This window comes from Acomys russatus, chromosome 19, assembly GCF_903995435.1.
Source record: "Acomys russatus chromosome 19, mAcoRus1.1, whole genome shotgun sequence".
Classification (NCBI taxonomy): Eukaryota; Metazoa; Chordata; class Mammalia; order Rodentia; family Muridae; genus Acomys; species Acomys russatus.
Window position 1 is genome coordinate 9,277,880 of NC_067155.1, and position 72,089 is coordinate 9,349,968.

General features: G+C 37.4%; 7 protein-coding genes and 2 pseudogenes across 7 annotated transcripts in view; all 9 read left to right on the forward strand.

The window, feature by feature from the left end:
- The first annotated feature begins 582 nt into the window (after positions 1-582).
- LOC127203060 (vomeronasal type-1 receptor 4-like) lies at positions 583-4,615 on the forward strand (annotated as a pseudogene).
- A 6,105-nt stretch (positions 4,616-10,720) lies between these two features.
- LOC127203595 (vomeronasal type-1 receptor 4-like) lies at positions 10,721-11,650 on the forward strand (annotated as a pseudogene).
- A 10,219-nt stretch (positions 11,651-21,869) lies between these two features.
- LOC127203597 (vomeronasal type-1 receptor 4-like) lies at positions 21,870-22,799 on the forward strand. Its single transcript, XM_051162422.1, has one exon. The coding sequence runs from the start codon at positions 21,879-21,881 to the stop codon at positions 22,797-22,799; it is 921 nt and encodes a 306-aa protein (XP_051018379.1). The 5' UTR covers positions 21,870-21,878.
- Positions 22,800-28,666: 5,867 nt separating this feature from the next.
- On the forward strand, positions 28,667-29,593 carry LOC127203599 (vomeronasal type-1 receptor 4-like). The gene has a single exon (XM_051162423.1). It carries the CDS (start codon positions 28,676-28,678, stop codon positions 29,591-29,593), a length of 918 nt encoding a protein of 305 aa, XP_051018380.1. The 5' UTR covers positions 28,667-28,675.
- Positions 29,594-35,141: 5,548 nt separating this feature from the next.
- On the forward strand, positions 35,142-36,071 carry LOC127203592 (vomeronasal type-1 receptor 4-like). The gene has a single exon (XM_051162419.1). It carries the CDS (start codon positions 35,151-35,153, stop codon positions 36,069-36,071), a length of 921 nt encoding a protein of 306 aa, XP_051018376.1. The 5' UTR covers positions 35,142-35,150.
- Positions 36,072-45,216: 9,145 nt separating this feature from the next.
- Positions 45,217-46,197, forward strand: LOC127203061 (vomeronasal type-1 receptor 4-like). The gene has a single exon (XM_051161873.1). It carries the CDS (start codon positions 45,226-45,228, stop codon positions 46,195-46,197), a length of 972 nt encoding a protein of 323 aa, XP_051017830.1. The 5' UTR covers positions 45,217-45,225.
- A 7,115-nt stretch (positions 46,198-53,312) lies between these two features.
- LOC127203062 (vomeronasal type-1 receptor 4-like) lies at positions 53,313-54,242 on the forward strand. Its single transcript, XM_051161874.1, has one exon. The coding sequence runs from the start codon at positions 53,322-53,324 to the stop codon at positions 54,240-54,242; it is 921 nt and encodes a 306-aa protein (XP_051017831.1). The 5' UTR covers positions 53,313-53,321.
- A 10,686-nt stretch (positions 54,243-64,928) lies between these two features.
- Positions 64,929-65,909, forward strand: LOC127203063 (vomeronasal type-1 receptor 4-like). Its single transcript, XM_051161875.1, has one exon. The coding sequence runs from the start codon at positions 64,938-64,940 to the stop codon at positions 65,907-65,909; it is 972 nt and encodes a 323-aa protein (XP_051017832.1). The 5' UTR covers positions 64,929-64,937.
- A 5,756-nt stretch (positions 65,910-71,665) lies between these two features.
- The window catches only part of LOC127203600 (vomeronasal type-1 receptor 4-like), a 927-nt gene continuing 503 nt past the window's right edge, over positions 71,666-72,089 (forward strand). Inside the window, exon 1 of the mRNA XM_051162425.1 lies at positions 71,666-72,089. This exon is cut by the window's right edge and continues 503 nt beyond it. Coding sequence (XP_051018382.1) covers positions 71,675-72,089 — 415 coding nt within the window. The 5' untranslated portion in view covers positions 71,666-71,674.

Here is a 72,089-nt window from a genome sequence, read left to right on the forward strand (position 1 = left end):
TGAGTGCTTTGATATCAGTCTGAGTGTCAGAGTCAGTAAAGAAGAGAGGACTTAGTATATATTCAAGTTTGTTAGTGGGAAGTTGGTGTAGAAAAAGATTCATAGCACTGAGAGAGAAGGCATAGGAGTAATTACATAACTAAGAGGTGAGTGGGAATGGCAAAAGTTTTTCTAACTTTGTTCCAGCTCCTGATGATTCTTGCTATGGTATAATTGGCTAATTGTGGCTGAATGAGGTGACAGCAGGACATTGCAGACCATTTGTAATGGTGCTGATGAACTATTGTAATAAATCATTGTGCTTATTCACTTTACTTTAAATGAGATTTAGTGTATCATCAAAGTAGTAGTAGTAGCTGTCATAGGAGGAGGAGGAAGAAGAAGAGGAGAGTGGAGTGAACTCATCATGATTTCTTTCCCTATGGTGGACATTTAAATAGAATTATAAGAAGCTCACAGTCCTGGGTAGGTCATGTATATTATCTGCTTCTAGATTCAAATGTATATTTATTTGATGTCTCACTTATCTTCTGGTTTTAGAGCCATTAGTAACTGAATCTGTATTTAATGGTCATTGATACAATGACTGGTTTGAAGCCTTTTCCATTTGAATTTGGAATGGTATGGTGGAAAAGACGTTACATTATAAATATTGTGCAATGATAGCTAATACCAAATATGTCTCGACTTATCTCTCTTCAGTTAGTCATACTCTAAATGTAAGCAGAATCTGATTGACCAAAGTAAATGTTTCCGATTTTACAGCACAGATGATGAAACATTTAGTAATATATGTTTGGTGTTAGCATTTGTTATTCATAAGAATCCTTGCTCAGATATTTTCTGTTTGTCTGGAGTGCTTTCAAACTGTAAACACTGCCAGTCTAAAAGCAGGCTGTTATATAACAAATATGTTATATTTGGAGGACACATTCTTTAGAATCTTTAAATTGGAGTAATAGGACTGATGAAAGTAAAATCCTTTCAGGTTTTATATTCTATTTGTGACTGAGCTAGTAAACCTAGACATATAGTGAAAAAAAAAAAACCAAACACATAATCTGCACCTTTTGGATAAGCCTTGGTCTCCTTTCGTTCTGTGAGCCCTGTATAAATAAGGAGGCGCCATGATGGAAGCCATTCAATATTTCAGAGCAGTCTGAATGATAGTCAGACATGCAGAAGTGATCTGATTGATACTCACTCAGAGGTGCAAGAGCCACTGACCATCATGTCTGACTCACTTTCCTCACTGACTCCTTATACCCTCTGCTGATCACACTGTCCACAGTGAACAAACCAGTCTGAAAGGGCCCCGAACATTCAAGGGTATCTCACATTAATTAAAAGGATTTCAGCCAGCTCACCATCCTACTCATATTAACTTCTACAGATAACAAGCCTTGTGGACATTTTCTTCTAGTTCTTTACTGTCTTGTTGATTGTCCTTGCGTGGCTGAACAGCATGTAACAATGGTGCCCTTTCTTGGATTGTTTGTTTTGGTCTAGTAGTAATTCACAGTTCCTTCTGCTCGCTTCTACAGGGGGTCTCACCCTACCTTTCCTTGTAGGAATAAGATTTGCTGTCCTTGGGAGGATACAAGTGATGGGATAAACACTGAGATGTAACAAGAATAAATTAATAAAAAAAATACAAAAAAAAAAGATTTGCTGACCTAAGAGTGTTCTCCAACTTATGTGTACTAATGGGCAGTCCAACACATTGTCCTTTTTTGTACCATCACTACTTTAGACTAATTCATGGTATCTGAGTTCAGTCAGTATCATTGTGCACAAATATTGGATGAGATATGTTGGGATAATTCTCTCAAATGTAATTCCAGGAATTTTATGTGCAGAACTCAGCTGCCACCAAAACTGCCATTCTAGGAAAACCTTAAACCAAAATCACTTTCTTGTTTTCTTTGTGACTTCATAACCATATATCTCATGGAAAGTTTCCAAATGAAACATCACATGGAACACAGTAAAATAAAACAATAGTGTACGACTTTTCAGGAGTCTACAAGTTTATAGAATTTTATGATGTGTATTTTGATTAAGTAATCATGAATTATTTATGGGCACATGTATTTGATATCCTGGTTTATGCACCTAAAACAACACTGGATTATAAATTCTTCTATCTTTTACAAAAAAAACCCTGTTGTTATGCTTAACACTGGTTTGTTCTTAGCATGTAGGTTTGTACTTTTTCTTCCTAAGCAGATGTGACCAGTTTTCTACAAAGTTTGCAGTCACATTCAAATAATGAAAAGTTATAAGGCTCTTGGTCAATTTACAAAAATGTATAAGATTGTTATTTTTATTCCTTTTTTCTTTCACTTTTTGTTCATTTTTTATTTTCTTTTGTTTTAGTTAAATTAAAAGTAGCTAGTTTATTTCAAACCTCTTTGTATTTAGTGTTTTCGTTGATCTAATTCTTTTTCTTTTTACTTTTGCTCCTATTAACCTTATCTGTTTTAAGCACATTATTTATTCTTCTACTCCCATATTACATTTTCTTTGTTTCTCACCCCCTCTCATGCAGGCTCTTTGTAACCATCTAATGAGCTGCATCACAATTTCTTTGGCTCAACACATGTTTATCCCACCTAAACAAACATCTGTTATAACCATAAGAAAAGAAACCATGTTAAGACAGAATATAGGCTAGTGATATCTTTGGACATGGATTAATTCACTTAATAGAATACTTTCTATTTTGTTCAGTATCCATTCCCTCTGCAGTGCCAACATATAGAGAAAAGACAGCTAGTATCTGATGGTCTCTAAGGTCTCAGAATGCCTCCAAATGTGTTTTAACTTCTTCCCAGCTGCTTCTGCCTTATGAAGAGATGGAAGCACCAAGAAAAGAAAACGCATCCAATAGATCTAGACCCTCAATGCACATTTAACGGATGGTCAGTTTGATCTTCATGTAGGTCCCCTAGTAAGTAGATTGGCTATTGTCTATGGACTCTGTTGCCTGCCTTTGATCACTTTGCCTTTTCCAGGCTACCTTTTCTGGCCTCAGCGCATAAGGTTGAACTCAGTGTTTTTAGGAGATGATGTACCGAAGGGTGTGTGTGTGTGTGCGCGCCTGCGCGCGCACTCCCCTTTTTTGAGGACAAGGGCAAGGTAGATAGTGGGAAGAGTATGAGAGGGAGGAACTGGAAGATGACTATTGAAGAGGCTATGATCAAGATATAAAGGGAATATATAAATTAAAAACAAATTTAAAAATTCAAAATTAAAATTTTTGTTATAATTATTAAAGTGCTCTTCCTTTACACCATTATGAGCAAATATCAATAAATTCTGTATGTCCTGCTTCATGTTTGTTTTTAATTGTTTCTTACTAACCAACATCAAATCATCTTGAAGGATCCATATCATGTGGAATTTTTTGTTTCTTCTTCCATCACCATGTATGTTATAAGTATTGAGCAATCTCACAGTAAAAACATGGAAAGTAATCATTCTTACAAAGAAGTTCTGCATGAGGTGCTTTTATTTGTCTTTTCTGGCTTTGTACTCAGGAGTATAAAGGACCCTCTGTTTCAGTCTCCAAGTAGCTCCATGGATTGAAGGATTCTTATTCACTCCAGCCTGCAATCATTGGCAGTTATTCATTAAACCAGAGAAACTGTGTGGGCGTACTCTAAAGGAAATAGTGCTGAATCACAAAATAGATTTCTGGAATCAGGCAATCAAAAAAAAATTTTTTTTATCACAAACAACCACTGGAATTTTGGGAAATTTCTCTCTTATCGTCTACGATGTAGGTGATAACTACAGAGAATGCAAACTGAAGTCCACAGATTTGATTTTCATGCATATAATGGCAGCCAATGCATTGACCATCCTCTCTACAGGAGTTCCCAAAACAATGGCAGTTTGGGGATGGAAGCAGTTCTTCAATGATTTTGGATGCAAGTTCATAATTTACATCCAAGGAATTTCCCGGAGTGGGTCTATTGGAACCACATGTCTCTTGAGCGTCTTCCAGGCTGTCACCATCAATCCTAGGAAATCATATTGGAAGGATCATAAAGGCAAAGCTGAGAAGTATGTTGGATGCTGCATATTCATCATCTGGGTAATGTATTTGTTGATAAATTTCATTTTCTTTGTGTACCCATTTAGCAAAAGGAATACAAAAAATGTGACAAGAAAGTAAGATTTTGAATACTGCTCCACTGTAGGGCATGATTATATTAACGACTCCCTCTAGGCTGCATTTATAGTATGTCCTGAGGTCTTCCTTTCTGGGCTCATTGTGTGGTCCAGTGGCTCCATGATTGTCCTTCTATTCAGACAAAAACGGGTGGTTCAACACATCTGCAGCACTCATAATTCCAGGAGAACTTCCCCTGAGTCCAGAGCCACACAACACATCCTGTCCCTGGTGTCTGTCTTTCTGTGTTTTTATACTCTATCCTCCTTCTTAAGAGGCTGCATTGCTCTGTTGCCCAAACACAACTGGTGGCTAGTGACCATGACTACCCTCATTTCTCTTTGTTTTCCCTCTTTTGGACCTTTTGTCCTTATGAATCATTACTCTGTCATGCCCAGTCTCAGGTTGTTCTGGATAAGGAATCACTTTTCTTAATCATATTTTAATTATTTAAGTGATATGCTTTGCTCAGTATGCAGTGGTTAATTCCCACTCTTTCCTCCATAGGTCAACACAGAGACTGAAATATGACCATCTATCTATGCCTAAGTGCTCCCTCTTAATTCTACCTGTATCTCTCCTAACATCGTCCCTCCCTAATTTGTCAAAGCCAGCTCCAGCAGTGTTCTGTTGTCTGAGAAGCAGATATGGGGTCAACAATGAATGTGACATGAGTACGCACACACAGAGACACACACACGCACACACACAAAAGACACAGAGGATGACACTAAGCTCAATATCTTTATTTTTTTCTTCAGCTTATTTGCCAAGGCAAAAGGTTTCAAGCAATATAAAAATTACAGTGTGATTGCATCCTATGTTTCTTCAAATCAAGAATTACAATGAGACATGATCATGTACCTTATGTATTGCAAGTGAGAAAACAAATTACTCTCAAGAACCCACATACAATCCTATCTAAGCAACTTATTATATATTAACAAAATGTAAGCAGGCAAGATATGGTTCTCTCACGTGGTTTTATTTACTACAAATGCGTGGAAAATGCAGGCTGTAATTTGTGGTTACAAGAAAAGGATCCAATCATTTTATTATTCATCTTAAATTGTGATCTTGTAAAAATTAACTCTTAAAAGAAAAAGAAATCTAACCTTTTATATAAAAAGCAATCAGCCATTTTTACTTCAAACCATCAGGATGTACATCTATATTCCTTAACATTTCTTTAAATAATTTCAGAAATGAAGGTGCAAAAATGGATATAAAAAATTAATCATCACTTTTGTCATCCACCCAACTTTAACAATGGAGGCATATAATTGACTTCTTGTCAGGCTCCCATTCTTCCTGCTGTCTGACCTCAAAATATCCCTTGCATTACTATCAAGAGTGTGCCTCTCCAACTTCAAGTTGTCCCCCAAAATTTTATACAGGAAAGCCACTAACAAAACATCTTAATCTAAGTTCATTAATAATATACATCTATAAATTATTTCTAAGTAGGTGGTAGAATCATGACTCTGCTGAAGCAGAAATATTTGGAAAAGATCAATCACTAATATTCTATGTCCCATGAAAGCTCATTGGTTGGAAATTCATTCTTTCTGAGCCCTTAATGGTGCCAAGATATTTGATACTGTAGGTTTTCTTGTGGTGTCTTGACCCTCTGACTCCTTTAATTCTTCTTCCTACTTCTTCACAGGATTGCCCAAGCCATGTGTCTTGTTAGGCTATGGGTCTCTGCATCTGTTTCCATCAGTTGCTGGATGAAACCTCTCTGATGATAAATACACTAGGACCCTGTCTCTGCATATCCTGCACGCAGGACAAATTATAGACCAAAGATTTTGCAGCTGAGTTGAAGTGCCAAAACCTCTATTGGAAGACTTTCCTTGTTAGAAACGATGGCTAACTATGGATCCATATTCTCCATTACTAGGTTTTACAGCAAACTGACATTCATGGTGTGCTGGGAGTTTCCATTGCCCTTGCCTTCTAGACAGTTTCAGAGATATGCCCCCATTCTAGTCTTCTGTCTCAGCAAACTCTAGCTCCATCTTTCCTCTACCTGATACCTCTTGTTCCCAGTCCCAGTCCCACTCTTGTCCAGGATCCTTCTCCATCCACCCAAGTTGTCTTTCCTATTTCTTTTTCTCAGTGAAATTCAAGAATCCCCCACTGCTCCTTCTGTTACTTAGCTCTTTGACTCTCTGTGTTGTTGACTAGTTATCCTTTATTTTACAGCTAATATCAACTTATAAGTGAGCACACACCATGTTTGTCTTTATGGGTATGGGTTACCTCATGCAGCAGCATCCTTCCTTGTTTCAGTCATTGCCTGCAAATTTCATGATGCCATTGTGTGTCATAGCCGATTAATAAAGCACTGTATACATGAACCACATTTTCGGTATCCATTCTTCAGTTGAGGGGTGTCTAGGTTGTTTCCAGCTTCTGTCTACCACAAATAAAGCTTGTAGGCACATAGTTGAATAGATATCATTGTGGCGTGCTGGAACATATTTTATGTATATGCTGATGAGTGGTATAGCTGCATCATGAGGCTAGATCTATTTCCAATGTTTACAGAAACTGCCAAATTGGTTTCCAACAGGAGCCGGTGTTTCCTTTCTGTTCTCGTGAATGTTAGGCAGATCCTATTATGGGAAATCTTTTTCTGATTCATCACTTTGTCTGCCTCTCAATTAGATATCACATTTAAACACAGGTAATTTCTTCTACAAATTAAATTTATCTTCACTGTTTCCTACTAAAGCTGTGTGCGAAGTGTCTGCAGGCATTTTGGCTAGGTCACACAGACCAATAAGGTATTTGGACGTATTCAGTCTAGACATTTTGCTGGGTTAAAATTACTCTACAGGAACACATAAAAATAAGATAGTGGTAGAAAGATACAAAAATTTGAAATTGTAAACTTGAATAAAACTCATGTGCTTATATAAAATATACAGAGAATACTAACTATAACAGTTATTGTAAATATTTTTAAAAGAACTAAGTTGATTTGTATTTAAAAGGTAAGTAAAATCTATATACAATGGGATATACAGAGTTCAATTTCTTATGCATGTGACTCCAATGTTACTAACACCTTCCAGTGCCCCATTCATTTGAGGCATCTGAAAAACAAAATGCTTCCCCAAATTCACTGTATTTTTGGAGGTTCACCACAAGACCTCTTAAAAGTTTTTGTTAATTGGCAACTAGAGAAAGTTTTACTAATAATTTTGTCTCCCAAAGCCAGCATTGTAATCACCACTACAGATGAAAGGAAAATTGCAGTTCTGCAGGGAGGGGAGGTCACAGTGACACAGACCTCGCCCTCAGGTCTTAAGCTGGCTCTCTTACAGCCCTGCTTATTAATGAGTCTGAGATGTGCTGAATGAAGTCACCATCCCACAGAAACAAGAATCCAGGTGAGTACTTTGCTGTCAGTCTGAGTGGCAGAGTCAGTAAAGAAGAGAGGACTTGCTCTATGTTCAAGTTTGTGAGGGGGAAGTTTGTGTAGAAAAAGATCCATGGAACTGAGAGAGAAGGCATAGGAATAATTTCATAACTAAGAGGTGAGTTGGAATAACATAAGTTTTTAAAACTTTGTCCCAGTTCCTATTGGTTCTTACTGTGATTTAATTTGCTAACTGTGACTGACTGAGGCTACAACAGGACACGGCAGGCCATTTATAAAGGTGATGAAGGACTATTGTAAAAAATCATTGTGAAAATTGAATTTAATCTACATGACATGTAGTGTATCTTAGTAGTAGGAGGAGGAGGGTGAGGATGAGGAGTAGGAGGATGAGGAGAAGGAGGAGGTGTTGGACAAGACGGAGGATGAAGAGGAGCAGTGAACTCATCATGATTTCATTCCCATAGTGGACATTTAAATGGAATTATAAGAAGCTCACATTCCTGGGTAGGGCAAGTATGTTATCTGTTTCTGGATGTAAACATATTTTTATTTGACACCTCACTTATCTTCAGGTTTTATAGGCATTAGTAACTGATTCTGTATTTAATGGTCATGGGTGCAATGACTGATTTGAAGTCTCTTCCGTTTGAACTTGGGAAGGTGTCATGGAAGAGAGGTGGCATCACAAGTACTGTGCAAGGTTGGCTAAGACCAAACATGTCCTGACTTATCTCTCCTCGGTTAGTCATACTCGAAATGTAAGAATATTCTGATTGGCCAAAGTAAATGTTACTGACTTTATAGCACAGATGATGAAACATTTAGTAAAAGATGTTCGGTATTAGTATCTGCTATTCCTATGAAGACTTGCTCAGATATTTCCTGTTTGTCTGCAGTGTTTTCAAACCGTGAACACTGCCACTCTAAAAGCAGACTATTATATAATAAACATGTTATATTTGGAGGACACATTCTTAAGATTTCTTACAGTGGAGTTATAGGACAGATAAAAGTAAAATCTTTTCAGGTTGTATTTTCTATTTGTGACTGAACATGTAAACCTAGACATATAATGAAAACAACCAAACACATAATCTGTACCTTTGGAATAATCATTAGTCTGCTTTTGTCTGTGAACCCTGTATGAATAAAGAAGCACCTACTTTCCTTGTAGGAATAAGGTTTGCTGTGTCTAAGGGTGTTACCCAGCTTAACTTTATCAATGGGCAGTCCAACACTTGTCCATGTTTGTACCATCACTACTTTACACTAATTCAGGGTATCTGAGCTCAGACAGTATCATTGTTCACAACTGTTGGATAACGTATGTTGCAACAATGCTCTTAAATGCGATTCCATGAATTTTATGTGCAGATCTCAGCTGCCACCAAAACTGACATTCAATAAAAAACTTAAACCAAAATCACACTCTTGTTTTATGTGTGACTTCATAACCATACAGCTCATGGATTTTTTTTCCAAGGGAAACATTACAGGGAACACAGTAGAATAAAACAATAGATTATAAATTCATCTTTCTTTGACAGAAACATTACTGTTGTTATTCTTAGGACTGGGTTACTGGCATGCAGGTTTGTATTTGTTCTTCCCAAGCAGATGGGATCAGTGTTCTACAGAACTTGTGGGCACATCCAGATAATGCAAAGGTATAAGGTTCTTGGTTTATTTACAAACATGTACAAGGTTGTCACTCTTATTCCTTTTTTCTCTCACGGTTTGTTTGGTTTTTTGTTTGTTTGTTTGTTTGTTTGTTTTTCCTTTTCTTTTAGTTAACATAAAGTAGCTGCTTTCTTTAAAATCTCTTTATATTTACAGTTTTGGTTAATGCAATTCTTTCCTTTTTCTTACTGCTCTTATTAATCTTATCTGTCTTAGGTACATTATTTAAGCTTCTACTCTCACACTGTGCTTTCTTTATTTCCTCACCATGTCTCATACAAGCTCTGTGTCATCATCTAAGGATCACATTAAAATAACATTGGCTCAACACATATTTATCCCACATAAAGAAACATTTCTTGTAACCATGAGCAAAGAAACTACATTAAGACAGAATACAGGCTAGTGATCTTTGTGCTTCTGGATTAATTTACTTAATAGAATGCTTTCTATTTTGTTTCGTATCCATTTCCTCTGCAGTGCCAACATATAGAGAAAAGACAGCTAGTATCTGATAGTCTCTAAGGTCTCATAATATCTCCAAATGTGTTTTAACTTCTTCACAGCTGCTTCTGCCTTATGGAGAGATGGAAGCACCAACAAAAGAAAACGCATCTACTAGATCTAAGCCCTCAACACACATGTAATGGATGTTCAGTTTGATCTTCATGTGGTTCCCTTAGTAAGTCGAGTGGCTTCTGTCAGTGGACACTGTTGCCCGCTTTCCATCACTTTGCTTCATCCAGGCTGCTTTGTCTGGCCTCAGTGAATGTGGATGAACTCAGTTCTTTTGGGACATGATGTACTGAGGTGTGTGTGTGTGTGTGTGTGTGTGTGTGTGGTTGTGTGTGTGTGTGTATTATGCTCCCCTTTTCTGAGGGCAAGGGGAAGGCAGATAGGGGAAGGGCAATAGAGAGAGGAGACCTGGAAGACAACTATGGAGGTGGCTATGATCAGTATGTAAAGTGGATAAATAAATTAGAAATAAAATTATAAATTAAAATAGTTTGAAGTACTATAAGTCCTCTTGTTCTAAAGCACACCTAACAAATATCAATATATTCTGAATGTTTGCATCATGTTTGCCTTTATTCTTATTTATTTTATTCTTATTTATTTTATTATTTATTTATTTAATATTCTCACCGGCCACTGTCTAATAATCTTGAATATTTCTTTTGTGTGAAACTTTTTGTCTCTTATTCTAACTCTATTTATGTTATAAGTATTGAGCATTCTCACAGTAAATACATGGAAAGTAACCATTCTCACAAAGAAGTTCTAGAAGAGGTGTTTTTATGTGTCTTTCCTGGCTTTGTACTCAGGAGTATAAAGGACCCTCAGTTTCATTCTCTCAGTAGCTCGATGGATTGATAGATACTTACTATACCCCAACCTGCAATCATTGGCAGTTATTCCTTAAACCCCATAAACTGTGTGGACAGACTCTAAAGGAAATTGTGCTAAATCACAAAATGAACTTCTGTAACCTGGCACTCAAAATTGTTTTCTTGTCACAAACAACCACTGGAATTCTGGGAAATTTTTCTCTTTTGTTCTGCTATCTAGGTCTTTACTACAGAGAATGCAAACTGAAGCCCACAGATTTGATTCTCATGCATCTAATGGCAGCCAATGCCTTTATCATTCTTTCTGCAGGAGTTCCCCAAACAATGGCAGTTTGGGGATTGAAGCAGTCCTTGACTGAATTTGGATGCAAGTTCATATTGTACATTCAACAAAGTGCCCGGAGTGTGTCCATTGGAACCACATGTCACTTGAGCGTCTACCAGGCTGTCACCATCAATCCTAGGAAATTGTGTTGGAAGGGTCATAAAGCCAAAGCTGAGAAGTACATTGGAAGCTGCATTCTTATTATCTGGGTTTTGTACTTGTTGATAAATTTCATTTTCTTTGTGTACCCATTTAGTAAAAGAAATAAAAAAAATGTGACAACAAAGCGAGATTTTGAATACTGCTCCACTGTAGGGAGTGATCCAATTGGTGAGTCCCTCTATGCAGCATTGGTGGTGTGTCCTGAAGTCTTTCTTTCTGGACTCATTGCATGGTCCAGTGGCTCCATGACTGTCCTTCTGCTCAGACACAAACAGTAGGTTCAACACATCCGCAGCACTCATAATTCCAGCAGAACTTCCCCTGAGTCCAGAGCCACACAACACATCCTGTCCCTCGTGTCTATCTTTCTGTGTTTTTATACTCTACCCTCCTTCTTAAGAGGCTGCATTGCTCTGTTGCCTAAACACAATTGGTGGCTAGGGAACATCACTCCCTTCATTTCTCTTTGTTTTCCCTCTTTTGGACCATTTGTTATTATGAATCATTACTCTGTTATGCCCAGACTCAGTTTGTTCTGGTTAAGAAATAAACCCTCTTAATCATATCTTAATTATTTAAGTGACGTGTTTTGCTTTGTATCCACTGGTTGATTCACACTCTTTCCTCAAAACATCAATACAGTGACTTAAGTAGGGGGTTGGCACTTTCCGTTTGAAGGATTAGAAAGATGACCATACAAGTGTTTCTACTTGTTGAATTAGGAACAGACAAAAGCTTCCATATTATTTGAGTCTCATTTCTGTCAACTCGCAGCTGTGAGAGTCTTTTCAATACACACCTGATATCCAAAGGTGTCAGCAAGAATTCTGTCAATATTACTAAACTTCTTGTGGGGTTCATCCAGGCAGGGCACCTTGGATGCATATGGCTATCACAGACAGTTTTAGGGGGCCAACATTCTACCTCTAAGGAAAACTGAAACCATGTGTGGCAATGAACTTGTCTTGCAGAATGCTGTAGAGCCATCACAAAAGTAATATCACCATAAGCGTAGTATCTGTTACCTCATACAGATATCAATCCAAAGAATGATTGTTTTAACATGATTTTGAAGATCGTTTGCTAATATTTTAGTGAGAAATTTTTATCTACATGCTTATTTGATAATAACTTTCTTTGTCGTTTTTCTGTTCTTATCTGTGTGGCATCATGATAATGGTAATGTCAGCGAAAAGTATGTGGAGAAATTAATACAGCTATTAAGGGGGACAGTTTTGAGATTTGTTGAAAAGGTAAAAAGTAGAACTGTGGTTAGATTGAAGTATTCAAATCCTGGACTTATAGCCAGTGAACTCCTTCTTATGCCATAGAAATATTTAAATATGGATTATCCTTGCTGTTTTATTTATTGTAGCAATGAAATGGTGTCTTCCTACATATGCATAAACAGATAAATCCAACATTAAATACTTTTCATATATAATGTGTACTACAAATTGACTACAGGGAAAGATAAAATCATAAAGTGTATAGAAAAATTGATGGACTGATAATGCATAACAGTAAGCCAGGTCACACAAATTCAGGAAGAAAAAAAAGTACATGTTCTCCGGTTGTTTTAAAGAAAGAGAATCCCAATCACTTCATTTTACTAAGAAAGACTCAGAAGCTAGGAAGCTGGGGTAAAATCCTACTCACTCAGAAAGGCAGACAAAGCACCCAACTGAATTTACTACACAGCTCATGTCCCAAATGGAAAGGCCAGCTAGGTCACATGACATCCTAAGAGTAGAAAGCCAAAAGCTTGAAACCAAAGTGTTATTTCGCCTTTTCTATGCTGTCTTTTGTTTGTAGTTTTCTTGAAATTATTTTATATTTGTAAATATACATTTATTATTACACATATATACTATAGATTACCTCTGGCAAGACGAACCGTGACACAATCAGGAATTTTATAAATGTTATATCCTTAGTGTTTGGGCTATGTGAATTCAACAGCCCTGAAGAAGACATCTTTCCTATCTTGGTACATCAGAATTTCTGAACGTAAATCAGTCTCCATCACACATTCTCATTATCCACTTATCACATTTATCTAGAGCTAAAACCATCTTAATGCCTAAGCAATTAGGCTTCATTGTAAAATTCAGCTACCTGGTCTTCTACTCCCTCAGAGGCTAGGGAATTCAATTCCCATTCTAACTGTCAATATGCCTAGAGCTCTTCCACATATTTAGATGTTGAGTATAATGTTGTGTGATGTAATCTCTGAGCTTATATATTGGTCCCATATATGATGAGATTCATTATTTTGTGGAACTTATATGTTCTAATAGCGAAGATCAAACATCAAGTGGATACCATGCTATGCTTCCCTCTCCCCGTCTTGACAAAGTCCATGACTGTCCAGATGGATAGAAGCTGTTGCCCATTTTTCCTACCTGTCTATTTTACACATTTAATATATACAATCCCAATGAAAAACCACATCTCATTCTTTACAGAAATAGACTAAAATAATTCTAAAACTCATCACAAAAGACCCTACTTAGCCACAGCAACCAATATCAATGCTGGAGCGATTACCATTCCAATATGAAGAAATACAATAAAGACATAATAATGAAATTATATGGCATTACCATAAATAACAGATGTAAACAACAAAGGACAAAATTGAAGACCCAGACATGAGTACATATACCTTCAGGCACTTAGTATTTGAAAAGTGTGCCAAGAACTCATGATGGTTCAGAGAGGCATTCTCAACAAATGGCACTGTGAAAACTCAATTTCCACAGTGAGGAAAATGACATTGCTTTTGTATCTGCAAGTTTGCACAAAAATTAAATCCAAATGGAAAAAGGGCCCTAAACATGAATGCCAAAACTTTAAACATGCTATAGTAAAATATTGACAGGAACTTACATGGTATAGCTCTATGGAAGTCCTTTTTTATAGAGATATTTTGCTTAAGAATTAAGGAAAATGTTTTCCTTTTTCTTGGTATACATTGTTCTTTGATGATTTTATGTGTAAACATATTTATATATATACATGCTATTCCATTGACATCCTTCTCTGCTGCTGGTGTGACGCTTTCAAAATCAAAAGGTCCATCAATGTGCAGTAGTTCTTCTGCTCATTTGAAAAGCACCACACCAGGAATCCAACAGGATCTGCGTGCCAGTCTAGCAATACTGAGATATCCATCCTCATCGAATGTCCACTTTAATGAAAACATGGATATTCAATATATCAAAGTTATAAAAATATTTAATACAATACATGTACATATTTGTGCTTCTTAAGTTCATCTAATTTATTAATGGCCATATTAGCCATTAATGTTTTGGGATGCTTCAATAGCAGTGGTGACTTTGCATACGTAGTCTTTAGGTATGTGCACAGGTTTTAGGAATCCAATTGACAAAGGTTTCCGCTGAGGGTCAGTTGTATAAAGAGGGGACACGACTTCTTCTCTAAAGCCAGAAATATTCAATGGAAGAGACAGATGTTGGCTGGAATAGGCCTATACGTGTGCTGCAGTGTCTGGTTATGAGAAACAATTTTTCCCACGCTAAGGGGCTGAGGTTAGATCCCAAGGCTGCTGTGTGCATGATATTTACTGTTTTCCTTGAAATATCTTGTGTTCAACTTGCACAGGAGTGTTTGCTTCAACATTCAATTGATTTGGACACATTTTATGATAGTCTAGTCTTATTATTATTTTCTTATAAATGTTGTTATTTTTATTATTACCATTATTATTTTTCATTTCTCTTTTCTGGAAAACTGTAAATAAGATGCTATAAATCTTAATAAAATTGATTTCCATAAAACATAGGTTTTGTAGGATATTCAGAACCTTTTCTGTATTTACTTTATTTTCTTACTCCTAATCTTTTATTTTATTTTATTTTATTTTTAGTAATTTATTCTTGTTACATCTCAATGGTTATCCCATCCCTTGTATCCTCCCATTCTTTCCTCCCTTCCATTTTCCTCTTATTCCCCTCCCCTATGACTGTTCCTGAGGGGGATTACCTCTCCCTGTATATGCTCATAGGGTATCATGTCTCTTCTTGGTAACCTGATGTCCTTCCTCTGAGTGCCACGAGGTCTCCCCCTCCAGGGGACATGGTCAAATGTGCTGACTCCTAATCTTAATCTAGGACCATACAAGACAATGCATACACACTCAAGAACACTCTCAAGAATTAAATAGAAAATATATAATATTTTAAAAGCTACTATATATAATTAATATATCATTATCCATAGATATTTCCTTCTGGTACTATTTTGTATTATTTGAAAACTTCATACATGTGTATAATAAAATATGATCAGCTATCTATGCCTAATTTTTCCCTCCTAATTCTACCTGTATATCTCATAACATCTTCCCTCCCTAGTTTGTCAAAGCCAGCTCCAGAAGTGTTCTGTTGTGTGAGAAGCAGATATGGGGTCAACAATGAATGTGACATGAGTACACACACACACACACACACACACACACACACACACACACACAGAAGACACAGAGGATGACACTAAGCACAACATCTTTATTTTTTTCCCTTCAGCTTATTTGCCATGGCAAAAACGTTTCAAGCAATATAAAAATTACAATGTGATTGCATCCTATGTTTCTTCAAATCAAGAATCACAATGAGACATGATCATGTACCCTATGTATTACAACTGTGAAACAAATTACTCTCAAGAACCCACATACAATCCTATCTAAGCAACTTATTATATATTAACAAAATGTAAGCAGGCAAGATATGGTTTTCTCACGTGGTTTTATTTACTACAAATGCGTGAAAAACGCAGGCTGTAATTTGTGGTTACAAAAAAAGGATCCAATCATTTTATTATTCATATTAAATTGTAATTTTATAAAAATGACTCTTAAAAGAAAAAGAAATCTAACCTTTTATATAAAAAGCAATCAGCCATTTTTACTTCGAACCATCAGGATGCACATCTATATTCTTAACATTTCTTTAAATAATTTCAGAAATGAAAGTGCAAAAATGGGTATAATAAATTAATCATCACTTTTGTCATCCACCCAACTTTAACAATGGGGGCACATTATTGAGTTCTTGTCAGGCTGCCATTCTTCCTGCTGTCTGACCTCAAAACATCCCTTGCACTACTATCAAGAGTGTGCCTCTCCAACTTCAAGTTGTCCCCCAAAATTTTATACAGGAAAGTCCCTAACAAAACACCTTAATCTAAGTTCAATAATAATATACATCTATAAATTGTTTCTAAGTACGGTGGTAGAATCATGACACTGCTGAAGCAGAAATATTTGGGAAAGTTCAATCACTAATATTCTATGTCCCATGAAAGCTCATTGATTGAAAATTCATTCTTTCTGAGCCCTTAATGGTGCGAAAATATTTGATTCTGTAGGTTTTCTTGTGGTGTCCTTGACTCCTCTGACTCCTTTAATTCTTTATCCTACTCCTTCACAGGATTCCCGAAGCCATGCGTCATGTTAGGCTGTGGATCTCTGCATCTGTTTCCATCAGTTGCTGGATGAAACCTCTCTGATGATAATTACACTAGGAATCTGTCTCTGCACATCCTGTAGGCAGGACAAATTATAGACCGAAGATTTTGCAGCTGAGTTGAAGTGCCAAAACCTCTATTGGAAGCCTTTCCTTGTTAGAAACGATGGCTAACTAAGGATCCATATTCTCCATTACTAGGTTTTACAGCAAACTCACATTCATGCTGGGAGTTTCCATTGCCCTTGCCTTCTAGACAGTTTCAGAGATATGCCCCCATTCTAGTCTTCTCTCCCAGCAATCTCTAGCTCCATCTTTCCTCTACCTGATCCCTACTGCTCCCATTCTCAGTCCCACGCCTGTCCAGGATCCTTCTCCATCCACCCAAGATGTCTATCCTATTTCTTTTTCTCAGTGAAATTCAAGAATCCCCCACTGCTCCTTCTGTTACTTAGCTCTTTGACTCTTTGTGTTGTTGACTAGTTATCCTTTATTTTACAGCTAATATCCACTTATAAGTGAGCACACACCATGTTTGTCTTTATGGGTATGGGTTACCTCATGCAGCAGCATCCTTCCTTGTTTCAGTCGTTTGCCTGCAAATTTCATGACGCCATTGTTTGTGATAGCTGATTAATAAAGCACTGTATACATGAACCACATTTTCGGTATCCATTCTTCAGTTGAGGGGTGTCTAGGTTGTTTCCAGCTTCTGTCTACCACAAATAAAGCTTGTAGGCACATAGGTGAACAGATATCATCGTGGCATGCTGGAACATATTTTGTGTATGTGCTGATGAGTGGTATAGCTGCATCATGAGGCTAGATCTATTTCCAATGTTTACAGAAACTGCCAAATTGGTTTCCAACAGGAGCCGGTGTTTCCTTTCTGTTCTCGTGAATATTAGGCATGTCCTATTACGTGGAATCTTTTTCTGATTCATCACTTTGTCAGCCTCTCAATTAGATATCACATTTAAACACAGGTAATTTCTTCTACAAATTAAATTTACCTTCACTGTTTCCTACTAAAGCTGTGTGCGAAGAGTCTGCGGGCATTTTGGCTACGTCACACAGACCTATAAGGCATTTGGACGTATTCAGTCTAGACATGTTGCTGGGTTAAAATGACTCTACAGGAAGACATAAATAAGATAGTGGTAGAAAGATATAAGAATTTGAAATTGTAAATGAATAAAACTCATGTGCTTATATAAAATATACAGAGAATACTAGCTATAACAGTTATTGTAAATATTTTTAAAAGAACTAAGTTGATTTGTATTTAAAAAGTAAGTGAAGTCTATATACAATGGCATATAAAGAGTTCAATTTCTTATGCATGTTACTCCAATGTTACTAACACCTTCCAGTGCCCCATTCAAATTTGAGGCACCTTAAAAACACAATGCTTCCCCAAATTCACTGTATTTTTGGAGGTTCGCACCAGGAACTCTTAAAAGTTTTTGTTAATTGACAACTGGAGAAAGTTTCATGAATAATTTTGTCTCCCAAAGCCAGCATTGTAATCACCACTACAGATGAAAAGAAAATTGCAGTTCCACAGGGAGGTGAGGTCACAATGGCACAGACCTCACCCTCAGGTCTTGAGCTGGCTCTCTTACAGCCCTGCTTAATAATGAGTCTGAGATGTGCTGAATGAAGTCACCATCCTTCAGAATCAGGAATCCAGGTGAGTGCTTTGCTGTCAGTCTGAGTGGCAGAGTCAGTGAAGAAGAGAGGACTTACTCTATGTTCAAGTGTGTTAGGGGGAAGTTTGTGTAGAAAAAGATCCATGGAACTGAGAGAGATAGGAATAATTTCATAACTAAGAGGTGAGTGGGAATGACAGAAGTGTTCCTAACTTTGCCCCAGGTCCTATTGGTTCTTACTGTGATTTAATTTGCCAACTGTGACTGACTGAGGCTACAACAGGACACGGCAGGCCATTTAAAAAGGTGCTGAAGGACAATTGTAGTAAATCATTGTGAAAATTCACCTTACTCTACATGACATATAGTGTATCTAGTAGTAGTAGTAAGAGGACGAGGCGGAGGAAGAGGAGGAGGAGGAGGAGGAGGAGGAGAAGGAGGAGGAGGTGGTGGTGGAGAAGACAGAGGATGAAGAGGAGGAGTGAACTCATCATGATTTCATTCCCATAGTGCACATTTAAATGGAATTATAAGAAGCTCACAGTCCTGGGTAGGGCAAGTACGTTATCAGTTTCTGGATGTAAGCATATTTTTATTTGACAGCTCACTTATCTTCTGCTTTTAGAGGCATTAGTAACTGATTCTGTATTTAATGGTCACTGGTGCAATGACTGATTTGAAGTCTCTTCCATTTGAACTTGGGAAGGTGTCATGGAAGAGAGGTGGCATCACAAGTACTGTGCAAGTTTGGCTAAGACCAAACATGTCCTGACTTATCTCTCCTCAGTTAGTCATATTCCAAATGTAAGAATAATCTGATTGGCCAACGTAAATGTTACTGACTTTATAGCACAGATGATGAAACATATAGTAAAATATGTTTGGTTTTAGTATTTGCTATTCCTGAGAAGACTTGCTCATATGTTCTCTATTTGTCTGGAGTGTTTTCAAACTCTAAACACTGCCAGTCTAAAAGCAATCTATTATATAATAAATATGTTATATTTGGAGGACACATTCTTTAGATTCTTTACACTGGAGTTACAGGAATGATAAAAGTAAAATCTTTTCAAGTTGTATTTTCTATTAGTGACTGAACTTGTAAACCTAGAAATATAATGAAAAAGGCCAAACACATAATCTGTACCTTTGGGGTAATCATTGGTCTCCTTTTGTTCTGTGAACCCTGTATAAATAAAGAAGCACCTACTCAAACTAAGGCACCAGCCAAGGACAATACAGGCGGTAAACTTTAAACCCCTACCCAGATCTAGCCAATGGTCAGAACATTCTCCACAGTTGAGTGGAGAGTGGGGTATGACTTTCACACGTACTCTGGTGCCTCATATTTGACCATGTCCCCTGGAGGGGGAGACCTGGTGGCACTCAGAGGAAGGACAGCAGGTAGCCAAGAAGAGACTTTGATACCCTATGAGCGTATAAAGGGGGAGGAAATCCGCCTCAGGAACAGTCATAGGGGAAGGGAATAAGAAGAAAATTGGAGGGAGGGAATAATGGGAGGATACAAGGGATGGGATAACCATTGAGATGTAATAAAAGATTAAAAATAAGAAGCACCTACGTTTCTTTGTAGGAATAGGGTTTGCTGCCCTAAAAGTATTGTCCTACTTAGGTGTACTGAGGTGCAGTCCAACACATTGTCCTCTTTTGTACCATCACTACTTTACACCAATGCATGGTATCTGAGCTCAGTCAGTATCATTTTGCACAAATATTGGATGATGTATGTTGGAATAATGCTCTCAAATGTAATTCCATGAATTTTATGTGTATATCTCAGCTACCACCAAAACTGCCATTCAATGAAAACCTTAAATCAAAATCACATCCTTGTTTTCTTTGTGACTTCATAACCATATATCTCATGGAAATTTTCCAAGTGAAACGTCACATGGAACACAGTAGAATAAAACAGTAATGTAAGACTTGTCAGGAGTCTACAAGTTTATAGAATTTTATGATGTGTATGTTGATTAATTGATCATGAACTATTTTTGGGCACATGTACTTGATATCTTGGATTATGCACACAAGACAACACTGGATTATCAATTCTTCTTTCTTAGACAAAAAAAAATTACTGTTGTTATCCTTAGCACTGGTTTGTTCTTAGCATGTAGGTTTGTATTTTTTCTTCCTAAGCAGATGTGATCAGTATTCTACAAAGTTTGCAGTCACATTCAGATTATGAAAAGTTATAAGCTCTTGGTGAATTTACAAAAATGTACAATACTATTATTTTTGTTCATTTTTTAAATTTTCCTTTGTTTTAGTTAACTTAAAAGTAGCTAGCTTTTTTAAAAACCCTCTTTATATATTTAGTGTTTTGGTTGATCTAACTCTTTTTCTCTCCATTTTTGCTCTTATTAACCTTATCTGTTTTACGCACATTATTTATTCTTCTACTTTCATGTTAAATTTTCTTTGTTTCCTCACCCCCTCTCATGCAAGCTCTTTGTAACCATCTAATGAGCTGCATCACAATTTCTTTGGCTCAAGACGTTTATCCCACATAAACAAATATCTGTTATAACCACAAGCAAAGAAACTACATTAAGACAGAATATAGGCTAAAGATCTCTTTGGACCTGGATTAATTCACTTAATAGAATACTTTCTATTTTGTTCAGTATCAATTCCCTCTGCAGTGCCAACATATAGAGAAAAGACAGCTAGTATTTGATAGTCTCTAAGGTCTCAGAATATCTCCAAACATGTTTTAACTTCTTCACAGCTGCTTCTGCCTAATGGAGAGATGGAGGCACCAACCAAAGAACATGCATCTACTAGATCTAGGCCCTCAACACACATGTGATGGATGCTCAATTTGATCTTCATGTGGGTCCCCTAGTAAGTAGAATGCCTTCTGTCTATGGACTCTGTGTCCTGCTTTCCATCACTTTACCTTACCCAGGCTGCCTTGTCTGACCTCTGAGCATGAGGATGAACTCAGTCCTTTTGGGACTTGAGGTACCAAGGTGTGTGTGTGTGTGTGTGTGTGTGTGTGTGTGTGTGTGTGTGATGGGCTCCCCTTGTCTGAGAGCAACAGGAAGGCAGGTAGGGGGAAGTGCATGAGAGGGAGGAAGTGGAAGATGACTATGGAGGGGGCTGTGATCAGAATGTAAAGTGAATTAAATTAAAAACAAATTTAAAAATTAAATAGTCTGTTAAAATTATTAAACTGTTCTTGTTCTACAGCATTCCAAGCAAATATCAATGAATTCAGAGTGTCTTCCATCATGTTTGTTTTTACTACTATTTGTTTTATGTTCATTTATTTATTATTCTCACTGGCCAACATCAAATCATCTTGAATGATTCATATCGTGTAAAACTTTTTATCTCTTCTTCCATCATTATGTACATTATAAGTATTGAGCCATCTCACAGTTGAAACATGGAAAGTAGCCATTCTTACAAACAAGTTCTGGAATAGGTGTTATTATGCGTCTCTTCTGCCTTTGTACTCGGGAGTATAAAGGACCCTCTGTTTCAGTCTATCAGTGGCTCTATGGTTGGTGGATTCTTCTTTCCCCCCAAGCTGCAATCATTGGCAGTTATTCATTAAACCAGAGAAATAGTGTGGACATACACTAAAGGAAATTGTGTTGAATCACAAAATGGACTTCTGGAATCTGGCAATTAAAATTGTGTTCTTATCACAAACAACCACTGGAATTTGGGGGAATTTCTCCCTTATGGTCTGCTATCTAGGTCTTTACTACAGAGAATGCAAACTGAAGCCCACAGATTTGATTCTCATGCATCTAATGGCAGCCAATGCCTTGATTATTTTCTCTGCAGGAGTTCCCCAAACAATGGCAGTTTGGGGATTGAAGCAGTTCTTGACTGAATTTGGATGCAAGTTCATATTGTACATTCAACGAACTGCCCGGAGTGTGTCCATTGGAACCACATGTCTCTTGAATGTCTTTCAGGCTGTCACCATCAATCCTAGGAAATCGTGTTGGTCAGATCACAAAAGCCAAGCTGAGAAGTACATTGGATCCTGCCTATTTATTATCTGGATTTTCTACTTGTTGATAAATTTCATTTTCTTTGTGTACACATTTAGCAAAAGAATCACAAACAATGGGACAAGAAAGCGAGATTTTGAATACTGCACCACTGTAGGGAGTGATCCAATTAGTGATGGCCTCTATGCAGCATTGGTAGTGTGTCCTGAAGTCTTCCTTTCTGTGCTCATTGCGTGGTCCAGTGGCTCTATGATTGTTCTGCTGTTCAGACACAAACAGGTGGTTCAACACACCCACAGCACTCATATTTCCAGTAGAACTTCCCTTGAGTCCAGAGCTACTGAGAATATCCTGTCCCTGGTGTCTATCTTCTTCTGCTTTTATACTCTATCCTCCTTCCTAAGACGCTGCATTGCTCTGTTGTCTAAACACAACTGGTGGCTAGTGAACATCACTGCCTTGATTTCTCTTTGTTTTCCCTCTTTTGGACCTTTTGTCCTTATGAATCATTACTGTGTTATGCGCAGACTCAGTTCATTCTGGATAAGGAATAACCTCTCTTAATCACATTTTAATTATTTAAGTGATATATTTTGCCTAGTATCCACTGGTTAATTCACACTCTATGCTCAAAACGCCAATACAGTGACTTAAATAGGTAGGTGACACTTTGTCTTTGAAAGGTTAGAAAGATGACCATACAAGTTTTTCAGCTTATTGAATTAGCAAATGACAAAACCTGAGATATTATTTGAGTCTTGTTTCTGTCAACTTGCTGCTGTGAGAGTCTTCTCTTTGCCCACATGATAAGCGAACGGATGAGCAACTCTGTCAATAATACTAAACTTCTTGTGATGTTCATCCAGGCAGGGCAGGTTGGATGCATATGGCTACCACAGCCAGTTTTGGGGACCAGCATTCTACCTGTAAGGAATGCTGAAACCGTGTCTGGCCATGAACTTGTTCTTGAGAAGACTGTAGTACCATCATAACTTCTAGAGACTTCACCCGTCCCATAGAAAATAAAAGTAATATCTGTTACCTCAGACAGATATCAATGCAAAAGAACAATTGTTTTGACATGACTTTGAAGATTATTTGCTAATATTTTAGTGAGAATTTTTTATCATCATGCTTATTTGATAATAACTTTATTTGATATTGTTCTGTCTTACTTGTTTGGCATTGTGGTAATGCTAACCTCAACAAAAAATATTTGGACAACTTAACACAGCTATTAAGGAGGCCAGTTTGGGGTTTGCTGAGAAGCTAAAAATTCCAACTATGATTAGACTGAAGTATTGAAATGCTGGCCCTGTGCCCAGTGAACTCCATATCATACCATAAAAATATTTGAATATCGATTTTCATTGCTGTTTTATTTATTGTAGCAATGAAATGGAGCCTTCCTACATATGCATAAACAGAGAAATCCAACATTAAACCCTTTTCATATATAAAATGTACTATAATTTTACTACATTAAAGGCATAATCATAGCATGTGTAGAAATATCAATGGACTGATAATGGATAACATTAAGCCAGGTCACACAGACTCAGGAAGATAAAAACCTGTGTGTTCTCCATTTATTTATGGAAAGAGAATGCCAGTCATTTAACTTTACATCTGCATCTCTAAATTATTTCTAAGTCTGGTGGTTGAATCATTAGTCGGCTCCTGCAGCAATGCTTGGAAAAGATCAATCACTAATATTGTAGGTGCCAGTGGCACTGCCCAAGGAGGGGCTTGAAACCCCATAGAGTTTCCATAAAACTCTAAGAATAGGAGGGAAGTGGTGAACATGAGCGCCACAAGCAAAATGAAACTCCACAAAAGCTTGAGGTCCTCAGAACACATAGTCCTCGGGGCTCTGCCTCTCAGATGCACACCCACAGCGACAGTGCTAACAGGTGGATGGCACTCCATTAGTTCTAAGCTGTTTTGCCTCTCCTCTTGCATGGCCCCTAACAATAAGTTCCTCCTCATTTTTCTTTTTTATAAACCACTAAATATAATTAATGCTATCATTAAATCCATAAATATATGTACATCCATTGGACTTGTAGAGCCCAAGAGTTGCTACAAGTCCTGAAGAGACATGTTCCCTCTCACTGAACTATTATAAATTGCAATAGCTCATCAGTGAGGGGATGTGTCTGGAGAAAAACGTCAACATGTGTAAATAGATTTCTTTTTTTATTTAATCAATTTTCACTTCATATGTTTATGTAACTGACAACGGTATGTATGCATACAGTATACAGGCAATTTCCTCGGAGGGCAGGAGAAGGCACTGGATTCCATGGACCCTGAGTTACAGGTGACTGGGATACATTGTGTGGCTTCTGTAAATCAAATCGTTGTCTTCTACAAAAGCAGCAAGTGACCTTATCTAAAGATCAACCTCTCCATCTCCTATACATAGTTATGGATCATAATATATTGTTTCTTTTTTTACAGATCAGTAGGTGTTTAGTGATAAAGATTCTATGTGTAATATAAGATACAATTTCCTCAAATATATCTACTAGTATTTAAGTTTCTGATTTACACATCTAAGTAATGTTTGTATATTAAATTTAAATTAGTTACCGTTAATTAATTAGCTAATGTCCATGTAATAGATGCATGCTAGGTACTCATAGAGCCAGAAAGGACATCAGAGGTGCAGGAACTGGCATGAGAGGTGGCTGTGTGTCACCATGTGGGTGCTGATAAAGAAACCCAGATCTTAGACACTGAGCCATCTTTCTACCACAAAGATTAGTTAATTTTATAGACATACGACAAAAAATAATTAATGAACAACTTGATAGACTTGCATTTGTTTGTGGGTTTAGATGTGATGTAAAAAGTTCTTGGAGCCACTGTGCTTGAGGAGAATATTAAGACTGTAGGAACCAGGCCCAACTGGGCTGCCTGCCTGTCTTGCTGTTTCATGTCCTGTTTCTAGCAGCTTCCATGTCTGTGTTTATCTTGGTTAGCTAGTCATGTTCACTGCTCTGTGAACCCGCCCCTCCCTTCCTGGAGACTTGTCCTCCTGTGTGCAATCACCACTTGAGTGATTTCACCTGGGAGGAGGAAGCCTGTTTTGCCGCCTATAAGAAGGCTCTTTGGAACTCTGGAAAGGAGAATAATAAACGGCCACCGTGGCGGCTGCTGCGGCTGCTGCTCTTTTAGCATGAAGGACCCGCTCTGTAATTGTGTGTGTGTGTGTGTGTGTGTGTGTGTGTGTGTGTGTGTGTGTGTGTGTGTGTGTGTCTGTGTGTCTGTGGGTATGTGTGTGTATGAGTTAAATCCGCAGTCCCTCGCCCTCAACTCGGTACCGCGGTGGCGCGGGTGCCACAAAGACAATAACTATATGTGGGTGAGGAGTCTCTTTGGCTTTTTATAGATAGTAGATTGTAAGAAGGGACTGTGCATCATATATAATATCCGAAGTCACACAATACCGCCTGGTCTGAGACAGGAGGCAGATACACATTCGGGATTTTCTAATAATTTCCCTGCATTGCTTGAGGAAAAAAACATTAAAAATATGCAACTGTTGGTTTTGTTTATTTTACTTTTTTTTTCTTTCTTTCTTTATTTTTTTTATTAATTTATTCTTGTTACATCTCAATGTTTATCTCATCCCTTGTATCCTCCCATTTATTTTACTTTTTTAAAATAAAATTAACTAGTTTATTTTTCTTACATCCCTCTGCAGTTTCTCAGCCTTTCTCTCCTTTCAGTCCTTCCTACCTCTTTCCACCCTGTCTACACCTCCATTTTTCTTAAGAAAAGGAGAGGCCTTCAATGACTATCAACCAGCATCAGCACATCAAATTGCAGTAAGCCTAAGGGCATCCTCTCCGATTGAGGTAGACAGGTCTAGACAGTAGAGGTTAATAGTCTGCTTTTGTCCTGTGAACCCAGTATAAATAAAGAAGCACCATGATGGAAGTCATTCCATGTTTCAGAAGCAGTCTGAATGACAGTCAGTCAGACATGCAGTAGTGATCAGACTGCTACTCACTCAGAAGTGCAAGAGCCACTGACCATCGTGTCTGACTCACTTTCCTCATCGACTCCTTACAACCTCTGCTGAACACACTGTGAGCAGTGAACAAACCAGTCTGAAAGGGCCCCAAACATTCAAGGGTATCTCACATTAATTAAAAGGATTTCAGCCAGCTCACCAACCTACTCATGTTAACTTCTGCAGATACCAAGCCTTGTAGACAATTTTCTTCTGGTTCTTGACTGGCTTGTTCACTGTCCTTCCATGGCTGATCAGCATGTAACAGTGGTGCCCTTTCTTGGATTGTTTGTTTTTGTCTAGTACTAATTCACAGTTGCTTCTGCCCACTTCTTCAGGGAGTCTCTCCTTACTTTTCCTTGTAGGAATAGGGTTTGCTGTCCTAAGAGTGTTCTCCAACTTATGTGTACTGATGGGCAGTGCAACACATGGTCTTCTTTTGTACCATCACTACTTTACATTAATACATGGTATCTCAGCTCAGTCAGTATCATTGTGCACAAATATTGGATGAGATATGTTGGGTTAATGCTCTCAAATGTATTTCCATGAATTTTATGTACAGACCTCAGCTGCCACCAAAACTGCCATTCTACGAAAACCTTAAACTCAAATCACTTTCTTGTTTTTGTTGTGACTCCATAACTATACATCTCATGAGAATTTTCCAAGTGAAACATCACACGGAACACAGCAGAATAAAACAATAGTGTAAGACTTTTCAGGAGTCTACAAGTTTATAGAATTTTATGATGTGTATTTTGGTTAATTGATCATGAACTATTTATGGGCACATGTATTTGATATCCTGGTTTATGCACCCAAGACAACACTGGATTATAAATTCTTCCTTCTTTTAAAAAAAAATACTGTTGTTATGCTTAGCACTGGTTTATTCTTAGCATGTAGGTTTGTATTTTTTCTTCCTAAGCAGACGTGATCATTATTCTACAAAGTTTGCAGTCACATTCAGATAATGAAAAGTTATAAGGCTCTTGGTCAATTTAAAAAAATGTACAAGATTGTTATTTTTATTCCTTTTTTCTTTCACCTTTTGTTCATTTTTTATTTTCTTTTGTTTTAGCTAACTTAAAAGTAGCTAGTTTCTTTAAAACCTCATTATATTTAGTGTTTTCATTGATCTAATTCTTTTTCTTTTTACTTTTACTCCTATTAACTTTATCTGTTTTAAGCACATTATTTATTCTTCCACTCCCATATTACATTTTCTTTGTTTCTCACCCCCTCTCACGCAAGCTCTTTGTAACCATCTAATAAACTGCATCACAATTTCTTTGGCTCAACATATGTTTATCCCACATAAACAAACATCTGTTATAACCATAAGCAAAGAAAGTACGTTAAGACAGAATATAGGCTAGTGATCTCTTGGGACCTGGATTAATTCACTTAATAGAATACTTTCTATTTTGCTCAGTATCCATTCCCTCTGCAGTGCCAATACATAGAGAAAAGACATCTAGTATCTGGTGGTCTGTAAGGTCTCAGAATATCTCCAAAGGTGTTTTAACTTCTTCACAGCTGCTTCTGCCTTATGGAGAGATGGAAGCACTCACCTACAGGATCTAGGCCCTCAACACACATGAAATGGATGGTAAGTTTGATCTCCATGTGGGTCCCCTAGTAAGTAGAGTGGCTTCTGTCTATGGACTCTGTTGCCTGCTTTTGATTACTTTGCCTTATCCAGGCTGCCTTGTCTGGCCTCAATGCCTAAGGATGAACTCAGTCTTTTCACGACATGATGCACCGAGGTGTGTGTGTGTGTGTGTGTGTGTGTGTGTGTGTGTGTGTGTGTGTTTGTGTGCGCGCCCGTGCGCGCGAGCTTCCCTTTTTTGAGGACAAGGGCAAGGGAGAAAGTGGGAAGAGTATGAGAGTATGAAACTGGAAGACAACTATGGAGGGTGCTATGATCAGGATGTAAAGGGAATATATAAATTAAAAATAAATTAAAAATTGAAAAATATTTTTGTCATAATTATTAGAGTGCTCTTCCTTTGCACCATTATGAGCAAATATTAATAAATTCCGGATGTCTTGCTTCATGTTTGTTTTTAATTGTTTCTCACTAACCAACATCAAATCATCTTTAATGATTCATATCATGTGGAACTTTTTGTCTCTTTTCCATCACTATGTGTGTTATAAGTATTGAGCCATCTCACAGGAAAAACATGGAAAGTAACCATTCTTACAAAGTAGTTCTGCATGAGGTTCTATTATTTGTCTCTTCTGGCTTTGTACTCAGGAGAATAAAGGACCCTCTGTTTCAGTCTCTCAGAAGCTTCTTGGATTGATGGATTCTTCTTTCACCCCAATCTGCAATTATTTACAGTTATTCTTTCAACCAGAGAAATTGTGTGGACATTCTCTAAAGGAAATTGTGAAGAATCACAAAATGGATTTCTGGAATCTGGCAATAAAAATTGGTTTTTTATTACAAACAACCACTGGAGTTTTGGGAAATTTCTCTCTTATCTTCTACTATCTAGGTGTTTACTACAGAGAATGCAAACTAAAGCCCACAGATTTGATTCTCATGCATATAATGGCAGCCAATGCATTGACCAGCCTCTCTACAGGAGTTCCCCACACAATGGCAGTTTGGGGATGGAAGCAGTTCTTCAATGATTTTGGATGCAAGTGCATAGTATATATTCAACAAATTTCCCGGAGTGTGTCCATTGGAACCACATGTCTCTTGAGTGTCTTCCAGGCCATGACAATCAAACCTAGGAAATCGTGTTGGAATCATAGAGGCAAAGCTGAGAAGTCCATTGGATGCTGCCTATTTATTATCTGGGTTTTGTACTTGTTGATAAATTTCATTTTCTTTGTGTACCCATTTAGCAAAACAAACACAAAAAATGTGACAACAAAGCGAGATTTTGAATACTGCTCCATTGTAAGGAGTGATCAAATTATTGAAGCCCTCTATGCAGCATTGGTAGTGTGTCCTGAAGTTTTCCTTTCTGGGCTCATTGCGTGGTCCAGTGGCTCCATGATTGTCCTCCTGCTCAAGCACAAGCAGGTGGCTCAACACATCCGCAGCACTCATAATTCCAGCAGAACTTCCCCTGAGTCCAGAGCCACACAACACATCCTGTCCCTGGTGTCTGTCTTTCTGTGTTTTTATACTCTATCCTCCTTCTTAAGAGGCTGCATTGCTCTGTTGTCTAAACACAACTGGTGGCTAGGAAACATCACTCCCTTCATTTCTCTTTGTTTTTCCTCTTTTGGACCTTTTGTTCTTATGAATCATTACTCTGTCATGCCCAGACTTAGTTTGTTCCAGATGAGGAATAAACCCCCTTAATCATATCTTAATTATTTAAGTGACATGTTTTGCTTTGTATCCACTGGTTGCTTCACACTCTTTCCTGAAAACATCAATACAGTGACTTAAATAGGGGGTTGGCACTCTCTGTTTGAAAGATTAGAAAGATGACCATACAAGTGTTTCTACTTGTTTAATTAGGAACAGACGAAAGCTTCCTTATTATTGGAGTCTCATTTCTGTCAACTTGCAGCTGTGAGAGTCTTCTCAATACCCACCTGATATGCAAAGGGGTCAGCAAGAACTCTGTCAATATTACTAAACTTCTTGTGGGGTTCATTCAGGCAGGGCAGCTTGGATGCATATGGCACCACACTAGGAATCCAACAGGATTTGAGTGCAGGTTTGGTAATTTCTAAGATATCCATCCTCATAGACTGTCCACTTCCATGATAACATGGATATTCAGGGTTTTTTTGTTTTTTTGTTTTTTTTTAAGTACGGTGGTAGAATCATGACTCTGCTGAAGCAGAAATGTTTGGAAAAGATCAATCACTAATATTCTATGGCCCTAGAAAGCTCAGTAGTTGGAAATTCATTCTTTCTGAGCCCCTAATGGTGACAAGATAGTTGATTCTGCAGGTTTTCTTGTGGTGGCCTTGACCCCTCTGACTCCTCTAATTCTTCATCCTACTCCTTCACAGGATTCCCCAAGCCATGCATCATGTTAGGCTGTGGGTCTCTGCATCTGTTCCCATCAGTTGCTGGATGAAACCTCTCTGATGATAATTATACTAAGCTCCTGTCTCTACACATCATGTAGGCAGAACAAATTATAGACCAAAGATTTTGCAGCTGAGTTGAAGTACCAAAACCTCTATTGGAAGTTTTTCCTGGTTAGAGAAGATGGCTAACTAAGGATCCATATTCTCCATTACTAGGTTTTACAGCAAACTCACATTCATGGTATCTGGGGAGTTTCCATTGCCCTTGCCTTCTAGACAGTTTCAGAGATATGCCTCCATTCTAGTCTTCTCTCCCAGCAATCTCTAGCTCCACATTTCTCCTACCTGATGCCCCCTGCTCTCAGTCCCAGTCCCACTCCTGTCCAGGATCCTTCTCCATCCACCCAAGATGTCTATCCTATTTTTTTTCTCAGTGAAATTCAAGAATCCCCCACTGCTCCCTCTGTTACTTAGCTCTTTGACTCTGTGGATTGTTGACTAGTTATCCTTTATTTTCCCACTAATATCCACTTATAAGTGAGCACACACCATGTTTGTCTTTATGGGTATGGGTTACCTCATGCAGCAGCATCCTTCCTTGTTTCAGTCATTTGCCTGCAAATTTCATGACGCCATTGTTTGTCATAGCTGATTAATAAAGCACTGTATACATGAACCACATTTTCGGTACCCATTCTTCAGTTGAGGGGTGTCTAGGTTATTTCCAGCTTCTATCTACCACAAATAAAGCTTGTAGGCACATAGTTGAACAGATATCATCGTGGCATGCTGGAACATATTTTCTGTATATGCTGATGAGTGGTATAGCTGCATCATGAGGCTAGATCTATTTCCAATGTTTACAGAAACTGCCAAATTGGTTTCCAACAGGAGCCGGTGTTTCCTTTCTGTTCTCATGAATATTAGGCATGTCCTATTACGTGGAATCTTTTTCTGATTCATCACTTTGTCTGCCTCTCAATTAGATATCACATTTAAACACAGGTAATTTCTTCTACAAATTAAATTTACCTTCACTGTTTCCTACTAAAGCTGTGTGCGAAGAGTCTGCAGGCATTTTGGCTAGGTCACACAGACCTATAAGGCATTTGGACGTATTCAGTCTAGACATTTTGCTGGGTTAAAATGACTCTACAGGAACACATAAAAATAAGATAGTGGTAGAAAGATATAAAAATTTGAAATTGTAAACTGAGGGGTGCACTTGAATAAAACTCATGTGCTTTTATAAAATATACAGAGAATACTAACTATAACAGTTATTGTAAATATTTTAAAAGACCTAAGTTCATTTGTATTTGAAAGGTAAGTGAAATCTATATACAATGGGATATAAAGAGTTCAATTTCTTATGCATGTTACTCCAATGTTACTAACACCTTCCAGTGCCCCATTCAAATTTGAGGCATCTTAAAAAACACAATGCCTCCCCAAATTCACTGCTTCTTTGGAGGTACTCACAAAGAACTCTCAGAAGTCTTTATCAATTGACAATTGGAAAGTTTAATAAATAATTTTGTCTCCCCAAGTCAACAATGTCATAACCACTACAGATGAAAAGAAAATTGCAGTTCCACAGGGAGGTGAGGTCACAATGACACAGACCTCACCCTCAGGTCTTGAGCTGGCTCTCTTACAGCCCTGCTTATTATTGAGTCTGAGATGTGCTGAATGAAGTCACCATCCTGCAGAAACAAGAATCCAGGTGAGTGCTTTGATATCAGTCTGAGTGTCAGAGTCAGTAAAGAAGAGAGGACTTACTATATGTTCCAGTTTGTTAGAAGGAAGTTTGTGTAGAAAAAGATCCATGGAACTGAGAGAAGGCATAGGAATAATTTCATAACTAAGAGGTGAGTGGGAATGACAGAAGTTTTTAAAACTTTGTCCCAGTTCCTGTTGGTTCTTACTGTGATTTAATTTGCTAACTGTGACTGACTGAGGCTACAACAGGACACGGCAGGCCATTTACAAAGGTGATGAAGGACTATTGTAAAAAATCATTGTGAAAATTCAACTTAATCTACATGACATATGGTGTATCTTAGCAGCAGTAGTAGCAGTAGTAGTAGTGAGAGGAGAAGGCAGAGGAAGGGGTGGAGGAGAAGGAGAAGGAATGAGGAGGAGGAGAAGGATGAGGTGGAGGAGAAGACGGAGGATGAAGAGGAGCAGTGAACTCATCATGATTTCATTCCCATAGTGGACATTTAAATGGAATTATAAGAAGCTCCCATTCCTGGGTAGGGCAAGTATGTTATCAGTTTCTGTATGTAAACATATTTTTATTTGACACCTCACTTGTCTTCTGCTTTTAGAGGCATTAGTAACTGATTCTGTATTTAATGATCATTGGTGCAATGACTGATTTGAAGTCTCTTCCATTTGAACTTGGGAAAGCATCATGCAAGAGAGGTTGCTTACAAATATTTTGCAAGGTTGGCTAAGACCAAACATGACCTGACTTATCTCTCCTCAGTTAGTCATATTCTAAATGTAAGAAAAATCTGATTGGCCAAAATAAATGTTACTGACTTTATAGCACAGATGATGAAACATTTAGTAAAAGATGTTCGGTATTAGTATCTGCTATTCCTATGACGACTTACTCAGATATTTCCTGTTTGTCTGCAGTGTTTTCAAACTGCAAACACTGCCACTCTAAAAGCAGACTATTATATAATAAATATGTTATATTTGGAGGACACATTCTTAAGATTCCTTACAGTGGAGTTAGAGGACAGATAAAAGTAAAATCTTTTCAGGTTGTATTTTCTATTTGTGACTGAACTTGTAAACCTAGACATATAATGAAAACAACCAAACACATAATCTGTACCTTTGGAATAATCATTAGTCTGCTTTTGTCTGTGAACCCTGTATGAATGAAGAAGCACCTACTTTTCCTCGTAGGAATAAGGTTTGCTGTCCTAAGGGTGTTACCCAACTTAACTGTATCAATGGGCAGTCCAACACTTGTCCACGTTTCTACCATCACTACTTTACACTAATTCATGGTATCTGAGCCTAGGCAGTATCATTGTTCACAACTATTGGATAACGTATGTTGCAACAATGCTCTTAAATGCGATTCCATGAATTTTATGTGCAGATCTCAGCTGCCACCAAAACTGACATTCAGCAAAAACTTAAACCAAAATCACACTCTTGTTTTATTTGTGACTTCATAACCATACATCTCATGGATTTTTTTCCAAGGGAAACATTACAGGGAACACAGTAGAATAAAACAATAGATTATAAATCCTTCTTTCTTTGACAAAAACATTACTGTTTTTATTCTTAGCACTGGGTTACTGGCATGCAGGTTTGTATTTGTTCTTCCCAAGCAGATGGGATCAGTGTTCTACAGAACTTGTGGGCACATCCAGATAATGCAAAGGTATAAGGTTCTTGGTTTATTTACAAACATTTACAAAGTAGTCACTCTTATTCCTTTTTTCTTTCATGGTTTGTTCATTTTTTTTTCTTTTAGTTAACATAAAGTAGCTGGTTTCTTTAAAAATCTTTTTATATTTACCGTTTTGTTTGATCCAATTCTTTCCTTTTTCTTTCTGCCCTTATTAATCTTATCTGTCTTAGGTACATTATTTAATCTTCTACTCTTATACTATGTTTTCTTTATTTCCTCACCGTGTCTCATACAAGCTCTGTGTCATCATCTAAGGAGCCGCATTAAAATAACATTGGCTCAACACATATTTATCCCACATAAAGAAACATTTCTTGTAACCATGAGCAAAGAAACTACATTAAGACAGAATACAGGCTAGTGATCTTTGTGCGTCTGGATTAATTTACTTAATAGAATGCTTTCTATTTTGTTTCTTATCCATTCCCTCTGCAGTGCCAACATATAGAGAAAAGACAGCTAGTATCTGATAGTCTCTAAGGTCTCGGAATGTCTCCAAATATGTTTTAACTTCTTAACAGCTGCTTCTGCCTTATGGAGAGATGGAAACACCAACCAAAGAAAACGCATCTACTAGATCTAAGCCCTCAACACACATGTAATGGATGGTCAGTTTGATCTTCATGTGGGTCCCCTAGTAAGTAGAGTGGCTTCTGTCTATGGACACTGTTGCCTGCTTTCGATCACTTTGCTTCATCCAGGCTGCCTTGTGTGGCCTCAGTAGATGAGGATGATTTCAATTCTTTTGGGACTTGATTTAGTGAGGTGTGTGTGTGTGTGTGTGTGTGTGTGTGTGTGTGTGTGTGTGTGTGTGTGTGTGTTGTGCTCCCCTTTTATGAGGGCAAGGGGAAGGCAGATCGGGGGAAGGGCATGAGAGAGAGAGGAGACTTGGTAGACACCTGTGGAGGTGGCTATGTTCAGAATGTAAAGTGAATAAATAAATTAGAAATAAAATTTTAAATTAAAATAGTTTGGAGTATTATAAGTTCTCTTGTTCTACAGCACCCCTAACATATATCAATATATTCTGAATGTTTGCATCATCTTTGCTTTTATTCTTATTTATTTTATTATTATTTATTTAATATTCTCCCTGGCCACTATCAAATAATCTTGAATGATTCTTTTGTGTGAAACTTTTTTTCTCTTATTATATCACTATTTATGTTATAAGTATTGAGCATTCTCACAATAAAAACATGGAGAGGAACCATTCTCACAAAGAAGTTCTGGAAGAGGTGTTTTTATGTGTCTCTCTTGGCTTTGTACTCAGGAGTATAAAGGACCCTCTGGTTCAGTCTCTCAATAGCTCAATGGATTGATAGATTCTTCCTATACTCCAACCTGCAATCATCGGTAGTTATTCATTAAACCACAAAAACTGTGTGGACAGACTCTAAAGGAAATTGTGCTAAATCACAAAATGAACTTCTGGAACCTGGCACTCAAAATAATTTTCTTATCACAAACAACCACTGGAATTTTGGGAAATTTTTCTCTTTTGTTCTGCTATCTAGGTCTTTACTACAGAGAATGCAAACTGAAGCCCACAGATTTGATTCTCATGCATCTAACAGCAGCCAATGCCTTGATCATTCTTTCTGCAGGAGTTCCCCACACAATGGCAGTTTGGGGATTGAAGCAGTTCTTGCCTGAATTTGGATGCAATTTCATAGTGTACATTCAACAAAGTGCCCGGAGTGTGTCCATTGGAACCACATGTCTCTTGAGTGTCTTCCAGGCTGTCACCATCAGTTCTAGGAAATCGTGTTGGACAGATCATAAAGCCAAAGCTGAGAAGTACATTGGATGCTGCATGCTTATTATCTGGGTTTTGTATTTGTTGGTAAATTTCATTTTCTTTGTGTACCCTTTCAGTAAAAGAAATACAAAAAATGTGACAACAAAGCGAGATTTAGAATACTGCTCCACTGTAGGGAGTGATCCAATTGGTGAGTCCCTCTATGCAGCATTTGTGGTGTGTCCTGAAGTCCTTCTTTCTGGACCCATTGCGTGGTCCAGTGGCTCCATGATTGTCCTTCTGCTCAGACACAAACAGTTGGTTCAACACATCCGCAGCACTCATAATTCCAGCAGAACTTCCCCTGAATCCAGAGCCACACAACACATCCTATCCCTGGTGTCTATCTTTCTGGGTTTTTATACTCTATCCTCCTTCTTAAGAGGTTGCATTTCTCTGTTGCCTAAACACAATTGGTGGCTAGTGAACATCACTCCCTTGATTTCTCTTTGTTTTCCCTCTTTTGGACCTTTTGTTATTATGAATCATTACTCTGTTATGCCCAGACTCAGTTTGTTCTGGATAAGGAATAAACCCCCTTAATCGTATCTTAATTACTTAAGTGACATGTTTTGCTTTGTATCCACTGGTTGATTCACACTCTTTCCTCAAAAGGTCAAAACAGTGACTTAAATAGGGGGTTGGCACCTTCCGTTTGAAAGATTAGAAAGATGACCATACAAGTGTTTCTACTTATTGAATTAGGAACAGACAAAAGCTTCCATATTATTGGAGTCTCATTTCTGTCAACTTGCAGCTGTGAGAGTCTTCTCAATTCGCACCTGATATGCAAAGGGGTCAGCAAGAATTCTGTCAGTACTACTAAACTTCTTGTGGGGTTCATCCATGCAGGGCAGCTTGGATGCATATGGCTATCACAGCCCGTTTTAGGGGGCCAACAATCTACCTCTAAGGAAAACTGAAACCATGTGTGGCCATGAAATTGTTCTGTAGGCTGTAGGACCATCACAAGAGTAATATCACCGTAAGAGTAATGTCTGTTACCTCATACAGATACGAATCCAAAGATGGATTTTTTAATGGATTTTTGAAGATTGTTTGCTAATATTTTAGTGAGAATTTTTTTATCTACATGCTTATTTGATAATACCTTTATTTGTCATTGTTCTCTCATTAACTGTTTGGCGTCATGATAATGTTAACATTATCCTAAAGTATTTGGAGAAATTAATACAGCTATTTTGGGGGTCAGATTGAGGTTTGTTGAAAAGCTAAAAATTGGAACTATGATTAGATTAAAGTATTCAAATCCTGGACCTATAAGCAGTGACCTTCTGTTCATACCATAGAAATGTTTGAATATGGATTATCCTTGCTGTTTTATTAATTGTAGCAATGAAATGGTGTCTTCCTACACATGCATAAACAGATAAACCCAGCATCAAATACATTTCCTATATAAAATGTAGTATAACTTGACAACAGTGAAAGATAGAATCATAACTTGTGTAGAAAAATTGATGGACTGATAATGCATAACATTAAGCTAGGTCAAACAAACTCAGGAAGAAAAAAGTAGATGTTCTCTGGTTCATAAGTCCCAAAAACTTATGATTGAACAAAAAAGCATTGTCAACAAATGGCGTTGAGAAAATTGAATTTCCACAATGAGGAAAATGACGTTAGATTCGTATCTACAAGTTCGCACAAAAACTATTTCAAAATTGAAAAAAGACCCTAAACATAAAGGCCAAAACATTTAAAATGCTGTAAGAAAATATAGAAAGGATCTTACATGGTATACCTCTATGGAAGAACTTTGTGAATAGAGAGACTTTTGCTTAAGAATTAAGAAAAAATGCTTTTCTTTTTCTTGGTGTAAATTCTTCTTTCTTGATTTCAGATGATTACGTATTTAAAATACATACATACTATTCTATTGACATTCTGTTCTGCTGCTGGTGTGATGCTTTCAAAATCAAAAGGTCCATGGATGTGCAGTAGTTCTTCAGGTCACTTGACAATCACCACACCAGGAATCCAACATGATTTGAGTGCCAGTCTGGGAATTCTGATATATACATCCTCATAAAATGTCCACTTCCATGATAACATCGATATTCAATATATCAAAGTTATAAAAATTTTAACACTATATGTGTACATATTTGTGATTCTTAAGTGCATCTAATTTATTAATGGCCATATTACCCATAATGCTTTGGGATATTTCAATACCCATGGTAACTTTGCATACACACTAGTTTAGGTATATGCACAAAGGCTTCTGCTGAGGGTTTATTATACACAGAGGGGACACCGTTTCTTCTCTAAAGCCAGAAATTTGCGATGGGAGAGCCAGATATTGGCTGGAGCAGGCCTTAAGTGGTACTGCTGTTTCTGATTATGAGAAACAAATTTTTCGCACACTAAGAGGCTAAGGTTAGAACCCATGGCTGCTGAATGCTTGAAATTTGATGTTTTCCTTGAAATGTCCTGTGTTCATCTAGTGCACGCGTGTTTGCTTCAGATTCTCATTGACTTTGCCCCATTTTATGATGGTCTATTATTACTGTTATTATTGTTGTTGTTGTTATTGCTGTTATTATTTCTTCATTTCCCTTTTCTGGAGACCTCTAAATATGATTCTATGAACCAAAATAAAATTGTTTCTATAAAACATAGCTTTTGTAAGAAACTTGGAACCCTTCTCTGTATCTGCTTTATTTTCTGACTCCTAATCTTAATCTAGGTCACATAGGAATATACAAGACAATGCTTACATATCCAAAAACAGACTCAAGAATTAAATAGAAAATATACAATGTGTTAAGCTACTATACAGAATTATATCATTGTCCATAGATATTTCTGTGATACTTTTTATTCTTTGGCAACTTCATCCATGTGTATAATGAAATATGATCATCTATCTATGCCTAATTGCTCCCTCCTAATTCTACTTGTATCTCTCCTAACATCTTCCCTCCCCAATTTGTCAAAGCCAGCTCCAGCAGTGTTCTGTTATCTGAGAAGCAGATATGGGGCCAACAATGAGTGTGAAGTAAGTACACACACACACACACACACACACACACACACACACGCACAAACAAGCACACAGAAGACACAGAGGATGAGACAAAGCTCAATAACTTCATTTTTTTCCTCCAGTTTATATATCGTGGCAAAAGGTTTCAAGCAATATAAAAATTACAGTGTGATTGCATCCTATATTTCTTCAAATCAGTGATTACAATGACACATGAAGCAGGTTGCCAAGAAGAGACTTGATACCTTATGAGCATATACAGGGGGAGGTAATCCCCCTCAGGAACAGTCATAAGGGAGGGGAATAATGGGAAAATGGGGGGAGGGAAGAATGGGAGGATACAAGGGATGGGATAAACATTGAGATGTAACAAAAATAAATTAATAAAAAAATTTAAAAAAACAATGACACAAAATCATGTACCTCATGTTTTGCAAATGAAAAAACAAACTACTCCCAAGAACCCACATACAATCTTATCTAAGCAACTTATTATATATTAAGAAAATGTAAGCAGGCAAGATATGTTTTTCTCACATGCTTTTATTTACTACAAATGTGGGAAAAACAGAGACTATAATTTATGGTTACAAAAAAGATTCCAATCATTTTATTATTCACCTTAAACTGTAATCTTATAAAATTAACTCTTGAAAGAATAAAAAACTTAGACTTTTATATAGAAGCAATCAGCCATTTTTACTTTAAACCATCAGGATATACATCTATATTCCTTAACATTTTTTGAATTTCAGAAATCAACGGGCAAAATTGGGTATAAGAAATTAATCATCAAAAAAAATTAAAAAAAAAAAAAAAAGAAATTAATCATCACTTTTGTCATCCACCCACCTTTAGCAATGGAGGCACATTATTGAGTTCTTGTCAGGCTCCCATTTTTCCTGCTGTCTGACTTCAAAACATCCCTTGCACTACTATCAACAGTGTGTCTCTCCAACTTCAAATTATCCCCTAAAATTTTGTACAGGAAAGCCACTAACAAAACATCTTAATCTAAGTTCATTAATAATATACAACTATAAATTATTTCTAAGTAGGTGGTAGAATCATAACTCTGCCGAAGCAGAAATATTTGGAAAAGATCAATCACTAATATTCTATGTCCCATGAAAGGTCATTAGTTGGAAATTCATTCTTTCTGAGTCATTAATGATCCCAAGACAGTTGATTCTGTAGGTTTTCTTGTGGTGTCCTTGACCCCTGTGACCCCTTTAATTCTTCTTCCTACTCCTTCAAAGGATTCCCCAAGCCAAGCATCATGTTAAGCTATGGGTCTCTGCATCTGTTCCCATCAGTTGCTGGATGTAACCTCCCTGATGATAATTATACTAGGCTTCTGTCTCTACACATCATGTAGGCAGGACAAATTATAGACCAAAGATTTTGCAGCTGGGTTGAAGTACCAAAATCTCTAGTGGAAGTCTTTCCTGGTTAGAGAAGATGGCTAACTAAGGATCCATATTCTCCATTACTTGGTTTTACAGCAAACTCACATTCATGGTGTCCTGGGAGTTTCCATTCCTCTTGGCTTCTAGACAGTTTCAGACATATGCCCCCATTCTAGTCTTCTCTCCCAGCAATCTCTAGCTCCATCTTACTTCTACCTGATCCCTCCTGCTCCCATTCTCAGTCTCACTCCTGTCCAGGATCCTTCTCCATCAACCCAAGATGTCTATCCTATTTCTTTTTCTCAGTGAAATTCAAGAATCCCCCACTGCTCCCTCTGTTATTTAGCTTCTATGACTCTGTGGGTTGTTGACTAGTTATCCTTTATTTTACTACTAATATCCACTTATAAGTGAACACACACCATGTTTGTCTTTATGGGTATGGGTTACCTCATGCAGCAGCATCCTTCCTTGTTTCAATCATTTGCCTGCAAATTTCATGATGCCATTGTTTGTCATAGCCGAATAATAAAGCACTGTATACATGAACCACATTTTTGGTATCCATACTTCAGTTGAGGGGTGTCTAGGTTGTTTCCAGTTTTGTCTACCACAAATAAAGCTTGTATGCATATAGTTGAAAATATGTCATTGTAGCATTCTGGAACATATTTTCTGTATATGCCTATGAGTGGTTTACCTGTAGCATGAGGTTTGATCTATTTCCAATTTTTAAAGAAATTACCAAATTGGTTTCCAACAGTTGCCTATGTTTCCATTCTATTTTCATGAACATTAGGCATTTCCTATTCTGTCAAATATTTTCCTGATTCATCACTTCATCTGCCTCTCAACTAGATATCACATTTAAACATGGGTAAGTGCTTCTACAAATTAAATTTGCCTTCACTGTTTCCTATTAAAGGTGTGTGCTAAAGGTGTGTCTACATTTCAACTAGGTCACACAGACCAACAAAGTACTTGGACATAATTGGAGTAGCCCATTTTGCTGGGTTAAAATTACTCTACAGGAACAAATAAAAATAATAAAATGGTGGTAAGATATAAAAATGTGTAATTGTACACTGAGGGTTGCACTTGAATAAAACTCACATGCTCATATAAAATGTACAGAGAATACTAACTATAGCAGTTGTTGTAAATATTTTTAAAAGAAATAAGTTGACTTGTATTTTTAAAAAAAGTAAGTAAAATCTATATACTATGGGATATAAAGAGTTCAATTTCTTACGCATGTTACTCCAATGTTACTAACACCTTCCAGTGCCCCATCCAAATTTGAGGCATCTTAAAAACACAATGCTTCCCCAAATTCACTGTATTTTTGGAGGTTCGCACCAAGAACTCTTAAAAGTTTTTCTTAATTGACAATTGGAAAAAGTTTCCTAAATAATTTTGTCTCCCAAAGCCTGCATTGTCATAACCACTACGGATGAAAAGAAAATTGCAGTTCTGTAGGGAGGTGAGGTCACAATGGCACAGACCTCACTCTCAGGTCTTGAGCTGGCTCTCTTACAGCCCTGCTTATTAATGAGTCCGAGATGTACTGAATGGAGTCATCATCCTGCAGAAGCAAGAATCCAGGTGAGTGCTTTGATATCAGTCTGAGTGTCAGAGACAGTAAAGAAGAGAGGACTTACTCTATGTTTAAGTTTGGTAGTGGGAAGTTGGTGTAGAAAAAGATCCATGGAACTGAGAGAGAATGCATAGGAATAACTTCATAAGTATGAGGTGAGTGGGAATGACACAAGTTTTTAAAACTTTGTCCCAGTCCCTGTTGGTTCTTACCATGATTTAATTTGCCAGCAGTGGCTGACTGAGGCTACAGCAGGACATAGCAGGTGATCTGTAAAGGTGCTGATGGATTATTGTAATAAATCATTGTTAAAATTCACCTTACTCTACATGAAATGTAATGTATCTTAGTAGTAGTAGTTGGAGGAGAAAGAGGAGGAGGAGGTGGAGGAAGAAGAAGAGGAGGAAGAGGAGGAGGAAAAACAGGAGGAGGGGTGAATTTATCATGATTTGATTCCCATTGTGGACATTTAAATGGAATTATAAGAAGCTCACAGTCTTGTGTAGGGCAAGTATGTCATCTGTTTCTGGATTTAAATGTATTTTAATTTGACACCTCACTTATCTTAGGCTTTTAGAGGCATTAGTAACTGATTCTGTATTTAATGGTCATTGGTGCAATAATTGGTTTGAAGCCTCTTCCATTTGAACTAAGGAAGGTATCATGGAAGAGACGTTGCATTATAAGTATTGTGCAGTGATAGCTAAGACCAAATAAGTTTTGACTTATCTCTCCTTGGTTAGTCATACTCTAAATATAAGCAGAATCTGATTGGCCAAAGTAAATGTTTCCAATTTTACAGCACTGATGATGAAACATTTAGCAAAAGATGTTTGGTATCAGTATTTGCTATCCCTAAGAAGTCTTGCTCAGATATTTTCTGTTTGCCTGATTTGTTTTCAAACTATAAACACTGCCAGTCTAAAAGCAGGCTGTTATATAATAAATATGTTATATTTGCAGGACACATTCTTTAGATTCTTTAAATTGGAGTTATAGGATTGAAGAAAGTAAAATCTTTTCAGGTTGTATATTCTATTTGTGACTGAACTTGTACACCTACACATATAATGAAAAAAACCGAACACATAATCTGCGCCTTTTGGATAAGCCTTAGTCTGCTTTTGTTTTGTGAACCCTGTATAAATAAAGAAGCGCCATGATGGAAGTCATTCAATGTTTCAAAAGCAGTCTGAATGACAGTCAATCAGACATGCAGTAGTGATCAGACTGCTACTCACTCAGAGGTGCAAGAGCCATTGACCATCGTGTCTGACTCACTTTCTTCATCGACTCCTTACACCCTCTGCTGAACACACTGTGTGCAGTGAACAAACCAGTCTGAAAGGGCTTCAAACATTCAAGGGTGTCTTACATTAATTAAAAGTATTTCAGCCAGCTCACCATCCTACTCATATTAACTTCTACAGATACCAAGGCTTGTAGACAATTTTTTTCTAGTTCTTGACTGGCTTGTTCACTGTCCTTGCGTTGCGGATCAGCATGTAACAATGGTGTGTTTCTGGGATTGTTTGTTTTGGTCCAGTACTAATTTACAGTTTCTTCTCCTGGCTTTTTCAGGGGCTCTCACTCTACTTTTCCTTGTAGGAATAGGGTTTGCTGTCCTAAGAGTGTTCTCCAACTTATGTGTACTGATGGGCAGTCCAACACATTGTCCTCTTTTGTACCATCACTACTTTACACTAATGCATGGTATCTGAGCTCAGTCAGTATCATTCTGCACAAATATTGGATGAGATATGTTGGGTTAATACTGTCCAATGTATTTACATGAATTTCATGTGTAGACCTCAGCTGCCACCAAAACTGCCATTCAAGGAAAAATTTAAACCAAAATCACTTTCTTGTTTTATTTGTGACTTCATAACCATATATCTCATGGAAAGTTTCCAAGTGAAACATCACATGGAACACAGTAGAATAAAACAATAGTGTAAGGCTTTTCAAGAGTCTACAAGTTTATAGAATTTTATGATGTGTATTTTCATTAATTAATCATGAACTATTTATGGGCACATGTATTTGATATCCTGGTTTATGCACCCAAAACAACACTGGATTATAAATTCTTCTTTTACAAAAAAATACTGTTGTTACCCTTAGCACTGGTTTGTTCTTAGCATGTAGGTTTGTATTTTTTCTTCCTAAGTAGATGTGATCATTATTCTACAAAGTTTGCAGTCACATTCAGATAATGAAAAGTTATAAGGCTCTTGGTCAATTTAAAAAAATGTATAAGATTGTTATTTTTATTCCTTTTTTCTTTCACTTTTTGTTCATTTTTTATTTTCTTTTGTTTTAGTTAAATTAAAACTAGCTAGTTTCTTTAAAACCTCTTTGTATTTAGTGTTTTGGTTGATCTAATTCTTTTTCTTTTTACTTTCGTTCCTATTAACTCTATCTGTTTTAAGCACATTATTTATTCTTCCACTCCCATATTACATTTTCTTTGTTTTCTCACCCCCTCTCATGCAAGCTCTTTGTAACCATCTAATGAGCTGCATCACAGTTTCTTTGGCTCAACACAGGTTTATCCCACATAAACAAACATCTGTTATAACCATAAGCAAAGAAACTACATTAAGACAGGATACAGGCTAGTGATCTCTTTGGACCTGGATTATGTCACTTAATAGAATACTTTCTATTTTGTTTCAGTATCCATTCCCTCTGCAGTGCCAACACATAGAGAAAAGACAGCTAGTATCTGGTGGTCTCTAAGGTCTCTGAATATCTCCAAACATGTGTTAACTTCTTCACAGCTGCTTCTGCCTTATGGAGAGATGGAAGCACCAGCCAAAGAGCACGCATGCACTAGATCTACGCCCTCAACACACATGTAATGGATGGTCAGTTTGATCTTCATATGGGTCCCCTAGTAAGTAGAGTGGCTTCTGTCTATGGACTCTGTTGCCTGCTGTCAATCACTTTGCCTTATCCAGGCTGCCTTGTCTGGTCTAAGTGGATGAGGATAGACTCACTCCTTTTGTACCGAGGGGTGTGTGTGTGTGTGTATGTGTGTGTGTGTGTGTGTGTGTGTGAATGTTTGTGTGTTGGGCTCCCCTTTTCTGAGGTCAAGGGGAAGACAGGGGGAGGTGCATGAGAGAGAGGAACTGAAAGACGAATATGGAAGGAAATTATGATCAGGAATTAGAGTGAATATATAAATTAAAAATGAATTTAAATATTGAGATAGTTTGTTATAATTATTAAAGTGCACCTGTTCTACATCATTCCTAGAAAATATGAATAAATCCTGAATATCTTGTATCATGTTTGTTTTTATTATTATTTATTTCATTATTATTATTTATTTATTATTCCCACTAGCCAACATCAAGTCATCTTGAATGATTCATTTCATGTGAAACTTTTTGTCTCTTCTTCCATCACTATGTATATTATAAGTATTGAACAATCTCACAGTAAAACAATGGAAAGTAACCATTCTTATCAAGAAGATCTGGAAGAGGTGATTTTATGTGTCTCTTCTTGCTTTGTACTCAGGAGTATAAAGGACCCTCTGTTTCAGTCTATCAGTGGCTCCATGGATTGGTGGATTCTTCTTTCACCCCAACCTGCAATCTTTTCCACTTATTCATTAAACCAGAGGAACTGTGTGGACATACTCTAAAGGAAATTGTGTTAAATCACAAAATGAACCTCTGGGATCTGGCAATCAAACTAGTCTTCTTATCACAAACAACCACTGGAACTTTGGGGAATTTTTCTCTTTTGTTCTGCTATCTAGGTCTTTACTACAGAGAATGCAAACTGAAACCCACAGATTTGATTCTCATGCATCTAATGGCAGCCAATGCCTTGATCATTCTTTCTGCAGGAGTTCCCCACACAATGGCAGTTTGGGGATGGAAGCAGTTCTTGACTGATTTTGGATGCAAATTCGTATTGTACACTCAACGAACTGCCCGGAGTGTGTCCATTGGAACCACATGTCTCTTGAGTGTCTTTCAGGCTGTCACCATCAATCCTAAAAAATCGTGTTGGTCAGATCACAAAAGCCAAGCTGAGAAGTACATTGGATCCTGCCTATTTATTATCTGGATTTTGTACTTGTTGATAAATTTCATTTTCTTTGTGAACACATTAAGCAAAAGAATCACAAACAATGGGACAAGAAAGCGAGATTTTGAATACTGCACCACTGTAGGGAGTGATCCAATTAGTGATGGCCTCTATGCAGCATTTGTGGTGTGTCCTGAAGTCTTCCTTTCTGGGCTCATTGCGTGGTCCAGTGGTTCTATGATTGTTCTGCTGTTCAGACACAAACAGGTGGCTCAACACATCCGCAGCACTCATAATTCCAGCAGAACTTCCCCTGAGTCCAGAGCCACACAACACATCCTGTCCCTGGTGTCTATCTTTGTGTGTTTTTATACTCTATCCTCCTTCTTAAGAGGCTGCATTGCTCTGTTGCCTAAACACAACTGGTGGCTAGTAAACATCACTCCCTTCATTTCTCTTTGTTTTCCCTCTTTTGGACCTTTTGTCCTTATGAATCATTACTCTGTTATGCCCAGACTCAGTTTATTCTGGATAAGGAATAACCCCTCTTTTTCATATTTTCATTATTTAAGTGATATATTTTGCCTGGTATCCATGGGTTAATTCACACTCTATGCTCAAAACGCCAATACAGTGACTTAAATAGGTAGGTGACACTTTGTCTTTGAAAAGTTAGAAAGATGACTATACAAGTTTTTCAACTTGTTGAATTAGCAAATGACAAAACCTGAGATATTATTGGAGTCTCGTTTCTGTCAACTTGCAGCTGTGAAAGTCTTTTCTTTGTCCAAATGATAAGCGAATGGATCAGCAACTCTGTCATTAATACTAAACTTCTTGTGATGTTCATCCAGGCAGGGCAGTTTGGATGCATATGGCGACCACAGCCAGTTTTGGGGACCAACATCCTACCTGTAAAGAATGCTGAAACCGTGTCTGGCCATGAAATTGTTCTTGAGAAGACTGTAGTACCATCATAACTTCTAGAGACTTCACCAGTCCCATAGAAAATAAAAGTAATATCTGTTACTTCAGACAGATATCAATGCAAAAGAACAATTGTTCTGACATGACTTTGAAGATTGTTTGCTAATATTTTAGTGAGAATTTTTTATCATCATGCTTATTTGATAATAACTTTATTTGATATTGTTCTGTCTTACTTGTTTGGCATCATGATAATGCTAACCTCAATAAAAAAATATTTGGACAACTTAACACAGCTATTAAAGAGGTCAGTTTGGGGGTTTGCTGAGAAGCTAAAAATTCCAACTATGATTAGACTGAAGTATTCAAATGCTGGCCCTGTGCCCAGTGAACTCCATATCATACCATAGAAATATTTGAATATTGATTGTCATTGTGCTTTATTTATTGTAGCAATGAAATGGAGCCTTCCTACATATGCATAAACAGAGAAATCCAACATTAAACCCTTTTCATATATAAAATGTACGATAATTTTACTACATTAAAAGGCATAATCATAGCATGTGTAGAAATATCAATGGACTGATAATGGATAACATTAAGCCAGGTCACACAGACTCAGGAAGATAAAAACCTGTGTGTTCTCCATTTATTTATGGAAAGAGAATGCCAGTCATTTAACTTTACATCTGCATCTCTAAATTATTTCTAAGTCTGGTGGTTGAATCATTAGTCGGCTCCTGCAGCAATGCTTGGAAAAGATCAATCACTAATATTGTAGGTGCCAGTGACACTGCCCAAGGAGGGGCTTGAAACCCCATAGAGTTTCCATAAAACTCTAAGAATATGAGGGAAGTGGTGATCATGAGGGCCACAAGCAAAATAAAACTCCACAAAAGCTTGAGGTCCTCAGAACACATAGTCCTCAGTGCTCTGCCTCTCAGATGCACACCCATAGCAATGGTGCTAACAGGTGGACGACACTCCATTAGTTCTAAACTGTTTTGCCTTTCCTCTTGCATGGCCCCTAAAATAAGTTTCTCCTCATTTTTCTTTTTTATAAACCACTAAATATAATTAATGCTGTCATTAAATCCATAAATATATGTACATCCCTTGGACTTATAGAGCCCAAGAGTTGCTACAAGCCCTGAAGAGACATGTTCCCTCTCACTGAACTATTATAAATTGCAATAGCTCATCAGTGAGGGGATCGTTTTAGATGTGATATAAAAAGTTCTTCGAGCAACTATGCTTGAAGAGAATATTAAGACAACAACTATATGTGGAGGAGGAGTCTCTTAGCTTTTTATAGACAGAAAATTGTAAGAAGAAGGGACTATGCTTCATATATAACATCCGAAGTCATACAACAAAGTCCTGTCCCAGCCAAAAGGCAGATACACATTCTGTATTTTCTGATAATTTCCCTGTATTACTTGAGGACCAAACATTAGAAATACAATTAACTAATGTATTTATTTTTCATCCCACTGGAGTGTCTCATCCTTCCTCTCTTCTCAGTCCTTGCTACCTCTTTCCACCCTGCCTACTCCATTTTTCTTAAGACAAGGGGAGTTCTCCAATGAATATCAACCAGCATCGGCACATCAAATGGAAGTAAGCCTAAGGGCATAGTTTCCCACTGAGGTAGAAAATTCTAGACAGTAGGTGGGTAATAGGAGGAAAGGGTCCCAAAAGCAGCCAGTAGAGTCAGACACAGCCCTTTCTCATACTGTTAAGAACCACAAAAGAAGCTCATCCTACGCAGCTAAGACATATGTGCAGAAGGCCTTTGTCATTCCCATGAAAGCTCATTGGTTGGATATTCAATCTTTCTGACCCCCTAATGGTGCCAAGATAGTTGATTCTGTAGGTTTTCTTGTGGAGTCCTTGACCCCTCTGCTTCCTTTAATTCTTCATCCTACTCCTTCACAGGATTCCTCAAGCCATGTGTCATGTTAGGCTATGGGTCTCTGCATCTGTTTCCATCAGTTGCTGGGTGAAACCTCTCTGGTGATAATTATACTAGCCTCCTGTCGCTGCACATCCTATAGGCAAGACCAATTGTAGGTCAAAGATTTTGCAGCTGGGTTGAAGTGCCAAAACGTCCATTGGAAGTCTTTCCTGGTTAGAAAAAAAAAATGGCTAATTAAGACTTCATTATTTCTATTACCTGGAGTCTTAGGTATAGTCACCTTCCTTTTTTTCCTAGAAGTTTCCATTGCCCTTGGCTTCTAGACTGTTATGATATCTGCTACAATTCTAGTCTTCTCTCCCTGTACTCTCTAGCTCCATCTTTCCACTACTTGACCCTCTTGTACCCATTTCCACTCCTACCCATGTCCAGGCTCCTTCTCCATCCACCCAAGATGTCTATCTTATTTATTTTTCTCAGTGAAATTCAAGAATCCCCCACTGCTCCTCCCTCTGTTACTTAGCTTCTTTAACCCTGTGGATTTTTGACTAAATATCCTTAATTTTACAGCTAATATCCACTTATAACTGAACACACACCATGTTTGTCTATATGGGTATGGATTACCTCATTCAGCATGATCTTTCCTTGCTCCCATCATTTGCCTGCAAATTCCATATTGCCATTGTTTGTAATAGCTGATTAATAAAGCACTGTATCCATATACTGCATTTTCAGTATATATTTTTCACTTGAGGGGTATATAAGTTGATTCCAGTTTCTGGCTACCACAAATAGAGCTCCCGTGAACATAGTTGAACAAATATCATTGTGGCATGCTAGAAAATATTTTCTGTATATACTTATGAGTGGTATAGCTGGATCATGAGGTTAGATCTACTTCCAGCTTTAAAGAAATTGCCAAATTGGTTTCCAAGAGTAGCCTCTGTTTCCTTTCTATCCTCAGGAAAGTTAGGCATATCCTATTCTGTCAAATCTTTCTCTGATTCATCATTTTGTCTGCCTCTCAATTAGGTATCACACTGAAAAATGGGTAATTTCTTCTCCAAATTGAATTTACCTTCATTGTGTCCTATTAAAGGGGTCTGCTAAAGATGTGCCTGCATATCAGCTAGTTCACACATCCCTATACGGTACTTGGACATAATTAGAGTAGACATTTTGCTGGGTTAAAATTACTCTACAGGAACGCATAAAAAAGAGATAATGATAAAAAGATATAAAAATTTATAATTGTAAACTGAGGGGTATACTTGAATACAACTCACGTGCTGATATAAAATATACAAAGAATACTAACTACAACAAATGTTATAAATATTTTTAAGAAACTAAGTGGATTTGTATTATAAAAAAGTATGTGAAGTCTATATCCATGGGATATAAAGACTAGAATTTCTTATGCATGTGACTCCAATGTTACTAATACCTTGCAGTGCTCCATTCAATTTTCTTGCGTCTTAAAAACTCAATGCCTCCCCAAATCATTGTGTCTTAAGAGGTACTGACAGGGAACTCTCAGAAGTTTTTGTCAATTGAAAACTGGAGAAACTTTCATGAATAATTTTGTCTCCCAAAGCCAGCATTGTCATATCTACTACAGATGAAAAGGAAATTGCAGTTCTGCAGGGATGTGAGGTCATAGTGACACAGGCCTCGCCCTCAGGTCTTGAGCTGGCTCTCTTACAGCTCTGTTTATTAATGAGTCTGAGATGTGCTGAATGAAGTCACCATCCTGAGAAGCAAGAATCCAGGTGAGTGCTTTGATATCAGTCTGAGTGGCAGAGCCAGCAAATAAGAGAGGGTTTATTCTATGTTCAAGTTTGGTAGTGGGAAGTTGGTGTAGAAAAGGATCCATGGAACTGAGAGAGAAGGCACAGGAATAATTACATAATTAAGGGGTGAGTGGGAATGACAGAATTGTTTCTATCTTTGTCCAGGTTCCTGTTGGTTCTTATTGTGATTTCATTTGCCAACTGTGTCTGATTGAGGGTACAACAGACATTGCAGGCAACTGTAAAAGTGCTGATGGACTACAGTAATAAATCATGTGAAAATTCACCATACTCTACTTGACATGTACTATATCTTAGGAGGAAGAGGAGGAGGAGGAAAAAAAGGAGGAGGAGGGCGAGGAGGAGGCAGAGGAGCAGGAGTAAGAGGAGGACAATGGAAAAGGCCATGGAGTGAACTCATCGTGATTTCATTCCATTAGTAGTCTTTTTAAATAGAATTATAGAAGCTCAGTTTTCTGGGTAGGTCAAGTATGTTATCTGTACCTGGATGTAAACATACTTTTTTAAACCTCACATATCTTCTGCTTTTAGAGGCATTAGTAACTGTGTCTGTATTTAATGGTCATTGGTTTAATGACTGGCTTTAAGCCTCTTCCATTTGAACTAGGAAAGGTATCATGGAAGAGAACTTCCATTGAAAGTATTGTGCAAAGATACCTAAGACCAAACATGTCCCAACCTATTTCTCCTCGGTTAGTCATACTCTAAATGTAAGCAGAATCTGATTGGCCAGAGCAAATGTTTCTGATTTTACAGAACAGATGATGAAACATTTAGTAAAATATGTTTGATTTTAGTATTTGCTATTGCTAAGAAGACTTGCTCATATATTTTCCGTTTGTCTGGAATGTTTTCAAACTGTGAACACTGCCAGTCTAAAATCAGACTGTTATATAATAAATATGTTATATTTGAAGGACACATTCTTTTGATTCTTTAAATTGGAGTTATAGGACTGACAAAAGTAAAATCTTTTCAGGTTGTATTTTCTATTTGAGACTGATCTTGTAAACCTAGACATATAATGAAAAAAACCAAATACAGAATCTATACCTTTGGAATACCAATTAGTCTGCTTTTGCTCTGTGAACCCTGTACAAATAAAGAAGCACCTACTTTTCCTTGTAAAAATAGGGCTTGCTGCCCTAAGAGTGTTATACAACTTAAGAGTATTGAGGCGCAGTCCTACACATTGTCCTCTTTTGTACCATCGCTACTCCACACTAATGCATTGTATCTGAGCTCAGTCAGTATCACTGTGCACTAATACTGGATGATGCATGTTGGGAGAATGCTCTCTAATGTAATTCCATGAATTTTATGTCCAGACCTCAGCTGTCACCAAAACTGCCATTCAAGATAAAATTTTAATCAAATTCATTTTTTGTTTTTTCTTTGTGACGTCATGACCGTGTATCTCATGGAAATTTTACAAATGAAACATCACATGGAACACAGTAGAATAAAACAATAGATTATAAATTCTTCCTCTTTGACAAAGAAGTTTACTGTTGTTATTCTTAGCACTGGGGTTATTGGCATGGAAGTTTGTACTTGTTCTTCCCCAGCAGATGTGATCAATATTCTACAGAACTTGTGATCACATTCAGATAAGGCAAAGGTATAAAGCTCCTGGCTTATTTACAAACATGTACAAGATTGTTATTTGTATTTCTTTTTTTACTTTTGTTTATTTTTAAATTTTCTTTTCTTTTTAGTTAACTTAAAAGTAGCTGATTCCTTCAAAATCTCTCTATATTTGCAGGTCGGGTTGATCCAATTCTTTTTATTCTCTTTCTGCTCCTATTAACCTTATAAGTTTTAGCATATTATTTATCCTTCTACTCTCATATTACATTTTCTTTATTTCCTCACTGTGTCTCATACAAGCTCTGTGTCATCATCTAAGGAGCCATATGAAAATATCATTGGCTCAACACAGGTTTATCCCATGTAGACAAACATTTGTTATAACTATAAGCAAGGAAATTACATTAAGACAGAATAGAGGCTAGTGATCTTTTTGAACCTAGATTAATTCACTTAATAAAATACTTTTTTTTTTTCGGTATCCACTCCCTCTGCAGTGTCTAAACATAGGGAAATGACAGCTAGTATCTGATAGTCTTTAAGGTCTCAGAATATATCCAAACATGTTTTAAGGTCTTCACAGCTGATTCTGCCTTATGGAGAGATGGACGTACCAAAGAACACGCATGCACTAGATCTAGGCCCTCAACACACATGTGATGGATGCTCAGTTTGATCTTCATGTGGGTGCCCTAGTAAGTAGAGTGACTTCTATCTATGGACTCTGTTGCCTTCTTTTGATCACTTTGCCTTATCCAGGCTGCCCTGTCTGGCCTCAGCGGATGATGATGAACTCAGTCCTTTTGGGACTTGACGTACCGAGGTGTGTGTGTGTGTGTGTGTGTGTGTGTGTGTGTGTGTGTGTGTGTGTGTGTTCTGGTCTTCCCTTGTCTGAGAGCAACAGGAAGGCAGGTGGGGGAAGTGCATGAGAGGGAGGAAGGGGAAGATGACTATGGAGGGGCCTGTGATCAGGATGTAAATTGGATTTAATTAAAACAAATATAAAAATTAAAATGTCTGTTGAAATTATTAAACTGTTCTTGTTCTACAGCATTTATAGCAAATATCAATATATTCAGAATGTCTTGCATCATGTTTGTTTCTACTACTATTTGTTTTATGATCATTTATTTATTATTCTCACTGGCCAACATCAAATCATCTTGAATGATTCATATCGTGTAAAACTTTTTATCTCTTTTTCCTTCATTATTTACATTATAAGTATTGAGCCATCTCAGAGTTAAAACATGGAAGATAGCCATTCTTACAAAGAAGTTCTGGAAGAGGTATTATTATGTGTCTCCCTGGCTTTGTACACTGGAGTATAAAGGTCTCTCTGTTTCAGTCTCTCAGTGGCTCTATGGTTGGTGGATTCTTCTTTCCCCCCAAGCTGCAATCATTGGCAGTTATTCATTAAACCAGAGAAACTGTGTGGACATACACTAAAGGAAATTGTGTTGAATCACAAAATGGACTTCTGGAATCTGGCAATTAAAACTGTGTTCTTATCACAAACAACCACTGGAATTTTGGGGAATTTCTCCCTTATGGTCTGCTATCTAGTTCTTTACTACAGAGAATGCAAACTGAAGCCCACAGATTTGATTCTCATGCATCTAATGGCAGCCAATGCCTTGATTATTTTCTCTGCAGGAGTTCCCCAAACAATGGCCGTTTGGGGATTGAAGCAGTTCTTGACTGAATTTAGATGCAAGTTCATATTGTACATTCAAGGAACTGCCCGGAGTGTGTCCATTGGAACCACATGTCTCTTGAGTGTCTTTCAGGCTGTCACCATCAGTCCTAGGAAATCGTGTTGGTCAGATCACAAAAGCAAAGCTGAGAAGCACATTGGATGCTGCCTATTTATTATCTGGATTTTATACTTGTTGATAAATTTCATTTTCTTTGTGTACACATTTAGCAAAAGAATCACACACAATGGGACAAGAAAGCGAGATTTTGAATACTGCTCCATTGTAGGGAGTGATGCAATTAGTGATGCCCTCTATGCAGCATTGGTGGTGTGCCCTGAGGTCTTCCTTTCTGGGCTCATTGCGTGGTCCAGTGGCTCTATGATTGTCCTTCTGCTCAGACACAAACAGGTGGCTCAGCACATCCGCAGCAGTCATATCTCCAGCAGAACTTCCCCTGAGTCCAGAGCCACACAACACATCCTGTCCCTGGTGTCTATCTTTCTGTGTTTTTATACTCTATCCTCCTTCTTAAGAGGTTGCATTTCTCTGTTGCCTAAACACAATTGGTGGCTAGTGAACATCACTCCCTTGATTTCTCTTTGTTTTCCCTCTTTTGGACCATTTGTTATTATGAATCATTACTCTGTTATGTCCAGACTCAGTTTGTTCTGGATAAGGGATAACCCCTTCTAATCATAGTTTAATTATTTAAATAATGATTTGCTTGGTATCCATTGGTTAATTCACACTCTATCCTCAAAAGATCAATACAGTGACTTTAATGGGTGGTTGGCACTTTGTCTTTTTAAGGTTAGAAAAATGACCATACAAGCTTTTCAGCTTGTTGAATTAGCAGCCAACTAAAGCTGATCATATTACTTGAGTTCATTTCTGTCAGTTTGCAGCTGTGAGAGTCTTCTCTTTGCCCACCTGATAAACAAAGAGGTCAGCAAGAACTCTGTCAATAGCACAAAATTTCTTGTGGCATTCATCCACAAAAGGCTGCTTGGATGCTTAAGCCTATCACAGCCAGTTTTAGGGGCAAACATTCTACCTGAAAAAAAAAACTGAAACCATGTGTGCCCATGAACTTGTTCTTCAGAAGGCTGTAGTACCATCACAAGAGTAATATCATCATAAGAGTTATATATGTTACCTCAAACAGATATCAATCCAAAAGAATGATGGCTTTAACGTAATTTTGAAGATTGTTAGCTAAGATTTTAGTGAGAATTTTTATCATCATGCTTATTTGATAATAACTTTATTTGTCATTGTTCTGTCTTTATCTGTTTGGCATCATGATAACACTAACCTCAGCCAAATGTATTTGGAGAAATTAATATAGATATTATGGGAGTCAGTTCTGAGATTTGTTGAAAAGCTAAAAATTGGAAGTATGATTAGATAGAAGTGATCAAATCCTGGGCCTATACCCAGTGAACTCCATCTCATACCATAGAAATATTTGAATATGAATTATCCTTGCTGTTTTATTTATTGTAGCAATGAAATGGTGTCTTCCTACATATACATAAACAGATAAACCCAGCATTAAATACTTTTCATGTAGAAAATGTACTATAACTTGACTATAGTGAAAGATAGAATCATAACTTGTGTAGAAAAATTGATGGACTAATTATGGATAACATTAAGCCAGGTCACACAAATCCAGGAAGAAAAAAATTACATGTTCTCCAGTTGTTCTAAAGAAAAAGAATCCCAATCACCTAATTTTCATTATAAAGACTCAGGAGATAGGATGTTGAAGTAAAATCCTACTAACTCAGAAAGGCAGACAAAGCACCCAACTGAATTTACTACTCAGTTCATGTCCGAGATAGAAAAGGCCAGCTAGGTCACATGACATGCCAAGAGTAGAAAGCCAAAAGCTTAAAACCAAAGTGTTATTTCTCCCTCTCCATGCTGTTCATTGTTTAAAGTTTTCTTGAAATTATTTTATATTTTTACGTATACATTTATAGTATTACACATATATACAATAGATTACCTATGGCAAGAAGAATGGTGACACAGTCAGGAATTGTATAAATGTTACATTCTTATTGTTTGGGCTACTTGTATTTGTCAGCCTTGAAGAAGACATCTTTCCTACCTTGGTGAGTCTAAATTTCTGAACATAAATCAAGCTCCATCACATAGTCTCATTATCCTCTTATCACATTTATCTAGAGCTAAAACCATCCTAACCCAGAACTGCTTAAGCTTCTTTGTAAAACTAAGCTACCTGGTCCTCAACCCCCTCAGAGACTTGGGAATTCAATTCCCATTCTAACTGTCAATATGCCTAGAGCTCTTCCAGATAGTTAGATGTTGAATATAATGTTGTGTGATGTAATGTCTGAGCTTATATATGGAAGTATCAATATGAAACAAGATTCATTTTTTTGTGTAATTCATATGTTGTTATAGCGAAGATCAAACATCAAATGGATACCATGCTATGCTTCTTTCTCCCTGTCTTGGCAAAGTCCATGACTGTCCAGATGGATAGAAGCTGTGACCCATTTTTAACTACCTGTCTATTTTACACATTTAATAAATACAATCCCAATGAAAAACCACATCTCATTCTTTACAGAAATAGAGTAAAATAATTCTAAAATTTATATGGCATCACAAAAGACGCTAGTTAGCCATAGCAATCAATATCAACGCGGGGGGGATTACCATTACAATCTTAAGAAATACTATAAAGACATAATAATGAAATTATATGGCATTGCCATTAGTAGTACACAGATGTAAAAAAAAGAGAATAAATTGAGGACCCAAACATGAGTACATATACCCTCAGCCATTTAATATTTGAAAAATGTGCCAAAAACCCATGATGGATCAAAAAAAGCATTGTCAAAAAATGGTGCTGTCAAAATTTAATTTCCACAATGAGGAAAATAACATTAGATTTGTATCTACAAGTTTGCACAAAAAATTCATTCCAAATTGAAAAAGGTCCCTAACATTGAATGCCAAAACATTTAAAATGCTATAATGACATATAGACTGGAACTTACATGGTATAGCTGTATGGAATACCTTTTTTTATAGAGATTCTTTTGCTTAATAATTAAGAAAAATGCTTTTCTTTTTCTTGGTATAAATTATTCTTTGATGATTTTACATGTATACATATTTATACACTTACATACTATTCTATTGACATCCTGTTCTGCTGCTGGTGTGATGCTTTCAAAATCAAAAGTTCTATCAATGTGCAATAGTTCTTCTGCTCATTTGACAAGCACCTCACCAAGAATCCAAGAGAATCTTAGTGACAGTCTGGGAAGTCTGAGATATCCATCCTCACAGAATGTCCACTTCCATGATTACTTGGATATTCAATGTATCAAAGTGATAAATATATTTAATACAATATATGTACATATTTGTGATTCTTAAGTCCATCTAATTAATTAATGGCCATATTAGCCATTATTTCTTTGTGAAAATTCAATAACAATGGTGATTTTGCATACACACTAGTTTAGATATGTGCACAGGTTTGAGGAACCCAATTGACAAAGGCTTCTGCTGAGGGTCTATTGTATATAGAAGGGACACAGCTTCTTCTCTAAAGCCAGAAACATGTAATGGAAGAGCCAGATGTTTTCTGGAGCAGACCTTTAGGTGTGCTGCCGTTTCTGATTATGAGAAACAACTTTTTCACACACTAAGGGGCTAAGGTTAGACCGCAAGGCTGCTGTGTGCTTGATTTTTTATGTTTTCGTTAAAATAGCTTGTGCTCATCTTGTGTAGGATTGTTTGCTTTAACTTCTCATTGACTTGTGTGTCATTTTATGATAGTCTATTTATTATTATTATTTATTATTTTTATCATCATCATCATCATCATTATTTCTTCACTTCTGTTTCCTAGAAAACTATAAATAAGATGCTATAAATCTTTTTAAAAATACTTTATTAATTTATTCATGTTACATCCCAATTTTTAGCCCATCCCTTGCAATCTCCCATTCCTCCCTCCCTCCCATTTCCTCCTACTCCCCTCCCCTATGTCTATGACTGAGGGTGGCCTCCTCCCCCTGTATATGTTCATAGTTTATCGAATCTCTTCTTGGTGACCTGTTATCCATCCTCTGAATGCCAACAGGCCTCCCCATCCAGGGGCCGTGGTCAGAAATGGGGTACCAGAGTTTGTATGAAAGTCAGAACTCACTCTCCATTCAACGGTGGAGAATGTCCTGTCCATCAGCTAGGCCTAGGTAGGGGTTCAAAGTTTACTGCCTATATTTTCCTTGGTTGGTGCCATAGTTTGAACAGGACCCCAGGACCCAGATCCACCCATCACGATGTTCTTTTTGTAGGTTTCCAGGGCACTCTGGATCCTTCTATTTCCCCATTCTCCCATGCTTCTCTCACCTAAAGTCCTCCCCTCTGACCCACTTTCCTGGTAAGTAAAGTCTTTCATGGGACATGCCCCTTGGGCTAGTGTCTCAATATAAGTGAGTATATATCACTTGTCTCTTTTTGCTTCTGGGTGAACTGACTCATTATGATAATTTCTAGTTCAATCCATTCGTCCACAAATTTCTGGAATTCCTTTTTTTTAATAGCTGAGTAGTATTTCATAGTGTAAATGTACCACAGTCTCTTTATCCATTCGATGCTATAAATGTTAATAGAATTGTTTTCCATAAAATATAGCTTTTTTAAGACACTCGGACCCCTTTCTGTATCTGTTTTATTTTCTGACTCCTAATCTTAATCCTGGTCACACAGGAAAATACAAGACAATGCATAAATATCCAAAAATTGACTCAAGAATTAAATAGAAAATATATAATATTTTAAGCTACTATATAGAATTATTATATCATTATCCATAGATATTTCCTTCTGATCCTTTTTATTCTTTGGCAACTTCATACATGTGTATAATGAAATATGATCATAAATCTATGCCTAATTGCTCCCTCCTAATTCTACCTGTATCTCCCCTAACATCTTCCCTCCCTAATTTTTAAAAAGCCAGCTCCAGCAGTGTTCTGTTGTCTGAGAAACAGATGTGGGGTCAACAATGAATGTGACATGAGTACACACACACACACACACACACGACACAGAGGATGAAACTAAGCTCAACAACTTTATATATCATGGCAAAAGCTTTCAAGCAATTTAAAAATTACAATGTGATTTCATCCTGTTTCTTGAAATCAGTGATTACAATGACACATGATCGTATACTTCATGTTTTGCAATTGAAAAAACAAATTCCTCTCAAGAACCCACAGACAATCTTATGTAAACAACTTATTATATATTAACAAAATGAAAGCAGTCAAGATATGTTTTTCAAACATGGTTTTATTTACTACAAATGTGGGGGGGAAATCAGGCTGTAATTCATGGTTACAAAAAAGGCTCTAATCATTTTATTATTCATATTAAATTGTAATCTTATAAAAATGAACTCATAAAGGTTTAAAAAACATAAACTTTTATATAAAAAGCAATCAGCCATTTTTATTTTAGACCATCAGGATGCGCATCCATATTCCTTAATATTTCTTTAAATAATTTCAGAAATATAAGTGCAAAAATGTGTATAAGTAACTAATAATCATTTTTATCATCCATGCACCTTTAGTTATAGAAGCACATTATCGAGTTCTAGTCAGGCTGCCATTCTTCCTGAAGCCTGAACTCAAAACATCCCTTGCACTACTATCAAGAGTGTGCCTCTCCAACTTCAAATTGCTCCCCAAATTTTTATACAGGAAAGCCACTACAAAACATCTTAACCTATCTTTGTTAATAATCTACATCTATATGTTATTTCTAACTGTGGGGGCAGAATCATTAGTAGGCCGCAACAGAAATACCTGTCAATGATCAATCACTAATATTGTATGTCCCAGGAAAGCTCATTGGTTGGAAATTCATTCTTTCTGAGCCCTTAATGGTGCCAAGATATTGGATACTGTAGGTTTCTTGTGGTGTCCCTGACCCCTCTGACTCCTTTAATTCTTCTTCCTACTCCTTCACAGGATTCCCCAAGCCATGCGTCATGTTATGCTCTGGGTCTCTGCATCTGTTTCTGTCAGTTCCTGGGTGAAACCTCTCTGATGATAATTATACAAGGGTTCTGTCTCTACATATAATGTAGGCAGGACAAATTATAGACCAAAGATTTTGCAGCTGGGTTGAAGTGCCAAAACCTCTGTTGGAAGTCTTTCCTGGTTAGAGAAGGTGAACAATTAAGGATCCATATTCTACATACTAGTAGTTATAGCAAAGTCGCATTCATGGTGTCCTGGGAGTTTCCAATCCTCTTGACTTCTACACAGTTTCAGAGATATGCCCCCATTCTAGGCTTCTTTCCCAGCACTCTCTAGCTCCATCGTTCCCCTACCTGATCCCTCCTCCTCCCATTCTCAGTCCCACTCCTGTCCAGAATCCTTCTCCATCCACCCAAGATGTCTATCCTATTTCTTTTTCTCAATGAAATTAAAGAGTCCCCCACGGCTCTCTCTGTTACTTAGCTCTTTGACTCTGTGGATTGTTGGCTAGTTATCCTTTATTTTACAGCTAATATCCACTTATAAGTGATCACACACCATATTTGTCTTTATGGGTATGGGTTACCTCATGCAGCAGCATCTTTCTTTGTTTCAATCATTTGCCTGCAAATTTCATGACGTCATTGCTTGTGATAGCTGATTGATAAAGCACTGTATACGTGAACCACATTTCCAGTATCCATTCTTTAGTTGAAGGGTAGATAGGTTGTTTCCAGTTTCTGGCTACCAAAAATAAAGCTTGAAGGCACATAGTTGAACAAATGTCATTGTAGCATGCTGGAACACATTTTCTGTATATGCTGATGAGTGGTATAGCTGCATCATGAGGCTAGATCTATTTCCAATGTTTAAAGAAACTGCCAAATTGGTTTCCAACAGGAGCCGGTGTTTCCTTTCTGTTCTCGTGAATGTTAGGCATATCCTATTATGTGGAATCTTTTTCTGATTCATCACTTTGTCAGCCTCTCAATTAGATATCACATTTAAACACAGGTAATTTCTTCTACAAATTAACTTTACCTTCACTGTTTCCTACTAAAGCTGTGTGCGAAGAGTCTGCGGGCATTTTGGCTACGTCACACAGACCAATAAGGTATTTGGACGTATTCAGACTAGACATTTTGCTGGGTTAAAATGACTCTACAGGAACACATAAAAATAAGATAGTGGTAGAAAGATATAAAATTTGAAATTGTAAACTGAGGGGTGCACTTGAATAAAACTCATGTGCTTATATAAAATATACAGAGAATACTAACTATAACAGTTATTGTAAATATTTTTAAAAGAACTAAGTTGATTTGTATTTAAAAGGTAAGTGAAATCTATATACAAAGGGATATACAGAGTTCAGTTTCTTATGCATGTGACTCCAATGTTACTAACACCTTCCAGTGCCCCATTCAAATTTGAGGCATCTTAAAAACACAATGCTTCCCCAAATTCACTTTATTTTTGGAGGTACTCACAAAGAACTCTTAAAACTTTTTGTTAATTGACAACTAGAGAAGGTTTCATTAATAATTTTGTCTCCCAAAGCCAGCATTGTAATCACCACTACAGATGAAAAGAAAATTGCAGTTCTGCAGGGAGGTGAGGTCACAGTGACACAGACCTCACCTTCTGGTCTTGAGCTGGCTCTCTTACAGCCCTGCTTAATAATGAGTCTGAGATGTGCTGAATGAAGTCACCATCCTGCAGAAGCAAGAATCCAGGTGAGTGCTTTGCTGTCAGTCTGAGTGGCAGAGTCAGTGAAGAAGAGAGGACTTACTCTATGTTCAAGTGTGTTAGGGGGAAGTTTGTGTAGAAAAAGATCCATGGAACTGAGAGAGATAGGAATAATTTCATAACTAAGAGGTGAGTGGGAATGACAGAAGTGTTCCTAACTTTGCCCCAGGTCCTATTGGTTCTTACTGTGATTTAATTTGCTGACTGTGACTGACTGAGGCTACAACAGGACACGGCAGGCCATTTAAAAAGTTGCTGAAGGAGTAGTGTAGTAAATGATTGTGAAAATTCACCTTACTCTACGTGACATATAGTGTATCTAGTAGTAGTAGTAAGAGGACGAGGCGGAGGAAGAGGAGGAGGAGGAGGATGAGGAGGAGAAGGAGGAGGAGGTGGTGGTGGAGAAGACAGAGGATGAAGAGGAGGAGTGAACTCATCATGATTTCATTCCCATAGTGCACATTTAAATGGAATTATAAGAAGCTCCCATTCCTGGGTAGGGCAAGTATGTTATCAGTTTCTGGATGTAAACATATTTTTATTTGACACCTCACTTGTCTTCTGCTTTTAGAGGCATTAGTAACTGATTCTGTATTTAATGATCATTGGTGCAATGACTGATTTGAAGTCTCTTCCATTTGAACTTGGGAAGGTGTCATGGAAGAGAGGTGGCATCACAAGTACTGTGCAAGGTTGGCTAAGACCAAACATGTCCTGACTTATCTCTCCTCGGTTAGTCATATTCCAAATGTAAGAATAATCTGATTGGCCAAAGTAAATGTTACTGACTTTATAGCACAGATGATGAACCATATAGTAAAAGATGTTTGGATTTAGTATTTGCTATTCCTGAGAAGACTTGCTCATATGTTCTCTATTTGTCTGGAGTGTTTTCAAACTCTAAACACTGCCAGTCTAAAAGCAATCTATTATATAATAAATATGTTATATTTGGAGGACACATTCTTAAGATTCTTTACACTGGAGTTATAGGAATGATAAAAGTAAAATCTTTTCAAGTTGTATTTTCTATTTGTGACTGAACTTGTAAACCTAGAAATATAATGAAAAAAGCCAAACACATAATCTGTACCTTTGGGGTAATCATTGGTCTCCTTTTGTTCTGTGAACCCTGTATAAATAAAGAAGCACCTACTCAAACTAAGACACTAGCCAAGGACAATACAGGTGGTAAACTTTAAACCCCTACCCAGATCTAGCCAATGGGCAGAACATTCTCCACAGTTGAGTGGAGAGTGGGGTATGACTTTCACAGGTACTCTGGTGCCTCATATTTGACCATGTCTCCTGGAGGGGGAGACCTGGTGGCACTCAGAGGAAGGATAGCAGGCTATCAAGATGAGACTTTGATACCCTATGAGCATATAAAGGGGGAGGATATCCGCCTCAGGAACAGTCATAGGGGAAGGGAATAAGGGGAAAATTGGAGGGAGGGAATAATGGGAGGATACAAGGGATGGGATAACCATTGAGATGTAATAAAAGATTAAAAATAAGAAGCACCTACGTTTCTTTGTAGGAATAGGGTTTGCTGCCCTAAGAGTATTGTCCTACTTAGGTGTACTGAGGTGCAGTCCAACACATTGTCCTCTTTTGTACCATCACTACTTTACACTAATGCATGGTATCAGAGCTCAGTCAATATCATTGTGCACAAATATTGGATGATGTATGTTGGAATAATGCTCTCAAATGTAATTCCATGAATTTTATGTGTATATCTCAGCTACCACCAAAACTGCCATTCAACGAAAACCTTAAATCAAAATCACTTTCTTGTTTTCTTTGTGACTTCATAGCCATATATCTCATGGAAATTTTCCAAGTGAAACATCACATGGAACACAGTAGAATAAAACAGTAATGTAAGACTTGTCAGGAGTCTACAAGTTTATAGAATTTTATGATGTGTATGTTGATTAATTGATCATGAACTATTTTTGGGCACATGTACTTGATATCTTGGATTATGCACACAAGACAACACTGGATTATCAATTCTTCTTTCTTAGACAAAAAAAAATTACTGTTGTTATCCTTAGCACTGGTTTGTTCTTAGCATGTAGGTTTGTATTTTTTCTTCCTAAGCAGATGTGATCATTATTCTACAAAGTTTGCCGTCACATTCAGATAATGAAAAGTTATAAGCTCTTGGTGAATTTACAAAAATGTACAATACTATTATTTTTGTTCATTTTTTAAATTTTCCTTTGTTTTAGTTAACTTAAAAGTAGCTAGCTTTTTTAAAAACCCTCTTTATATATTTAGTGTTTTGGTTGATCTAACTCTTTTTCTCTCCATTTTTGCTCTTATTAACCTTATCTGTTTTACGCACATTATTTATTCTTCTACTTTCATGTTAAATTTTCTTTGTTTTCTCACCCCCTCTCATGCAAGCTCTTTGTAACCATCTAATGAGCTGCATCACAATTTCTTTGGCTCAAGACGTTTATCCCACATAAACAAATATCTGTTATAACCACAAGCAAAGAAACTAAATTAAGAGAGAATATAGGCTAGTGATCTCTTTGGACCTGGATTAATTCACTTAATAGAATTCTTTCTATTTTGTTCAGTATCAATTCCCTCTGCAGTGCCAACATATAGAGAAAAGACAGCTAGTATTTGATAGTCTCTAAGGTCTCAGAATATCTCCACACATGTTTTAACTTCTTCACAGCTGCTTCTGCCTTATGGAGAGATGGAAGCACCAACCAAAGAACATGTATCTACTTGATCTAGGCCCTCAACACACATGTGATGGATGATCAGTTTGATCTTCATGTGGGTCCCCTACTAAGTAGAATGCCTTCTGTGTATGGACTCTGTGTCCTGCTTTCAATCATTTTACCTTACCCAGGCTGCCTTGTCTGACCTCAGAGCATGAGGACAAAGTCAGTCCTTTTGGGACTTGACGTACCAAGGTGTGTGTGTGTGTGTGTGTGTGTGTGTGTGTGTGTGTGTGTGTGATGGGCTCCCCTTGTCTGAGAGCAACAGGAAGGCAGGTAGGGGGAAGTGCATGAGAGGGAGGAAGTGGAAGATGACTATGGAGGGGGCTGTGATCAGGATGTAAAGTGAATTAAATTAAAAACAAATTTAAAAATTAAATAGTCTGTTGAAATTATTTAACTGTTCTTGTTCTTCAGCATTCAGAGCAAATATCAATGAATTCAGAATGTCTTGCATCATGTTTGTTTTTACTACTATTTGTTTTATGATCATTTATTTATTATTCTCACTGGCCAACATCAAATCATCTTGAATGATTCATATCGTGTAAAACTTTTTATCTCTTCTTCCATCATTATTTACATTATAAGTATTGAGCCATCTCACAGTTAAAACGTGGAAAATAGCCATTATTACAAACAAGTTCTGGAATAGGTGTTATTATGCGTCTCTTCTGGCTTTGTACTCGGGAGTATAAAGGACCCTCTGTTTCAGTCTCTCAGTGGCTCTATGGTTGGTGGATTCTTCTTTCCCCGCAAGCTGCAATCATTGGCAGTTATTCATTAAACCAGAGAAATAGTGTGGACATACACTAAAGCAAATTGTGTTGAATCACAAAATGGACTTCTGGAATCTGGCAATTAAAATTGTGTTCTTATCACAAACAACCACTGGAATTTGGGGGAATTTCTCCCTTATGGTCTGCTATCTAGGTCTTTACTACAGAGAATGCAAACTGAAGCCCACAGATTTGATTCTCATGCATCTAATGGCAGCCAATGCCTTGATTATTTTCTCTGCAGGAGTTCCCCAAACAATGGCAGTTTGGGGATTGAAGCAGTTCTTGACTGATTTTGGATGCAAGTTCATATTGTACATTCAACGAACTGCCCGGAGTGTGTCCATGGGAACCACATGTCTCTTGAGTGTCTTTCAGGCTGTCACCATCAATCCTAGGAAATCGTGTTGGTCAGATCACAAAAGCCAAGCTGAGAAGTACATTGGATCCTGCCTATTTATTATCTGGATTTTCTACTTGTTGATAAATTTCATTTTCTTTGTGTACACATTTAGCAAAAGAATCACAAACAATGGGACAAGAAAGCGAGATTTTGAATACTGCTCCACTGTAGGGAGTGATCCAATTAGTGATGCCCTCTATGCAGCATTGGTAGTGTGTCCTGAAGTCTTCCTTTCTGTGCTCATTGCGTGGTCCAGTGGCTCTATGATTGTTCTGCTGTTCAGACACAAACAGGTGGTTCAACACACCCACAGCACTCATAATTCCAGTAGAACTTCCCTTGAGTCCAGAGCTACTGAGAATATCCTGTCCCTGGTGTCTATCTTCTTCTGCTTTTATACTCTATCCTCCTTCCTAAGACGCTGCATTGCTCTGTTGTCTAAACACAACTGGTGGCTAGTGAACATCACTGCCTTGATTTCTCTTTGTTTTCCCTCTTTTGGACCTTTTGTCCTTATGAATCATTACTCTGTTATGCCCAGACTCAGTTTATTCTGGATAAGGAATAACCTCTCTTTTTCATATTTTCATTATTTAAGTGATATATTTTGCCTGGTATCCACTGGTTAATTCACACTCTATCCTCAAAATGCCAATACACTGACTTAAATAGGTAGGTGACACTTTGTCTTTGAAAGGCTAGAAAGGTGACCATACAAGGTTTTCAGCTTATTGGATTAGCAAATGAGGAAACCTGAGATATTATTTGAGTCTCGTTTCTGTTAACTTGCAGCTGTGAGAGTCTTCTCTTTGCTCAAATGATAAGCGAACGGATGAGCAACTCTGTCAATACTACTAAACTTCTTGTGATGTTCATCCAGGCAGGGCAGTTTGGATGCATATGGCGACCACAGCCAGTTTTGGGGACCAACATCCTACCTGTAAAGAATGCTGAAACCGTGTCTGGCCATGAAATTGTTCTTGTGAAGACTGTAGTACCATCATAACTTCTAGAGACTTCACCAGTCCCATAGAAAATAAAAGTAATATCTGTTACTTCAGACAGATATCAATGCAAAAGAACAATTGTTTTGACATGATTTTGAAAATTATTTGCTAATATTTTAGTGAGAATTTTTTATCCTCATGCTTATTTGATAATAACTTTATTTGATATTGTTCTGTCTTATTTGTTTGGTATCATGATAATGTTAACCTCAACAAAAAATATTTGGACAATTTAATACAGCTATTAAGGAGGTCAGTTTGGGGTTTGCTGAGAAGCTAAAAATTCCAACTATGATTAGACTGAAGTATTCAAATGCTGGCCCTGTGCCCAGTGAACTCCATATCATACCATAAAAATATTTGAATATCGATTTTCATTGCTGTTTTATTTATTGTAGCAATGAAATGGAGCCTTCCTACATATGCATAAACAGAGAAATCCAACATTAAACCCTTTTCATATATAAAATGTACTATAATTTTACTACATTAAAAGGCATAATCATAGCATGTGTAGAAATATCAATGGACTGATAATGGATAACATTAAGCCAGGTCACACAGACTCAGGAAGATAAAAACCTGTGTGTTCTCCATTTATTTATGGAAAGAGAATGCCAGTCATTTAACTTTACATCTGCATCTCTAAATTATTTCTAAGTCTGGTGGTTGAATCATTAGTCGGCTCCTGCAGCAATGCTTGGAAAAGATCAATCACTAATATTGTAGGTGCCAGTGGCACTGCCCAAGGAGGGGCTTGAAACCCCATAGAGTTTCCATAAAACTCTAAGAATAGGAGGGAAGTGGTGAACATGAGCGCCACAAGCAAAATGAAACTCCACAAAAGCTTGAGGTCCTCAGAACACATAGTCCTCGGGGCTCTGCCTCTCAGATGCACACCCACAGCGACAGTGCTAACAGGTGGATGGCACTCCATTAGTTCTAAGCTGTTTTGCCTCTCCTCTTGCATGGCCCCTAACAATAAGTTCCTCCTCATTTTTCTTTTTTATAAACCACTAAATATAATTAATGCTGTCATTAAATCCATAAATATATGTACATCCATTGGACTTGTAGAGCCCAAGAGTTGCTACAAGTCCTGAAGAGACATGTTCCCTCTCACTGAACTATTATAAATTGCAATAGCTCATCAGTGAGGGGATGTGTCTGGAGAAAAACGTCAACATGTGTAAATAGATTTCTTTTTTTATTTAATCAATTTTCACTTCATATGTTTATGTAACTGACAACGGTATGTATGCATACAGTATACAGGCAATTTCCTCGGAGGGCAGGAGAAGGCACTGGATTCCATGGACCCTGAGTTACAGGTGACTGGGATACATTGTGTGGCTTCTGTAAATCAAATCGTTGTCTTCTACAAAAGCAGCAAGTGACCTTATCTAAAGATCAACCTCTCCATCTCCTATACATAGTTATGGATCATAATATATTGTTTCTTTTTTTACAGATCAGTAGGTGTTTAGTGATAAAGATTCTATGTGTAATATAAGATACAATTTCCTCAAATATATCTACTAGTATTTAAGTTTCTGATTTACACATCTAAGTAATGTTTGTATATTAAATTTAAATTAGTTACCGTTAATTAATTAGCTAATGTCCATGTAATAGATGCATGCCAGGTACTCATAGAGCCAGAAAGGACATCAGAGGTGCAGGAACTGGCATGAGAGGTGGCTGTGTGTCACCATGTGGGTGCTGATAAAGAAACCCAGATCTTAGACACTGAGCCATCTTTCTACCACAAAGATTAGTTAATTTTATAGACATACGACAAAAAATAATTAATGAACAACTTGATAGACTTGCATTTGTTTGTGGGTTTAGATGTGATGTAAAAAGTTCTTGGAGCCACTGTGCTTGAGGAGAATATTAAGACTGTAGGAACCAGGCCCAACTGGGCTGCCTGCCTGTCTTGCTGTTTCATGTCCTGTTTCTAGCAGCTTCCATGTCTGTGTTTATCTTGGTTAGCTAGTCATGTTTACTGCTCTGTGAACCCGCCCCTCCCTTCCTGGAGACTTGTCCTCCTGTGTGCAATCACCACTTGAGGGGTTTCACCTGGGAGGAGGAAGCCTGTTTTGCTGCCTATAAGAAGGCTCTTTGGAACTCTGGAAAGGAGAATAATAAACGGCCACCGTGGCGGCTGCTGCGGCTGCTGCGGCTGCTGCTCTTTTAGCATGAAGGACCCGCTCTGTAATTGTGTGTGTGTGTGTGTGTGTGTGTGTGTGTGTGTGTGTGTGTGTGTGTGTGTGTGTGTGTGTGTGTGTGTGTGTATGTGTGTGTGTGTGTCTGTGTGTCTGTGGGTATGTGTGTGTATGAGTTAAATCCGCAGTCCCTCGCCCTCAACTCGGTACCGCGGTGGCGCGGGTGCCACAAAGACAATAACTATATGTGGATGAGGAGTCTCTTTGGCTTTTTATAGATAGAAGATTGTAAGAAGGGACTGTGCATCGTATATAATATCCAAAGTCACACAATACTGCCCTGTCCAAGACAGGAGGCAGATACACATTCTGTATTTTCTAATAATTTCCCTGCATTGCTTGAGGAAAAAAAACATTAAAAATATGCAACTCTTGGTTTCGTTTATTTTACTTTTTAAAAATAAAATTAACTAATTTATTTTCCTTACATCCCACTGGAGTTTCTCAGCCTTTCTCTCCTTTCAGTCCTTCCTACCTCTTTCCACCCTGTCTACACCTCCATTTTTCTTAAGAAAAGGAGAGGCCTCCAATGACTATCAACCAGCATCAGCACATCAAATTGCAGTAAGCCTAAGGGCATCCTCTCCGATTGAGGTAGACAGGTCTAGACAGTAGAGGGTAATAGTCTGCTTTTGTCCTGTGAACCCAGTATAAATAAAGAAGCACCATGATGGAAGTCATTCCATGTTTCCGAAGCAGTCTGAATGACAGTCAGTCAGACATGCAGTAGTGATCAGACTGCTACTCACTCAGAGGTGCAAGAGCCACTGACCATCGTGTCTGACTCACTTTCCTCATCGACTCCTTACAACCTCTGCTGAACACACTGTGAGCAGTGAACAAACCAGTCTGAAAGGGCCCAAACATTCAAGGGTATCTCACATTAATTAAAAGATTTCAGCCAGCTCACCATCCTACTCATATTAACTTCTACAGATACCAAGCCTTGTAGACAATTTTTTTCTAGTTCTTGACTGGCCGTTGACTGTCCTTGCGTGGCGGATCAGCATGTAACAATGGTGTGTTTCTGGGATTGTTTGTTTTGGTCTAGTACTAATTTACAGTTTCTTCTCCTGGCTTTTTCAGGGGCTCTCACTCTACTTTTCCTTGTAGGAATAGGGTTTGCTGTCCTAAGAGTGTTCTCCAACTTATGTGTACTGAGGCGCAGTCCGACACATGGTCTTCTTTTGTACCATCACTACTTTACATTAATACATGGTATCTGAGCTCAGTCAGTATCATTGTGCACAAATATTGGATGAGATATGTTGGGTTAATAGTCTCAAATTTATTTACATGAATTTTATGTGCAGACCTCAGCTGCCACCAAAACTGCCATTCTACGAAAACCTTAAACTCAAATCACTTTCTTGTTTTCGTTGTGACTCCATAACTATACATCTCATGAGAATTTTCCAAGTGAAACATCACACGGAACACAGCAGAATAAAACAATAGTGTAAGACTTTTCAGGAGTCTACAAGTTTATAGAATTTTATGATGTGTATTTTGGTTAATTGATCATGAACTATTTATGGGCACATGTATTTGATATCCTGGTTTATGCACCCAAAACAACACTGGATTATAAATTCTTCTTTCTTTTACAAAAAAAAAATACTACTGTTACCCTTAGCACTGGTTTGTTCTTAGCATGTAGGTTTGTATTTTTTCTTCCTAAGCACATGTGATCAGTATTCTACAAAGTGTGCAGTCACATTCAGATAATGAAAAGTTATAAGGCTCTTGGTCAATTTACAAAAATGTATAAGATTGTTATTTTTATTCCTTTTTTCTTTCACTTTTTGTTCATTTTTTATTTTCTTTTGTTTTAGCTAACTTAAAAGTAGCTAGTTTCTTTAAAACCTCATTATATTTAGTGTTTTCATTGATCTAGTTCTTTTTCTTTTTACTTTTACTCCTATTAACTTTATCAGTTTTAAGCACATTATTTATTCTTCCACTCCCATATTACATTTTCTTTGTTTCTCACCCCCTCTCATGCAAGCTCTTTGTAACCATCTAATGAGCTGCATCACAATTTCTTTGGCTCAACACAGGTTTATCCCACCTAAACAAACATCTGTTATAACCATAAGCAAAGAAAGTACGTTAAGACAGAATATAGGCTAGTGATATCTTTGGACATGGATTAATTCACTTAATAGAATACTTTCTATTTTGCTCAGTATCCATTCCCTCTGCAGTGCCAATACATAGAGAAAAGACAGCTAGTATCTGGTGGTCTCTAAGGTCTCAGAATATCTCCAAAGGTGTTTTAACTTCTTCACAGCTGCTTCTGCCTTATGGAGAGATGGAAGCACCAACCAAAGAACACTCACCTACAGGATCTAGGCCCTCAACACACATGAAATGGATGGTAAGTTTGATCTCCATGTGGGTCCCCTAGTAAGTAGAGTGGCTTCTGTCTATGGACTCTGTTGCCTGCTTTTGATTACTTTGCCTTCTCCAGGCTGCCTTGTCTGGCCTCAGTGCGTAAGGATGAACTCAGTCTATTCAGGACATGATGCACCGAGGTGTGTGTGTGTGTGTGTGTGTGTGTGTGTGTGTGTGTGTGTGTGTGCGCGCGCGAGCTTCCCTTTTTTGAGGACAAGGGCAAGGCAGAAAGTGGGAAGAGTATGAAACTGGAAGACAACTATGGAGGGTGCTATGATCAGGATGTAAAGGGAATATATAAATTAAAAATAAATTAAAAATTGAAAAATATTTTTGTCATAATTATTAGAGTGCTCTTCCTTTGCACCATTATGAGCAAATATTAATAAATTCCGGATGTCTTGCTTCATGTTTGTTTTTAATTGTTTCTCACTAACCAACATCAAATCATCTTTAATGATTCATATCATGTGGAACTTTTTGTCTCTTTTCCATCACTATGTGTGTTATAAGTATTGAGCCATCTCACAGGAAAAACATGGAAAGTAACCATTCTTACACAGAAGTTCTGCATGAGGTTCTATTATTTGTCTCTTCTGGCTTTGTACTCAGGAGAATAAAGGACGTTCTGTTTCAGTCTCTCAGTAGCTCCATGGATTGATGGATTCTTCTTTCACCCCAATCTGCAATTATTTACAGTTATTCTTTCAACCAGAGAAATTGTGTGGACATTCTCTAAAGGAAATTGTGAAGAATCACAAAATGGATTTCTGGAATCTGGCAATAAAAATTGGTTTTTTATTACAAACAACCACTGGAGTTTTGGGAAATTTCTCTCTTATCTTCTACTATCTAGGTGTTTACTACAGAGAATGCAAACTAAAGCCCACAGATTTGATTCTCATGCATATAATGGCAGCCAATGCATTGACCATCCTCTCTACAGGAGTTCCCCACACAATGGCAGTTTGGGAATGGAAGCAGTTCTTCAATGATTTTGGATGCAAGTGCATAGTATATATTCAACAAATTGCCAGGAGTGTGTCCATTGGAACCACATGTCTCTTGAGTGTCTTCCAGGCCATGACAATCAAACCTAGGAAATCGTGTTGGAATCATAGAGGCAAAGCTGAGAAGTCCATTGGATGCTGCATATTTATTATCTGGGTTTTGTACT

Excerpts from the sequence above, each read along its gene's own strand:
- LOC127203597 (XM_051162422.1), top strand. The coding sequence starts at position 21,879 with ATGGACTTCTGGAATCTGGCAATTAAAATTGTGTTCTTATCACAAACA.
- LOC127203599 (XM_051162423.1), top strand. The coding sequence starts at position 28,676 with ATGGATTTCTGGAATCTGGCAATAAAAATTGGTTTTTTATTACAAACA.
- LOC127203592 (XM_051162419.1), top strand. The coding sequence starts at position 35,151 with ATGAACTTCTGGAACCTGGCACTCAAAATAATTTTCTTATCACAAACA.
- LOC127203061 (XM_051161873.1), top strand. The coding sequence starts at position 45,226 with ATGAACCTCTGGGATCTGGCAATCAAACTAGTCTTCTTATCACAAACA.
- LOC127203062 (XM_051161874.1), top strand. The coding sequence starts at position 53,322 with ATGGACTTCTGGAATCTGGCAATTAAAACTGTGTTCTTATCACAAACA.
- LOC127203063 (XM_051161875.1), top strand. The coding sequence starts at position 64,938 with ATGGACTTCTGGAATCTGGCAATTAAAATTGTGTTCTTATCACAAACA.